The 66911-nt window shown below is 45.3% G+C and overlaps 1 protein-coding gene and 1 pseudogene across 4 annotated transcripts; both read left to right on the plus strand.

Annotated features, from left to right (window-relative positions):
• The first annotated feature begins 573 nt into the window (after window positions 1–573).
• On the plus strand, window positions 574–55257 carry IFT52 (intraflagellar transport 52). 4 transcript variants are annotated; one of them, XM_065523180.1, is made up of 15 exons: window positions 574–689; window positions 4339–4463; window positions 5994–6081; window positions 14295–14424; window positions 14718–14793; window positions 15527–15598; window positions 23529–23655; window positions 28151–28274; window positions 29173–29259; window positions 31115–31183; window positions 34000–34154; window positions 43303–43390; window positions 44528–44636; window positions 50504–50649; window positions 54966–55257. In XM_065523180.1, exons 9-15 carry the CDS (start codon window positions 29212–29214, stop codon window positions 55011–55013), a joined length of 663 nt encoding a protein of 220 aa, XP_065379252.1. In that variant the 5' UTR covers window positions 574–689; window positions 4339–4463; window positions 5994–6081; window positions 14295–14424; window positions 14718–14793; window positions 15527–15598; window positions 23529–23655; window positions 28151–28274; window positions 29173–29211; the 3' UTR covers window positions 55014–55257. The 4 variants fall into 4 exon arrangements, with proteins under 4 accessions (XP_065379252.1, XP_005569101.1, XP_065379251.1 ...); XM_005569044.4 differs by lacking the exon at window positions 28151–28274; XM_065523178.2 differs by lacking the exons at window positions 574–689; window positions 28151–28274 and adding an exon at window positions 2948–3061.
• Window positions 55258–57569: 2312 nt separating this feature from the next.
• On the plus strand, window positions 57570–58188 carry LOC102122747 (large ribosomal subunit protein uL15-like; annotated as a pseudogene).
• The last annotated feature ends 8723 nt before the right edge of the window (window positions 58189–66911 follow it).

Genomic DNA, 66911 nt, shown 5'->3' on the forward strand with positions numbered 1-66911 from the left:
CAGTTCATAGTTTTCACATTTTTGTACAATCTGTTCAAGTTCTAACTCCCCGCCCAAAGGGCTGCGGGCTCACCGCCGGCGCTCATGCCTAGCACCACGGCGAGCGAAGATGCGGAGTTCATAAAGCAGAATTACCCGGTGTTATCATTCTCAACACTAAACCAGCTCACCCTTTTCCGGTAAGTAGTTCCTGATAGTCCGGCCCAGCCCTCCGCCCGGCCCCGCCCTCGCCTGGCTCCGCTCTGCGCCTGCGCCTTGGGAATCGAGGCTGGCGTATTCTCCAATCCCCTCGCTGGAAGACTTCACTATTCTCCTCCCTGTGGGTGGAGCGAAGTTTGGGCACTTGGGTCCTACCGTTGTTATTAGTCTTTAGTCGTAATTAATATTAAATAACAAAATTAAATGGGTTTATTTTTCGTGAAAAGTTAATTCTCCTTGTTTTTGGCTTTGCCCCTCATGCCCCAAATGGTACAGTCCCACACCAGCCAGCTTCCCTACCCAACACCCCTGACGCCTGCGACGGAGAGGCGCCTTCCGTGCTGTCGTCATCACGTCGGCCGGAGCTAGCGCTGCGTCCTGGGCCACGCCTCCCGGCGCAACGCCGCTCCTCCCCGGTTACTAAGCGGCCTTGGATACCTGGCCGCGGGATGCTGGGCGGCGTCAGGTGACCGGTGGTCGCTGGGCGTCAGGTAAAGGGCTACAACAGTGGTGGGCCAGCTGGGGCGGTGGGGCGGCCTGGGAGCTGGCGAGGGCCTCGACACACTCTTCGAGGCCGCTGGGCCAGTCATAGAACATCCAGGGTCCACCGGGGTGAAGTAAACTGTGGGCGCGGACGTAGCCCGGGGTCCTGGCGCTCTGGTTGGGCGCCCATCTGCAGGGCCTCGGGTGATGCGGCTTTTTTAGTCGTTCCGCTGACTATGAAAGAGCATCGGAAGAGGAATCGTAAAGTCTTAATCTCTCTTCTGTCGTGGCTGCGATGCCCCGGTATTCATGTGGGAAATACTGATTTGACTGGTAATGTTATTGAAGAGAAAGCGAGAGAATGGTTGTGCAGCGTTACCCAAATATTCGTTATTTTTACAGTTTTAAAGGCCTTATAGTATCATTAAGGAAATGCATTTCTAGCTAAGTCTGACGGTGCAGGAACGCAGACCTGCTACTCTCACCAGGGGCTGAACTAACCGAACAAAAAAAATAGATGTGTCACATTAGTGGGATCATGGAGGGGGCAGTTTTTCAACTGGACAAAATGATGTTAAAGTGCTTAAAGAAGAAGAAATATGTGAAAGTAGCCAGGAAAATTCTAAAATTAATGGTAATAAGGGAAATTAGCTCTCCAGAGCCACCAGATATTATAACATAAAGGTATAGCAATTAAACTACTTAGAAGATGGGTGCAGCAGTGTGGGCCCGTAGTCCTGGCTACTTGGTAGACTGAGGCGGGAGGATCCCTTGAGCCCAGGAGTCAGAGACCAGCATGGGCATCAAAGGGAAACTCTATCTCTGAAAAAAATAAATAAATTTTTAAAAAAGAAAGTTTGGAACTCAGCAGGAGCTTACAGGCAGATAGAATATATTAGAACTCAGAATAAGAGCCAGTTATATATAGGGATTTATTATATAGGGAAGGTGGTACTGAATTTCAAATCAGCATTAGAAAGGTGAATTGGGGTCAGGCAGCTTTTTTAGTAATTTAGAAAGTTGAACCAGTCGAGCGAGGTGTCTCACACCTGTAATCCCAGCACTTTGGGAGGCCAAAGTGAGTGGATCACTTGAGGTCAGGAGTTCCAGACTCCTGGCCAACCTGGTGAAAGACCGTCTCTACTATCGCGTGCGCCTGTAATCCCAGCTACTGGGGAGGCTGAGGCGGGAGAATCACTTGAACCCGGGAGGCAGAGGTTGCAGCCAGCCGAGATTGCGCCACTGCACTCCAGCCTGGGTAACAGAGCAAGACTATGCCTCGAAAAAGAAGGAAAAAAAAAAAACGGAATGAAGCCCGTTTTGAGCACCACAATAATTTCCAGATGGACTAAAATTTAAATGTTAAAATATTACATCACGAATTAGCCGGGTGTGTTGGGCGCCTGTAGTCCCAGCCACTTGGGAGGCTGAGGCACGAGAATCTCTTGAACCTGGGAGGCGGAGGTTGTGGTGAGCCGAGATTGTGCCACTACACTCCAGCTTGGGCGACAGAGCACACTCTGTCTCAAAAAAAAAAAAAAAAAAAAAAAGGAAAAAGGAAAAAAAAATTACATTGCAAAGTACTGAAAGAAAGCATTGTTCAATTTATTTATAATCTTAGAATGACAAAAACTCTTCTAAATGTTTCATGTCATCCAGAAGCCAGAAAGGAAAATATTAATACTTTTAATTCTATAAAATTTAAAATCTCTATGGCCTGCAAAATTCAACCAAACCAAAAAAAGTATCAGAAGCCAAATAAATTTAAGAAAATATTTGTTTAATGATCAATTAGAAAATTATGAAACCTGACTGGGTGCAGTGGCTCATGCCTGTAAACCAGCACTTTGGGAGGCTGAGGTAGGAGGATCACTTGAGGCCAGAAGTTTAAGGGCAACATAGCGAGACCTTGCTTCTGCAAAAAATTCAAAAATTAGCTGGGCACTGGTGCGCACCTGTAGTCCCAGTTACCCAGGAGGCTGAGGTGGGATGATTGCTTGAGCCCGGGAGGTCAAGGCTGCGGTGTATCGTGATTGCACACGATACATTCCCAGCCTGGGTCACTGTGTGGGACTTTTATCTCAAATAAGAAGAAGTTTTTAAAAAGAAAAATTTCAAGAGAAAAATGATCGGAGTACCTGGACAAGAAAATCAGAAGAAAAGAAATACAAGTGGCAGAAATCTATAGCAAGGGACCACTATCTCACTAACTTCAAAGTGGAAATTAAAACAGTAATGAGGGCTTTTTTTTTTTTTTTTTTGGCAAAGACGACAAAGACTGAAAATAGGATTGTGTGGAAACAGAAGCATGTTAGTGGAAGTATAAAATCATAATTTTTTGGAGGGCAATTTGGAAATGATTTACTCAGCCATTCAATAGGTAAGAATCTACAAATAGGCAAAGTGCAGAAAAACATGTTGTTTAACATTGATGTTTTTACTATTGTTTTAGAAAATATTTGATAAAAGATGTCAATCAGTATATGACTGGTTAAATAAATTATGGTAGATCCATAAAATGAATACTGTGCAGCTGTTTTTGTTGTTGTTGTTGTTTAAAGACAGGGTCTCGCTCTGTTCTCTAGGCTGGAGTGCAGAGTGAGGTGATTGTGGCTCACTGCAGCCTCAACCTCCTGGGCTCAAGCAATCCTCTCACCTCAGCCTCCTGAATAGCTGGGACTAAGATATGTGCCAGCATGCCCTGCTGATTTTTGTAGAGATGTGGTCCAGGCTGGTCTGGAACTGCTGAGCTCAAGCGATCCTCCTACCTCAGCCTCCCAAAGTGCTGGAATTATAGGCATAAGCCACTGCACCCAGCCCTGTGTAGCTGTTTAAAAGAATATGGTAGATCCATGTGTACTGACAAAGAAAGATGTCAAATATACAAGGTTAGGTGAACCAAATGTTTCAGAGTAATGCGTGTGGTAAGATCCTATTTCATAAAATAAAACTGTAAGTTAATATATGTATAAAAAGAATGTAGAACTGGGTGCAGTGGCTCACCCCTGTAATCCCAGCACTTTGGGAGGCCAAGGCGGGCGGATCACGAGGTCAGGAGTTCGATACCAGCCTGACCAACATGGTGAAACCGTGTCTCTACTAAAAATACAAAAATTAGCCAGGAATGGTGGCACTTGCCTGTAATCCCAGCAACTCAGGAGGCTGAGGGAGGAGAATCGCTTGAACCCAGGAGATGGAGGTTGCAGTGAGCCGAGATCATGCTGTTGCACTCCAGCATGGAAGATAGAGCAAGACTCCATCTCAAAAAAAAGAAAAGAAAAGAAAAAAAGAATCTAGAAGACTATACCCTGCGCTTAACAGTAGTTAGCAGTGATGAATCAGGTTGGAAACATGGTCTTGGGACACAAGAGCAGGGTGATGGCGGGGCAGGGCCATAGGTGTAGGCTGTTGGGAGGGTCTGGGCAAGAGGTGGAAAGCAAAAATGGGTAGGGGAGGGCTGGGTTGGTTTTGGTATTAGGTTTCTGTGCTGTGCTTTTGCATTTCATTCTTGACCTTTGAGAATTGTAGGAATTTCCTAGATAGGTTTCAGTTGTATGCCCTTTCTTGATAAATAGTAGTAGAAGGCAACTATTTATTGCTTTTAGGGTCTTTGGAATATTGTTTATTGATTTTCTGATCCCTTCTTTCTTCCGTAAGGTAACCATGGAGAAAGAGCTGCGGAGCACCATTGTTTTCAATGCCTACAAAAAGGAGATATTTACCACCAACAACGGCTATAAATCCATGCAGAAAAAACTTCGGAGTAATTGGAAGATTCAGAGGTGACCGACCATGTATATTGTTTTCCCTTCTAAATGATATTGTCCTGCTGATAAAGCTGAGAAGTCTTTATTTTCTTATGTAACATAGATTGTTTAGGTGGGAGAAGCTCAATTTAAAGATTATTCAGAATTAGGTCTGGCGCGGTGGCTCACGCCTGTAATCCCAGCACTTTGGGAGGCTGAGGCAGGCGGATCACAAGGTCAGCGATCAAGACTGGCCATCACGGTGGCTAACACCTGTAATCCCAGCACTTTGGGATGCCAAGGCGGGTGGATCACGAGGTCAGGGGTTCAAGACAAGCCTGGACAAGATGGTGAAACCCCATCTCTACTAAAAATTTTTTAAAAATTAGCCAGGCATGGTGGCAAGTTCCTGTAATCCCAGCTCCTTGGGAGGCTGAAGCAGAGAATTGCTTGAACCTGGGAGGCGGAGGTTGCAGTGAGCCGAGATTGCGCCACTGCACTCCAGCCTGGGCAACAGAGTGAGACTCTATCTCAAAAAAAAAAAAAGAAAAATCAAGACCATCCTGGCCAACATGGTGAAACCCCGTCTCTACTAAAATTACAAAAATTAGCTGGGTATGATGGTGCCTGCGTATAGTCCCAGCTACTCGGGAGGCTGAGGCAGGAGAATCACTTAAACCCAGAAGGCGGAGGTTATAGTAAGCTGAGATCGCGCCACTGCACTCCAGCTTGGTGACAGAGCAAGACTCTGTCTCAAAAAATAAAAAAATTATTCATAATTAAATAAATTCTTATTAAAAGATCTCTTGGACAGGACGCAGTGGCTCATGCCTGTAATCCCAGCACTTTGGGAGGCTGAAGCAGGCAGATCACTTGAGTTGATAGTGCGTGCCTATAATCCCAGCTACTAAGGAGGTTGAGGGACAAGAATTCCTTGAACCCAGGCAGTGAAGCCTGCAGTGAGCCGAGATCATGCCACTGCACTCCAGCCTGGGCAACAGAGGGAAACTGTCAAAAACAAAAACCAAAAAACATTTCTTCTGAAATCAGCAATTAGGATATTATTAAAGCAGCATATTATTAAGTTGTCTTCCAAATCACATACCAAAAAATTATTCTAATTATACACACGTAGCTTTTTAAGATTTAGAGGCTTTCTTCATATTTTGACTGAGGTCAGAACTAGGGAAAGGAAACATGAGAATTAAATGAGAATAACTTTGACTTTGTGTATGTGTATGTTTCTTCTTAATAGGTGAGGATATGTAATCATACGAGCTAATGGTAGGGCTGATTGAATTAGTAGTTGAGGACTTCCTTATGCTTTAGCATGGCTTGATTTGAACACCTTGACTTACTGGAAGTATTTGGACAGAGGCCAGATGACTCTGGGGCAGGCCTTAGAAGGAATTCTCACTTTGGGAGAGAGACTGGACCAGTTACATCTAAGTCCCTTCATCTCTGAGCCTCTGTGGCCTCTGCTTCCAAATAGTTGAGAGACTAAAACAATACATAAATTGATTTAAATTATGGACCTAATATTTGCTTTTAAAATTGTATTTCTAGCTTAAAAGATGAAATCACATCTGAGAAGTTAAATGGAGTGAAACTGTGGATTACAGCTGGGCCAAGGGAAAAATTTACTGCAGCTGAGGTAAGAAATATCCACTAAAGAAGGAATATGGGGCCGGGCGCGGTGGCTCACGCCTATAATCCCAGCACTTTGGGAGGCCGAGGCGGGCGGATCACAAGGTCAGGAGATCGAGACCACGGTGAAACCCCGTCTCTACTAAAAATACAAAAAATTAGCCGGGCGCGGTGGCGGGCGCCTGTAGTCCCAGCTACTCAGGAGGCTGAGGCAGGAGAATGGCGTAAACCCAGGAGGCGGAGCTTGCAGTGAGCCGAGATCGCGCCACTGTACTCCAGCCTGGGCGACAGAGCGAGACTCCGTCTCAAAAAACAAAAAAAACAAAAAAAACAAAAACAAAAAAAAACAAAAAAAAAAGGCCGGGCGCGGTGGCTCAAGCCTGTAATCCCAGCACTTTGGGAGGCCGAGACGGGCGGATCACGAGGTCAGGAGATCGAGACCATCCTGGCTAACACGGTGAAACCCCGTCTCTACTAAAAAATACAAAAAAAACTAGCCGGGCGAGGTGGCGGGCGCCTGTAGTCCCAGCTACTCGGGAGGCTGAGGCAGGAGAATGGCGTGAACCCGGGAGGCGGAGCTTGCAGTGAGCTGAGGTCCGGCCACTGCACTCCAGCCTGGGCGACAGAGCGAGACTCCGTCTCAAAAAAAAAAAAACAAAAAACAAAAAAAAAAAAAACAAAAAACAAAAAAAAGAAGGAATATGGTGAAATGATTAAGAGCCTGGGCTCTGAAATACTGGATCTGAATCCTCCTTCACCACTTACTGTGTGGCCTTAAGGTAGTCACTTCATCTCTCTTTTCATCATGGAATTGTGATGATTAACCAAGATGCTTCATGTAAAGTATCAAACACATAGTGTGGGCCAATTAAATATTAGCCACATTTCTTTTTTTTTTTTTTTTTGAGACAGTCTCACTCTGTCACCCAGGCTGGAGTGTAGTGGCGTAATCTCAGCTCACGGCGACCTCCGCCTCCCGGGTTCAAGCAATTCTCCCTGCCTTAGCCTCCTGAGTAGCTGGGACTACAGGTGCCCACCACCACGCCTGGCTAATTTTTGTATTTTTAGTGGCAACGGGGTTTCACCATATTGGCCAGGCTGGTCTCAAACTCCTGACCTTATGCTGCCTACCTCAGCCTCCCGAAGTGCTGGGATTATAGGCGTGAGCCACTGCGCCCGGCCACTAGCCACACTTCTTTGCTATATTTTTGCTTTGAAAATAGGAAAATTCTGCCAGGTGCGGTGGCTCATACCTGTAATCCCAGCGCTTTGGGAGGCCGAGGCAGGTGGATCACCTGAGGTCGAGAGTTCGAGACCACCCTGACCAACATGGAGAAACCCCATCTCTACTAAAAATACAAAATTAGCCAGGCCTGGTGACGTGTTCCTGTAATCCCAGCTACTCGGGAGGCTGAGGCAGGAGAATCGCTTGAACCCAGGAGGCGGAGGTTACCGTGAGCCAAGATCATGCTATTCGCACTTCAGCCTGGGCAACAAGAGCAAAACTCCATCTCAGAAAAAAAAAAAAAAGGAAAATTCCATTTAAAATAAAGATGTTTATTATTCTGGTTTATGGAATGGATAAAGAATGATAAATGTAAGGCCCAGAATACAAATGACAAGTATTGGTGAGAATGGGAAGTTATTGGAACCCTTCCACACTGATGGTGGGAATGTAAAATGGTGCAGTCACCATGAAAAACAGTATGGCAGTTCCTCAAAAATTTAAGCATAAAATTGCCATATGATGGCTGTGTGTGATGGCCCATGCTTGTAATCCCAGCACTTTGGGAGGCCGAGGCGTGTGGATCACTTGAGGTCAGGAGTTTGAGACTAGCCTGGCCAACATAGTGAAACCCCGTCTCTACTAAAAATACGAAAATTAGCCAGGCGTGATGGTGTGCACCTGTAATCCCAGCTACTTGGGAGGCTGAGGCAGGAGAATCACTTGAACCTGGGAGGCAGAGTTGCAGTGAGCAGGGATCGGGTCACTGGACTCCAGCCTGGGCAACAGAGGGAGACTCCATTTCAAAAAAAAAAACAAAAAAAAAGCCTGCCATATGATCTAGCAATTCCACTTCTGGGTATATGCTCAAAAGAATGGAAAACCGGATCTCAAAGAGATAATTGCACACCTATCTTCTTAGCAGCACTATTCACAATAGCCAAAATGTGGAAATAGCCCAAGTATCCATTGGCAGATGAATAGATAAGATATGGTATATACATACAATGGAGTATTATTCAGTCTTAAATAGGAAGATAATTCTGATACATGCTACAACATGAATAAATCTTGAGGACATTATGCCAGATGAAAATAAGGCAGACACTAAAAGACAAATACTGTATGATTTCACTTATGCAAGCATGAGGTATGTAGAGTAGTCGAATTTGTAGAGACAGAAAATAGAAGGGTGGTGATTGCCAGGACCTGGGGGAAGTGGGGAATGGAGAGTTGCTGTTTAATAGGTATAGAGTTGCAGTTTTGCAAGATGAAAGCAGTTCTGCAGATTGGTTGCCCAACTGTGTGAGTATATTTAATACTGCTGGACTAGGCCAGGCACAGTGGCTCACACCTCTAACCCCAGCACTTTGGTAGGCTAAGGTGGGTGGATCACTTGAGGCTAGGAGTTCGAGACCAGCCTGGCCAACATGGTGAAACCCCATCTCTACTAAAAATACAAAAATTAGCCGACGTGGTGGCGCATGCTTGTACTCCCAGTTACTTGGGAGGTGGAGGCGGGAGAATCGCTTGAACATGGGAGGCAGAGGTTGCAGTGAGCCGAGATTGCGCCACTGCACTCCAGCCTGGGCGACAGAGACCCTGTCTGAAAAGAGAAAACAAAAAAAACTGCTGAACTATATACTTCAGAATGGTTAAGATGGTAAATTTAGGAAAAGTTAGGTGTGTTTTTTCACAGTCAATAAAACAAAAATCCCAGAACATAGAAAGAGCCATTTTACAGAGAATGGGAAGTACCTTTGTGCTCAGAGAGAATATGGGGAGTAGGGAGGATGAGGCAGGGCAAGGCCAATGTGGTCCTTAGATTGAGGCCAGCCACGGTCTCCTGCTGTTTCTCTGGGTGGTGCCATGGGGAAGAGGTCCAATGGGGAGCATTTCTAGTGTCCTTTGTTTCTCAATTTGATTGCAAGGCGAGCTTCCCCTCTGGGAATGGCATGGAGAGAGACATGATTGTTTGATCAGGTTAATTGACAGAAGGAGTAGGAATTACCATTGGCATTGTGGAAGTAACCAGCAACTCCAACCCACTGAGACCTTGAGGGAAATGTACACACAGAGGGCAGTGGCCTGCAGAGCAACACTCTATTACTTGTTGGGCTTTGGCTCCATCTCCCCATCCACCTAGCGAAGCCAGTGAGAGTTGGCCTGATGTTTGCCAGGAACCAACCAGCCTCGGGAACACAGGGGCATCCAGAGAGAGGGTCAGAACTTGGTGCCTGGGCCTTTTCCCAAGTGGAGATGGGTGCCAGGCCAAGCCTTAGTTTGGGCTTCCAGGGATGGAAGGCTGTTGCATCCAAGAGACACAAGTCCTTCGAGAGGCAAGTTTGATGTAACTTTATCCTAATAAAACGTCCTCTCCCAGACCAGTCCCTGACACCATGCCTTCTCTTTGGAGTTGGAGTGAGGTGGGAAGAAAAGGGAGAAAAGCTATTAGCTTTTTTTTCTAGGAACCAGCATGCCCTTGTGTTACAGTTCTTCCAATAGGCTCATGCTGGTGAGATCACTGCTTTCCTTGTCATAGCTGCTGGCCTCCTAGACTGTTACCCCTGGAGAGCTGTGTGATGCCTTTTTCATGTTGGCTTCCAGAAACTTCTGTGACAGGACAGACATCATATGTCTGATATTTGGTGCTAGTATCAGGCTAGAAACTAGGCTGAACAGTCTTCCCTTATTTCCACCTCAACTGCATTAACGCATCAGACTAGCTTTGTGGTGGTATTCAGTTACGACCAGGTAACCACATGGCTGAGACGAGTATTTTCCAACCCTAACAGACCAGCATCCACCTATATTACCAGTGCCAACTTTGTTACCCTGAATTGAAATGCAAAGATAATCTAAACCACCACCATTAAAAAAGTAAAGCAATACAGCTTCCTAACTTTAATGTACATAAATTAGAGGATGATTTATGAAAGAATATATGTATTTCAAATTGTAAATGTTTAGGCATATATATACTAGGAGAATATACATATTTCAGTTTGTTAATGCTTGGTCATACATACATTAGAACACTTCTTTATGTTTGACATTTTGAAATAAATGTGTAATAAATGTATAGAATTCCCATGAATGGGATAGCTACATATGCAGACTGGAGGAAGTGATGTATTGGCAATTCAAATCATGAGCCGTGTTGCTGTCGGTGATGTGATTTTTCCAAAATATTGACTAACTCTTGGTAAAGTTCTATTAATAAAAAGAGTATAATTCTTCTCTCAGTTTACATGGTAGTTGGGTACCTGGGAATTCAGTATATGTTAAGTTGTGCAAAAAATACTTTGTGCAGTATTTACGTATAATTTGGGCTGGGCGCAGTAGCTTACTCCTGTAATCCCAGGAGTTTGGGAGGCCGAGGCGGGTGGATCACCTTAGGTCAGGAGTTTGAGATCAACCTGGCCAACATGGTGAAACCTTGTCTCTGCTAAAAATACAAAAATTAGCTGGGTGTGGTGGCAGGCGCCTGTGGTCACAGCTACTCAGGAGGCTGAGGCAGGAGAATCACTTGAACCCAGAAGGTGAAAGTTGCAGTGAGCCGAGATTGAGCCACTGCAGCATGGGTGACAGAGCGAGACTTCATCTCAAAAAAAATAAATAAATTGGAGTTAGATTTTAGGCTAAGCTTCATTTGTTTGTTTGCTTTTTCTTTTTTAAACCTATGTGACTATCTGAGAAGATAGTCATGTCTTCTCATGTGAAACAGTTCTTTACTGTGTGGGACTGGTCTGAATATTGCAGGACCTTAACTTCCCTGCCCTTCACCCACTAAAATGTCCTTAAACATTAACATTATGGCATTAATATTATGCCGTATTAATATTAATATTATGGTGATCCATAATACATGCTAGATGATTTAAATGCCTCCACTGAGAGCCACTGGCCTGGATCACCCAGTCTTGATTACATGAAATATCTCACATTTGCTGCCACACTGTAAAACTTAACAGTGTGAATGCATTCTAAGCCAATTTCTAAAATTTAAGTCTGTAAAATTAATCTTTCTTCCTGTTTTTGCGATAAAGAAATAAGAAACCTCCAATTTGTACCAAATATCTGTTCTTTTGTTAGAAGGGTCTCACTTACATGCAGAGCTGGAAACTGGGTCATAATTAATTCGTGGAAGCTCCTTCAACTTTTGCCCATCTGTGTTATTGCACACCACGTCCTTCATGTGTCTTTTTCTTCCAATGCCAGATGGCCAATAGGACACAGTAGATACTAATACTTACTGTATACTCATTGCATTTAGGCAACATGGACAAATCCCAGAACCACATAATCATAAATACCAAGTCCCAGTAGAATTTCCCAAGTGAAAGCTATGTTCTGAGAATATATATTGCAAACTAGATCTGGCTTGCTGTTATCAGTCATAGAACATAGCATATATTTACGGCTATCTGGGAAGAGGAGTTTGAGAGGAAATCAAAAGGAAGAAAAAGGAAGATGAATTTAGGGAGAGATTCAGTCTGTTGTTCAGGGTCCAGGATCCATGCAGTTATAACCCATTTGTTTTGTTTTTCTGTTGTTGTTCCAAAAAATATTTACTAAGGATCTGTTATGTACCTAGTTATGTGCCAGGTTCTAGGACTAACGCTAGGGATCAAAGTCAAATAGCACTTGATCTCTCCATTCTAGGAACTGATAGTCTAGGGGAAATGAAACAAATGGACCATCTACTGATAATGATCAATGTTCTAAGTTCCACATTTCTACAGAAGCACAGAAAAGAGGCATTGGATTATTGGGCCCAGAGGAAATGGACTTTGAGCTGATTTTTTTTTTTTTTTTTTTTTTTTTTAGACAAGAGTTTTGCTCTGTTGCCAGATTGGAGTGCATTGGTACATTCTCAGCTCATTGCAACCTCCGCCTCCCAGGTTCAACTGGTTCTCCTGCCTCAGCCTCCTGAGTAGCTGGAATTACAGGCATCTGCCAACACACCTGGCTATTTTTTGTATTTTTAGTAGACACGGGGTTTCACCATGTTGGCCAGGCTGGTCTCGAGCTCCTGACCTCAAGTGATCCACCCACCTCAGCCTCCCAAAGTGTTGGGATTACAGGCGTGAGCCACTGTGCCTCACCTTAATTTTGATTTTGAAATAATTCATTTTTTTATTTTGTTTTGTTTTTTTGTTGTGTTTCATTTTTGAGACGGAATCTTGCTCTTTTGCCCAGGCTGGAATGCAGTGGTGCGATCTCAGCTCACTGCAACCTTCACCACCTGGGTTTAAGCAATTCCCCGCTCTCAGCCTCCTGAGTAGCTGGGACTACAGGTGCATACCACCATGCCTGGCTAAGTTTTGTGTTTTTAGTAGAGATGGGGTTTCACCATGTTGGCCAAGCCGATCTTGAACTCCTAACCTCAGGTGATCTGCCTACTTGGCTTCCAAAGATTCATTTGTTTTGTTTTTGTTTTTGTTTTTGAGACAGAGTCTCACTCTGTTGCCCAGGCTGGAGTGCAGTGGCGCAATCTTGGCTCACTGCAAGCTCCGCCTCCCAGGTTCACGCCATTCTCCTGCTTCAGCCTCCCGAGTAGCTGGGATGACAGGCACCCACCACCACGCCCAGCTAATTTTTTTTATTTTTATTTTTAATAGAGTCGGGGTTTCACCGTGGTCTCGATCTCCTGACCTCGTGATCTGCCCGCCTCGGCCTCCCAAAGTGTTGGGATTACAGGCATGAGCCACCGTGCCCGGCCAGATTCATTTGTTTTATGCAGTGTGGCGAAGTCAGGGGGAGAGGAAAATTCAGGGAGCATGCAAGAGCAAGAGGGCCTTGCTGTGGCAAAGCTAGTCTGGGCAGTAGTTTCCAAAGTAGGATGCATGTGATCAATCAATGGGGTGCCAGAAGGAAATTATGTTTATTATTCATATTTTCATTACCCTTAAAACATTTTCTTTTTTTTTTTTTTTTTTTTTTTTTTGAGACGGAGTCTTGCTCTGTGCCCCAGGCTGGAGTGCAGTGGCGCGATCTCAGCTCACTGCAAGCTCCGCCCCCCCGGGTTCACGCCATTCTCCTGCCTCAGCCTCCCGAGTAGCTGGGACTACAGGCGCCCGCCACCTCGCCCGGCTAGTTTTCTTGTATTTTTAGTAGAGACGGGGTTTCACCGTGTTAGCCAGGATGGTCTCGATCTCCTGACCTCGTGATCCGCCCGTCTCGGCCTCCCAAAGTGCTGGGATTACAGGCTTGAGCCACCGCGCCCGGCCTAAAACATTTTCTTTTTGGGAGTTGTTTTAAATTATAAAGTGCATATTTTGTGTAGAGATACATACATATTGGATGTATTTATATGCATGTTCAGATTTTTTTCTGCTGGAGTGCTTGATGAAGAGAGTTAAGAAACTGTTTGTCTGATCCACCCACCCCAGATTTTCTCAGGCTAGACCAGCAAGATCAACCCTCGATTTTTCTCCCATCCCCAGCTTTGTGAAAACAAGAGAGAGCTTCCAGGAGATAAACAGAAAACATGCATTTCTGTCTATGGTGTAGTTGGTCAATGACCTTGAACAGAATTTCTCCCAGGTGTGGTATGAAATGTGTTCATCCTGATATCCTCTGTGGGCCGTCAAGAGAAGGCGTTGTCTAAATTAGTGGTTCTTAACCAGGGTGATTCTATTTCTTCTTCTCCTGAGGGAACGTGGCAATCTCAAGAGACATTTTTGGTTAGTAGGTGGAGACCAGGGGTGCCTCTGAATGGAGAAGTGAGCGCTTCCTTTAGTTAAGTTTTTCACTTTTGACTTGCTGTCTGATAGCTTTGAAACTGTAAGTTTACTTTGAGTATTTTGGAGCTTTATGCTCAGAGACAAGCTTGGAGATCCTACATAGAGAGTACTTTTTATCTCATATACATTTATATGTAAATGCCTTATAGATTTGAAGTATTTATTTTTCATCTAGTTAAGATCTTATGGTATTTCGGGCAAAAGTCTTTTGAGTATATTCATAGATTGCTTTTTTCCTTTGTGTAGTTTGAAATCCTGAAGAAATATCTTGACAGCGGTGGAGATGTCCTTGTGATGCTAGGAGAAGGTGGAGAATCCAGATTTGACACCAATATTAACTTTTTACTGGAAGAATATGGAATCATGGTTAATAATGGTAATTAGTATTATTATTTTCAGTAGAGGCAGTAATTTTCTATCTATTATTTTATATCATAGCCCTCTAGGTCCAGTGGCATAATGGAAAAAGCCCTGGGCTGTGTATGCATGTTTTAATGTTCCATTCTCATCAGCAGTCTGAGCCTCCTAGGTTTGGGCTGCTTCCATTTATAAAGTGAGATGGATTGGAACCAAGTTCCAGGGTGCCTTTCAGGTAAAAATTGGTATGAGTCTATAATATCAAACTTATTTCTAACCTAAAATATACCTCCTTCTGTTTTTCCCTCATAGATGCTGTGGTTAGAAATGTATATCACAAATATTTCCATCCTAAAGAAGCTCTAGTTTCCAGTGGAGTCTTGAACAGGTAAGCATGTTGAAAGCAGAAATATCTTGGCCAGGTGTCGCTGCTCACGCCTGTAATCCCAGCACTTTGGGAAGCCAAGGCTGACGGATCATTTGAGATCAGGAGTTCAAAACTGGCCTGGCCAACATGAAACCCCATCTCCCCATCTAAAAATACAAAAAAATCAGCCAGGCATGGTGGCAGGCGCCTGTAATCCCAGCTACTCGGGAGGCTGAGGCAGGAGAATCGCTTGAGCCTGGGAAGCAGAGGTTGTATTGAGCTGAGATTGTGATATTGTACTCTGGCCTGGGTGACAGAGCAAGACTCCGTCTCAAAAAATAAATAAAGCAGAAATATCCTTACACATAACTCTCATTTCTTCTACATAAATCTTCCCTAATCTCTTGTCACACATTCTTTTCACTGCCCCTTCTTCTTTCTTTTTTTATGTTGTTATAATTTATTTTACTATATTACTACTCATTCATCAAATTATTTTTCTTCATCTTTTGAAACTTACTTCACATTCAACTTATTTTTTATTTTTATATATATATGTATGTATTTTTTGAGACAGAGTCTTGCTCTGTTGCTCAGGCTGGAATGCAGTGGTGGGAACACAGTTCACTGCAGCCTTGACCTCCCAGGCTTAAGCAATCCTCCCACCTTAGCCTCATATTTACTGTGCTAATGAATACAGTGTGAAATTCTCAAATTTTTTTTGTTTACTAGATTTTAATTTTTCTTCTTCAAGGGAAATTAGCCGAGCTGCAGGAAAGGCTGTGCCTGGGATCATTGATGAGGAAAGCAGTGGAAACAATGCCCAGTGAGTGTGTTTTCTGATGCCACATGAGGAGGATGTATCATTTTGAAGAGTCTTCTTTTTCAAAATGAAAAGAGCTTTTGTTTCTGGTTACAAAAATAATCAGAATTTGAACAGTTCAAGAGGAAAAAAAGTAGAAGCTCTGCACTGTAAGTCCATGCTCCTCCCCCTGAAGGTAGTCTTAATAATATAGTATTTAGGCCTGGCACGGTGTCTCACGCCTGTAATTCCAGCACTTTGGGAGGCCGAGGCGGGTGAATCACCTAAGGTCAGGAGTTTGAGATGAGCATAACCAACATGGCAAAATCCCATCTCTACTAAAACTACAAAAATTAGCCAGGTGTGGTGGTGTGTGCCTGTAGTCCCAGCTACTCGGGAAGCTGAGACAGGAGAATCATTTGAAACCTGGAGGTGGAGGTTGCAGTGAGCCCAGATTGCACCACTGCACTCCAGCCTCGGCAACAGAGCAATACTCCATATGGTATTTAGATTTCTAGGGGTTTTTTTTCCATTTATAGTTATAGGTAAGTACCTCTTCCTTTTTAATGACTGGATTAAATTGGATCTATCCCAGTTTATCTAACCAACTCCCTATTATTGGACATTTAAGTAGTTTATAATGTTTTTCTTTAATAATACCACCTGATGTTTGTCAAACATTGACTGTGTGACAGGCATGTATTACCTCATTTAATCCTTACAACTCTGGAAAGTTAGAGATGAGATACAGAGACATAATTGCCCAAATGCACATGACTACTCTGTGTCAGAACTTAGATGCAACCATAGGCAGTCTATTCTAGAGCCTGCACTCTTAACTTCTGTTCTGTATTATTGTTATAAACAATTTTATAGCCGGGTGTGGTAGCTCACTCCTGTCATCCCAGCACTTTGGGAGGCCAAGGCGAGTGGATCACCTGAGGTCAGGAGTTTGAAACCAGCCTGGCTAACATGGCGAAACCCCGTCTCTACTAAAAATAGAAAATTTAGCTGGGCGTGGTGGTGGGCGCCTATAATCCCAGCTACTTGGGAGGCTGAGGCAGGAGAATCGCTTGAACCTGGGAGGCAGAGGTTGCAGTGAGCTGCCGTCGCACCACTGCACTCTAGCCTGGGGGACAGAGGGAGACTTCATCTTAAAAAAAAAAAAATTATATTTGTTATTATAAATAATAAAGCACAAATGAACATCTTTTTTTTTTTTTTTTTGAGACGGAGTCTCACTTTGTCACCCAGGCTGGAGTGCAGTGGCACAATCTCAGCTCACTGCAACCTCCACCTCCCAGGTTCAAGCGATTCTCCCGCCTCAGCCTCCTGTGTAGCTGGGATTACAGGTGTCCACCACCACACCCAGCTAATTTCTGTATTTTTAGTAGAGATGGGGTTTCACCATGTCAGTCAGGCTGGTCTTGAACTCCTGACCTCAGGTAATCCACCTGCCTCAGCCTCCCAAAGTGCTGGGATAAGTGAACATCTTTGTATGTACAGTTTTGTGCACTTGTGGTAGTATTTTTTAGGGTAAATTTCTCAGCATTGAAATTTCTGGGTCAGAGGTCTTCCAACAGATGGGCTACCAAATGTAGTGTATTACCAGATGTCTCTCAGGGAGGTGGTACCACTGACAGTCCCTATGAGCACACCCCTTTTTCCTCTCTTGCTAGCACGGAGTATTCTAGTAAACATGGTATCTGTTTCTTTAAATTTGCATTTTTAAAAATTATTAGTGCATAGGATGACCTTTAAAGTCTACTGGCTGATTGTATTTCTTCTGTGAATTTCATGTTCACTGCTTTTTGGCCATTTTTCTATTGATGATTTGTCTTTTTGCATTCATTTATAATGCCTCCATACTTTGAAATATTTTACCCAATAAAAATTGACATTTTTATGTAATTAAAGCACGTTACAAAGTTTTAGTAGTGAAAATAATGTGGTCCGGTTACTGTGGCTCACCCCTGTAATCCCAATACTTTGGGAGGCTGAGGCAGGCAGATCACTTGAGCTCAGGAGTTCAAGACCAGCTTGGGCAACATGGCAAAACCCTGGCTTTACAAAGAAATACAAAAATTTAGCCGGGCATTGGTGGCTCACACCTGTATTCCCAGCTACACGGGAGACTGAGGCTGGAGAATTGCTTGAACCCGGGAAGCAGAGGTGGCAGTGAGCTGAGATCGTGCCACTGCACTCCAGCCTGGGTGACAGATGAGACCCTGTCTCAAAAAATATGTAAATAAAATGAAATTAAAAAATAAAATAATGTGATTGGCTGTGTGCAGTGGCTCACACCTATAATCCCAGCACTTTGGGAGGTCGAGATGGGCCGATGGGTTGAGGCCAAGAGTTCAAGGCCGGGCGCGGTGGCTCATGCCTGTAATCCCAGCGCTTTGGGAGGCCGAGGCGGGCGGATCACAAGGTCAGGAGATGGAGACCACGGTGAAACCCCGTCTCTACTAAAAATACAAAAAATTAGCCGGGCGCGGTTGTGGGCGCCTGTAGTCCCAGCTACTCGGGAGGCTGAGGCAGGAGAATGGCGTGAACCCGGGAGGCGGAGCTTGCAGTGAGCCGAGATCGCGCCACTGCACTCCAGCCTGGGCGACAGAGCGAGACTCCGTCTCCAAAAAAAAAAAAAAAAAAGAGTTCAAGACCAGTCTGGGCAACATAGTGGGACCCTGTCTCTACAAAAAAAAAAAAAAAAAAACTTTAAAGATGAGCCATATGTGGTGGCACAAACCCATAGTCCCAGCTACTCTAGAGGCAGAGGCAAGAGGATTGCTTGAACCCAGAAGGTCGAGGCTGCAGTGAATCATGATCATGCCACTATACTGCAGCCTGGGTGACAGAGCACGACTGTCTCAAAAAATAAATAAATAAATAAATAAATAAATAAATAAATAAATAAATAAATAAAATGTGGTCGTAGTCCAGAAATAGTTAAAAGAAAATAAATAATACAGATTAAAATTAGACCAAAAACATATATGGAGGGTGGGGGTTATTTGTGTATAGTAAAAGTGGCATTTCAAATATTAGAAATGGATGGCATAATTCTGGGTAACCATTTGGAGAAATAGTTTCATTTTCATACTGCACCCCAAAATGTATTCTGGATAGGCTAAAACTTTTAATATTAAAAATGAAAGCATATGCCGGCCGCGGTGGCTCATGCCTGTAATCCCAGCACTTTGGGAGGCTGAGGCAGATGGATCATGAGGTCAGGAGTTCAAGACCTGCCTGGCCAATATGGTGAAACCCTGTCTGTACTAAAAATACAAAAATTAGGCCGGGTGCAGTGGTTCACGCCTGTAAGCCCAACACTTTGGGAGGCTGAGGTGGGCAGATCACCTGAGATCAGGCGTTTGAGACCAGCCTGACCAACATGGTGAAACCCCATCTCTATAAAAATACAAAATTAGCCAGGGATGGTGGCAGGCACCTGTAATCTCAGCTACTCAGGAAGCTGAGACAGGAGAATCACTTGAACCCGGGAGGTGGAAGTTGCATTGAGCCAAGATCATGCCATTGCACTCTGGCCTGGGCAACAGGAGCGAAACTCTGTCTCAAAAAAAAAAAAAAAAATTAGCCTGGTGTGGTGGTGCACGCCTGTAATCCCAGCTACTCAGGAGGCTGAGGCAGGAGAATTGCTTGAACCCAGGAGGCAGAGGTTGCCGTGAGCCGAGATCGCACCACTGCGCTCCAGCCTGGGCAACAGAGCAAGACTCCATCTCGAAAAAATAAAATAAAAATTAAATTAAATTAAATTTAATTTAAAAAGAAAGCATAGAAGTACTTAAAGAAACCCAGGTACGATGGCTCACGCATGTAATCCCAGCACTTTGGGAGACTGAGACAGGCAGATCACCTGAGGTTAAGAGTTCAAGACGAGCCTGGCCAACCCCCATCTCTACTAAAAAATACAAAACTTAGCCAAATGTGGTGGTACAAACCTGTAATCCCAGCTACTTGGGAGGCTGAGGCAGGAGAATTGCTTGAACCCGGGAGGCGGAGGTTGCAATGAGCTGAGATCGCACCACTGCACTTAAGCCTGGGTGACAGAGCGAGACAACCAACTCAGAAAAAAAAAAAAGTACTTAAAAAAAGTAGGTGAATATTTTAAATTCTTGAAGTAGGGAAGACCTTTCTTAGTAGAAACCAAAGTCAAGTCATAAGGGGGAATATGTGTAGCAATATAATTCATAGTTAATATTTTTGACTGTCAAGAATCAATCTAGGCTGGGTGCAGTGGCTCATACCTGTAATCCCAGCACTTTGGGAGGCCGAGGCGGGAGAATCACGAGGTCAGGAGTTAGAGACCAGCCTGGCTAGCATGGTGAAACCCCGTCTCAAAACAAAACAAAACAAAAACAAAAAACAAAATTAGCTGGGCGTGATGGCGAGCACCTTTAGTCCCAGCTACTTGGGAGGCTGAGGCAAGAGAATGGTGTGAACCCGGGAGGCGGAGCTTGCAGTGAGCCAAGATCGCGCCACTGCACTCCAGCCTGGGCGACAGAGCAAGACTCCATCTCAAAAAAAAAAAAAAAAGGCCGGGCACGGTGGCTCAAGCCTGTAATCCCAGCACTTTGGGAGGCCGAGACGGGCGGATCACGAGGTCAGGAGATCGAGACCATCCTGGCTAACACGGTGAAACCCCGTCTCTACTAAAAAATACAAAAAACTAGCCGGGCGAGGTGGCGGGTGCCTGTAGTCCCAGCTACTCGGGAGGCTGAGGCAGGAGAATGGCGTAAACCCGGGAGGCGTAGCTTGCAGTGAGCTGAGCGACAGAGCGAGACTCCGTCTCAAAAAAAAAAAAAAAAAAAGGAATCAATCTAATTATTTCACTTTGTATCAGCTCATCCAATTGGTATAGGTAAAAAAAACTGTAGACTTGGAGTTAGAAGGAATTATTAGAAGTTCCTGATTCCCTCTCTTACTTGCCAAGGGTGACCCAAGGCATAGTAACTGTTAGTGTCTGTTTCCCTATCTGTGTAATGGGGACAATGTTAACATTACAAAATCGTTGGAAAATTTCAGTGAGGTGATATTTGTGAAAGTGCTTTGTAAAGTTTAAAGCATAGTACCTTACCTGTTGTTGCATATGACTTTGTAATTAATTATAGTGAAGGGAATATGTCTGGTTGTTCCTTTCCTGGATTATCCAGGAAACACAGCTTCCTGGTAGGCTTTGAGAGATGGACTAGTCCTCCATCGTGCTTTGAAGTATCTTTGCCTGTTGGAGTCTCAGATTCTCCTTTATCCTTATTTCCTGTTATGTCCCTTCTCCCTTCTCTCACTCTGCTGTAGCCATACTGACTTTGTTTTCAATCCTTAAATAAGCGAAGCTCGTACTCATCTTAGGGACTTTACACAAGCTAGTCCCTCTTTTAGGAAAACTCTTTCTGAAACTTTTCACTGAGCTAATCTTACTCATTCACATGTGGTTTGGAAAGTTCTGTTTGGGGAATGGGTGTTTAAGTTTATACTAAGTCTTATCAAAATGTCAGTCTCATTGATTTCTTTTTTTTCTTTCTTTCTTTTTTTTTTTGGAGACAGAGTTTCACCCAGGCTGGAGTGCAATGGCACCATCTCATCTCACTGCAACCTCTGCTTCCTGGGTTCAAGCAATTCCCTTGACTCCTGAGTAGCTGGGATTACAGATGCCCGTCACCATACCTGGTTAACTTTTGTATTTTGAGTACAGACAGAACTTCACCATGTTGGCCAGGCTGATCTTGAACTCCTAACCTCAGGTGATCCATCGCCTCAACCTCCCAAAGTGCTGAGATTACAGGTGTGAGCCACTGTGCCTGGCCTAGTCTCATTGATTTTTTTAGTAGTAATTAAAGAAATAGAGGAGTGTAAATAATAGCAGATAGGCCAGGCACAGTGGCTCACACTTGCAGTTTGGGAGGCTGAGGCAGGTGGATCACCTGAGGTCAGGAGTTTGAAACCAGCCTGACCAACGTGGTGAAACCCCATCTCTACTATAAATACAAAAATTAGCTGAGCGTGGCGGTGCGCGCCTGTAATCTCAGCTACTTGGGAGGCTGAGGGATGGGAATTGCCTGAACCCGGGAGGCAGAGGTTTCTGTAAGCTGAGATTGCGCCATTGCACTCTAGCCTGGGCGACAAGAGCAAAATTCCATCTCAAAATAATAACAACAATAATAATAGCAGATAGTTTTTATCTTACTTCTCAAGTGTCCATTCTCCCTTATGCCTTGAGAATCACTTTCCATTTATTGCATTTGGGGAAAGTGTTGGGGATAGATGTGTGTTGACCTCCATATGACTATTTCTCCCCCCTCCCTTTTCTTTCTCCATGGACAACTGCTTGTTTTCTTCTACTTCTGGCCCAGAGATCGTGGGCTGTAATCCACCTTGCTGGGATACTGCTGAAGTAAGGGTAGAAGGCGGAGTTTGGAGAATGTGGGCCAGGTACCACTTCTCTTTCATGGTATGATAACAAAGTCATAGGGTAGATGAGACTTTACTGAAGGAATGGGGAAGATTAACGCTGGAGGCAGACCGGGCCCAGTGGTTTACGCTTATAATTCCAGCACTTTGGTAGGTCAAAGTGGGCAGATTGCCTGAGCTCAGGAGTTCAAGACCAGCCTGGGCAACATGGCAAAACCCTGTTTCTACAAAAAATAGAAAAATTAGTTGGTGTAGTGGCATGCACCTGTGGTCCCAGCTACTCAGGGCGCTAAGGCAAGAGAATCGCTTGAGCCCAGGAGATTGACGCTGCAGTGAGCCATGTTCATGCCACTGCACTCTAGCCTGGGCAACAAAGTGAGATAAAAAAACAAAACAAAACAATCAAACAAAATCACTGGAGGGAAATAATTTTAAACTTAAGCTGAAAAGAATTTTTGTGGTCTAAAGAAAAAGGGAAATTAAAATCTCTATGAGGTACTCCTCATGGGTGCTTCCATGTTTCTAACCTTATGCTCTGGTCTTGAGATCTCTGTTTCTCTCCATTCTGAGAGCACTTCCTTCAAGCTTTGCGGCGCTCCATCTTTCAGTAAAACCCTAGCCCCTCCTGCATAGGTTGGCCTTACCCCAGGATCTGCACCGCGCCTTTGCTCCTCTATCCCACACCCTCTCCAGGAGTACATCGCCCCAGGTCAGACCAATTCACTCTAGATAATCTAAGACAAGTCTTTGTTAGGACAGTGGAGAGTAGAAGGGACTGCAAAGCAGATCTGTGTAGAAGTGTCCATCGTAGCGTATATTTATGCCTCTGTCCATGTGACATTCAACTGGTAACATGCCCTTCCAGTGACAGACATTCATTCTTAGATACAGCACCAGCCAAACCCAAGGAAGAAGAATGTATTTACCACTAAGATGTTATTATGCAGAGCAGCTGGAGTTTAGTTCTTGGATGAGGCCCCATCCTTTTCCTCCTTCCTCCATCAGGGGCTAGTTTAGTTCTCCCAGTAACAGTCATTTCCACTTTCCTATGAATTTACTTTCATGTTTGTTAAAATGCTTTATTAAATGTGTAGCTAGAGTTGTCCCAGTTTTTAAGTTAACAAACCAAAGCTTAGAAAAAATTTTGTTTGATAATGAATCAAAGAGTGTTACTCGGCTGAGCGCAGTGGCACACACCTGTAATCCCAGCAGTTTGGGAGGCCGAGGCAGGCATATCACTTGAGGCCAGGAGTTCAAGACCATCCTGGCCAACATGGTAAAACTCTGGCTCTACTAAAAATACAAAAAGTAGCTGGGTGTGATAGCAGGCGCTGAGGCTGGAGAACAACTTAAACCTGGGAGGCGGAGGCTGCAGTGAGCCAAGATCACACCACTGCACTGCAGCCTGGGTGACAGAGTGAGACTGTTTCAAAAAAGCGTGTTACTGAAGAAACATTGAGATTATTTTCAGAATTTTTGTATTCATATTTTTAAAATTTGAATGTGTTTCTTTAATTTCTTACAGGGCTCTCACCTTTGTGTATCCTTTTGGTGCCACATTGAGTGTCATGAAACCAGCAGTGGCTGTTCTGTCTACAGGTTCTGTCTGCTTCCCACTTAACAGACCCATTCTGGCTTTCTATCACTCAAAGGTACAGCCTTTCTTAAATGTGGTTATAGATATTATTTTTATTGTTGAAAATAAAAACTACCTGACCATTTCCAGAAGGCTTTTATATATTTTCTCATTGGTCATCCTGCCAGTCCTGCAAAGGACTATCTCAGCTATATACATTTTGCTTATGGGGAAACAGTGGATTGTCCAGTAATTGATGAAGTTAAGGCCTAAACCTAGCTCTTTTTTTTTTTTTTTTTTTTTTTTTTTTTTTTTTTTTTGAGACGGAGTCTCACTGTCACCCAGGCTGGAGTGCAGGGGTGCGATCTTGGCTCACTGCAAGCTCCGCCTCCCGGGCTCACGCCATTCTCCTGCCTCAGCCTCCCGAGTAGCGGGGACTACAGGCGCCCGCCACCACGCCCGGCTAATTTTTTATTTTGTATTTTTAGTAGAGACGGGGTTTCACCATGTTAGCCAGGATGGTCTCGATTTCCTGACCTTGTGATCCGCCCGCCTCGTTATTATTCTTAACCCAAAGCTTTTCCACTATAGCATGAGGCTACCTGTATTATAACTTTTAAAATAACTTTTTTTTTTTTTCCAATCCCATGGCAGCATATTGATTAAAGTAACTTTTAATCCTGTCTGTGACTATGGGCTGTACCCTCAGTGTAAAGAGAATACATTCAGGAACAGATGGAGTTAACATATTACACAAAATAGCACAGAATTATGTTGATGTTATTTTAGTTTATCCTAAGAAAATATATCAGAAAACTATTTTTCCAGTTATTATCCTAGAGACCCCATAAAAATGTGGGTGCAGCTAGTCCCAGGCAGTGACCCAACATCCCATTGCCTTTCTTTTTCTTTCTTTCTTTTTTTGTGAGATGGAGTCTCACTCTGTTGTGCAGGCTGGAGTGCAGTGGCGTGATCTCGGCTCACTGCAACCTCCACCTCCCAGGTTCAAGCAATTCTCCTGCCTCAGCCTCCCGAGTAGCTGGGATTACAGGTGTCTGCCACCATGCATGCCTAATTTTTGTATTTTGGGAAGAGATGGGGTTTCACTATGGTGGCCAGGCTAATCTCGAACTTCTGACCTCAAGTGATCTGCCCACCTCGGCCTCTCAAAGTGCTGGGATTACAGGCACGAGCTCTGTTGCCCAGGCTGGAGTAGAATGGCGCAATCTTGGCTCACTGCAATCTCTGCCTCCCGGGTTCAAGCGAGTCTCCCACCTCAGCCTCCCGAGTAGCTATACCACCACACCCTGTTAGTTTTTGTATTTTTAGTAGAGATGGGGATTTACCGTGTTGCCCAGGCTGGTCTTGAACTTCTGAGTCAGGCAGTCTGCCCGCCTTGGCCTTCCAAAGTGCTAGGATTACGGGCATGAGCCACTGTGCCCAGCCCCCACTGAGTTTTAATTCACATTTTGCTGAATTTACCTTCATCTGTCCCCTAAGACAGAATTCACCAGCTGATCTTCTAATTTTTTCCTAGGGAACTCGATGTCTGTAGCTTTTAACAATCCTATTTTTTTTTGTAGTACCTAGGAATTACCTTTCCCTCCTTATTTAAAAGCTCCTGGGCTGGGCGTAGTGGCTCACGCCTATAATCCCAGCACTTTGGGAGGCCAAGGCGGGTGGATCACAAGGTCAGGAGATGAAGACCATCCTGGCCAACATGGTGAAACCCCCTCTCTACTAAAAGTACAAAAATTAGCTGGGTGTGGTGGCATGTGCCTGTAATCCCAGCTACTCAGGAGGCTGAGGCACGAGAATTGCTTGAACCCAGGAGGTTGCAGTGAGCTGAGATCATGCCACTGCACTCCATCCTGGAAACAGTGAGACTCCGTCTTAAAGAAAAAAAAAAATTGAAAAATTAGCCATGCGTGGTGGCAGACTATGTAGCATTTGCTTTTAATGTGGTACAAGTCAGAGTTTTTTAAACCAATTTTTAAAAAATGTATGGAATGTGTGTATTTATATCTCTTGACATCTCTGGCTTAGTGTAATTCTTTTCCTGGGGAAATTATAACTATGCCTGTTCCCTGTATGTGATGTAGCTAGAAAAACCGATTTCATTTTGTAGTTTTACTATTGAACTGGTTTTCTCATTACAAAAGTAGTTATGTGCTCATTGTTGGGCTGGGTGTGGTGGCTCACAACTGTAATCCCAGCACTTTGGGAGGTCAAGGCGGGCGAATCACTTGAGGTCAGGAGTTCGAGACTAGCCTAGCCAACATAGTGAAACCCTGTCTCTACTAAAAATACAAAAATATTAGCCCAGCATGATGGTGAGTGCCTGTAATCCCAGCTACTCCAGAGACTGAGGCAAGAGAATCGCTTGAACCCTGAAAGCAGAGGTTGCAGTGAGCCAAGATCATACCACTGCACTCCACCTGGGCAGTGGAGCAAGACAAGCCTGGGCAGTAGAGCAAGACACTGTCACCAAAAAAAAAAAAAGTAATATTGTAGAAATGTTACAATAATTGTAGAAAAATTGAACAATACAGAGATAAAGCAGAAGAAAAAAATTCCCCCATTGCACTACTCCAAGACTCTAAGACAGCCCAGGTTGACATATTCTTCACTCTCTCCCACTTTTGCTTTGCCTTATTTTTATTTATTTGCCTCACAAGCTTTAAAGTAGGATAGCTATATAATTTATGCTATAGGTCAAGTGTGGTGGCTCATGCCTACAATCTTAGCACTTTGAGAGGTTAAGAAGGTAGGATCACTTGTGGCCAGGAGTTTGAGACCAGCCTTGGCAACATAACAAGACCTGTCTCTACAAAAAAGTTAGCTGAGTGTGGTGGTGTGCTCCTGTAGTCCTGGCTACTTGGGAGGCTGAAGCAGCAGGCTCACTTGAAGGCTCACTTGAAGGCTCACTCGAGGCTACAGTGAGCCATGATTGTGCCACTGCACTCCACCCTGGGAGACAGAGTGAAACCCTGTCTCTAAAAATGGAAAAAAAAAATTATACTTTTTTTTTTAACCCAATGATTTGTTGGAAGCATTTTCCCATGTTACTGAAAACCCTTTATAATATGAAATTTAACTGCCGAAGAAGGTTCCATCATTCTGAATTACTTTTTTGTGAACATTTGGATTTATTTCTAATTTTTTGTGACTTTAACTACACAACTGTGCATAGAATTTTTTATGTTTCAGACTGCTTTTGTTGCATATGTTAATAGTTTCAACAACAATGTGTGAAAGAACTTATTTCACTAAAATTTGACCAGCACTGTTTATATCATTTTTTCATATTTATTTATCCGATAGGCAAAAGTACTTTGTTTTTATTTGTTAAAAATTACAAGTATTGAAAATCTTTCTTATTAACCGTTGTTGTTTTATGACTCATGCTTGTGCCTTAGTTTTCTTTTTTTTTTTTTTTTTTGTGACAGAGTCTCACTCTGTCGCCCAGGCTAGGGTGCAGTGGTGCGATTTTGGTTCACTGCAACCTCCACTTCCCAGATTCAAGTGATTCTCGTGCCTCAGCTTCCTGAGTAGTTGAGATTACAGGCATGTACCACCATGCCTGGCTAATTTTTGTATTTTTAGTAGAGACGGGGTTTCGCCATCTTGGCCAGGCTGGTCTCGAACTCCTGACCTCAAGTGATCCACCTGCCTCGCTCTCCTAAAGTGCTGGGATTACAGGTGTGAGCTACTGCGCCCAGCCTTGCCTTAGCTTTCTTTGAGACTGAATCTTACTCTGTTGCCCAGGCTGGAGTGCAGTGGCACGATCTCAGTTCACTGCAACCTCACCTCCCCGGTTCAAGCAATCATCCCGCCACAGCCTCCCAAGTAGCTGTGGGAGTACAGGCGCATGCCACCACCCCCAACTAATTTTTGTAGTATTTCTTTTTTTTTTTTTTTTTTTTTTTTTTGAGACGGAGTCTCGCTCTGTCACCCAGGCTGGAGTGCAGTGGCCAGATCTCAGCTCACTGCAAGCTACGCCTCCCGGGTTTACGCCATTCTCCTGCCTCAGCCTCCCGAGTAGCTGGAACTACAGGCGCCCGCCACCTCGCCCGGCTAGTTTTTTTTTTTTTTTTGTATTTTTTTAGTAGAAACGGGGTTTCACCGTGTTAGCCAGGATGGTCTCGATCTCCTGACCTCGTGATCCGCCCGTCTCGGCCTCCCAAAGTGCTGGGATTACAGGCTTGAGCCACCGCGCCCGGCCAATTTTTGTATTTCTAGTAGAGACAGGGTTTTGCCTCCCATGTTGGCTAGGCTGGTCTCAGATTACTGATCTCGGGGCGATCAGCCCACCTCGGCCTCCCAAAGTGCTGGGATTATAGGTGTGAGCCACTGTGCCCGGCCTGCCTTAGCTTTCTATTTGGATCTTACTTAAATATTTTTTTTTTTTTTTGGTACCCATAGGTATCTTTAACTGTACAGACTGTCTTTGAGTTTATCTTTTTTTCCCTTTAAAATTATGATCTTCATTTATAAGGTAAATAACAGTGGGAAAATGCTGTAGAACCAATTTAATTTTTTTTTTTTTTTTTTTTTTTTTTAATTTTTAGAGACAGGGACTCGCTCTGTTTCCCAGGCTGGAGTGCAGTGGTGCAGTCATAGCTCATTGTAACCTCGAGCTCCTGGGCTCAAGTGACTCTTCTGCCCCAGCTTCCCAAGTAGCTAGGACTACAGGTATGCCTCACCACACCCAACTAATGTAGAATTAATTTATGTTAGTTTTTGTTGAAAGCCAAATAGAAAAATACAGAAATATCTAAAATGAAAGGGAGGTTAAAGCGTAGTAGTTATTATAGTTGGTATTTCTTTTTTTTTTTTTTTTTTGAGATGGAGTCTGACTCTGTCGCCCAGGCTGAAGTGCCGTGGTGTGATCTCAGCTCACTGCAACCTCCGCCTCGCAGGTTCAAGTGATTTTCCTGCCTCAGCCTCCTGAGTAGCTGGGACTACAGGCACATGCCACCACACCTGGCTGATTTTTTTTTTTATTTTTAGTAGAGATGGGGGTTTCACCATGTTGGCCAGGCTGATTTCGAACTCCTGACCTCAGATGATCTGCCCACCTCGTCCTCCCAAAGTGCTGGGATTACAGGCTGAGCCACTGCGCCTGGCCTATAGTTGGTATTTCTAAACTTTAAAATCTGGGCGTGGGCCGGGCCTGGTGGCTCACGCCTGTAATCCCAGCACTTTGGGAGGCCGAGGCGGGCAGATCACGAGGTCAGGAGATCGAGACCATCCTGGCTAACACGGTGAAACCCCGTCTCTACTAAAAATACAAAAATTAGCTGGGCGTGGTGGTGGGCGCCTGTAGTCCCAGCTACACGGGAGGCTGAGGCAGGAGAATGGCATAAACCTGGGAGGCGGAGCTTGCAGTGAGTGGAGATTGCACCACTGCATTCCAGCCTGGCCGACAGAACGAGACTCCATCTCAAAAAAAAAAAAAAATCTGGGTGTGAATTGGCGCTCTTCAGTATATAAGACAGTTGCTAGCGTGATTCTGATAAGTGTCTGGGGACTAGGATACATGAGATGCATCTTCGGATTTGAGTATCTGACCCTGCTTTGTCATCAATAGAACCAAGGTGGGAAGCTGGCAGTGCTTGGTTCATGTCACATGTTCAGTGATCAATATTTGGACAAAGAAGAAAACAGCAAAATCATGGTAAGCTATTTGTTTCATCACATGAATGTACAATGTGTAAGTATTATTTTCATGTCATTTTAAAAAATACTGGTAAGTTTATTTGCTCATTTAAAACCAGCTACTCAGAACCCAGTCTGTGCCAGGCACTGAGAATACAAAGTTGAGTCAGGCATAGTCCCTGCTTTGGAAAAGTTTGTAATACATTGAGAGAGAGAGAGACAAATTAGAAAACCCAGAAGGGTGTTTCTGAGCATGTCAGGTGGGGTGGGAGCTGAGCCTGGAGAAGCAGAGAGGAACAAGCTCAACAGCAGTATCACGTGTGAGACCAAGGAGCTTGAACTTGATTCTGAAAGCCACAGGGAGCCCTTGGGTTTTCAGCAGCCTTGGGCATAGCCAGGTCTGTGTTTCTTCTTTTTGTTGTTGTTATTGTTTATGAAAGAACTTCTGGAATGTTTTGGAAAGATTTTTCTGTCAGTTGTGTGGAAGGTGGAAAGGAGGAGGCAGCCTAGAGCCAGTTAGGAAGGCGGTGGTGTCACCAGGCAAGAAAGAATAGGGACCTGAGTATCGGCAGTGAAGGTGTGCGTGGAGAGGAGGGGCCGGTGGCATGGAATGGGAATTAGGAAGGGTTCTGTAGAGGACCACTCACTGACTGATGTGGCAAATAAAGACATTGCAGTTTTATCAAAAAAACACCCAGGGAACATGTCTTATGGAGGATGGCAGAGTGGGGAAGCACATGTCTGTACAGCACGTGTCAGAGCTGTCCATTGGTGATTCCAGTGAGAGAAAGAAACGCCCGCCAAACTTTTTCCTTCATAAAATAGATTACTTCAGCCTTATAATTGATATTGGGAGATTGATTAAGACCTTATTTCTGTGGAATTTACATGAAGTTTCAGCGTCTCTAGATACATTATGGGAGATCTAGATATTCTACTTTTTTTTTTTTGACATGGAGTCTCTCTCTGTTGCCCAGGCTGGAGTGCAATGGCACCATCTTGGCTCACTGCCACCTCCACTTCGCCGGTTCAAGCGATTCTCCTGCCTCAGCCTCCTGAGTAGCTGGGATTACAGGCGTGCGCCACCACATCAGGCTAATTTTTGTATTTTTAATAAAGACAGGGTTTCACCATGTTGGCCAGGCTGGTCTGGAACTCCTGACTTCAGGTGATCCATCCGCCTCAGCCTCCCAAAATGCTGAGATTACAGACATGAGCCACCATGCCCGGCCTAGGTATTCTACTTTTCAAAAGTTTTAATTTCAGACTGTCATCACAGTAAACAGGGATTAATTCAGGATTGTGAACAAATGTTAATAAATTTTAGCTTGTGGCTAGAGGTTAGAGTGCTTAAAGATAAATTATAAATTTCTGATAATAAAAGTTTCATTATGCTGGGCACAGCAGCTCATGCCTATAATCCCACCACTTTGGGAGGCCGAGACAGGCGGATCGCCTGAGATCAGGAGTTTGAGGGCAGCCTGACCAACATGGTGAAACCCCATCTACTAAAAATACAAAAATCAGCCGGGCCTGGTGGCAGGTGCCTGTAATCCCAGCTACTCGGGAGGCTGAGACGGGAGAATCATTTGAACCCAGGAGGCAGAGGTTGCAGTGAGCCGAGATCACACCACCACACTGCAACCTGGGCAACAGAGCGAAACTCTGTCTCAAAAAAGAAAATAAATAAAAAGTTGCATTAGGGTGACAAAAACCTTTGAGTTCTCATATGATTTCAAGGCTGGCTACCCTTTTCTGAATCACTGCTTTAATCTTTTTTCCTTTATCATTTTTCTTGATGTAATTCTGTAGTCCTGACCTTCAGCTTTTTCAAATAACCAACTGTCCTAATTATGTACTTTTTTTTTTTTTAGGATGTTGTTTTCCAGTGGCTCACAACAGGAGACATCCACCTAAACCAGATTGATGCCGAAGACCCAGAGGTAGACACTGCAAATTATTAGAAACTTTTAAATGAAAAATCAGTCCAGCTTCTCAGTATCACTTCTAACAGCTCAAAAGGAAAACACGTCTGTCTTACCTCATCTGTAAGACAAATGGAAAGAAAGGATGATTTGGGGGGGATGAAAGCCATATTGTAAAAAATAAGTCAATAAACAAAATATGTAATTAATCATAGAATTAATTGGAGGGGAACATACATACATATAGTATGTATATAAATTAGAATTTAAATTATGGGCACTCTGGCCCAAACTTTCAAAATGAGCATCTGTAGAAAAATACTTTTTTCAGAAGTATGAAATTTTCTCATAAAGAAACAAAGACTATCAAAATTTATGTTGTAAACTATAATTTTGTCGCCTTTAGATTTAACAATTCTAAAGGCATTATGATAATATTCATCAGACAAGTGAGAGTGGTGAAACCAGCACAGCGAAATCACCACTGGCTCTTGGACCTTATACAGGTTCTTTCTGACCATTTTTCTTCCTAGTTTTCTTTATTTTTTAAAAAAATTTATTGTATTGAGATGGAGTCTCGCTCTGTTGCCGAAGGCTGGAGTGTAGTGGCGCAATCTCAGCTCACTGCAACCTCCATCTCCTGTCCAAGTGATTCTCCTGCCTCAGCTTCCTGAGTAGCTGGGATTACAGACGTGAACCACAATGCCTGGCTAATATTTGTATTTTTAGTAGAGGCAGGGTTTCACCATTTTGACGAGGCTGGTCTCAAACTCCTGACCTCAAATGATCCACCTGCCTCAGCTTCCCAAAGTGCTGGGATTACAGGCATGAGCCCCCCGGCCCAGCCTTCTGGTTTTCTTATCTGTGAACAGGGGATGCTAATACCTGTGTTCTCTGCCTCACAGGATGATTATGCGGGCTAAGTTAATAGATGGTAATGTGTCAGGCATTGTATGCCATATACTTCCACATAAGTCATCTTATTTAATCCTCTCAACTGCCCTGGGAGGCAGGTGGTCTTATTCTCATTTTATAGATGAGGAAACTGAAATCCTTCAAGATCGCAGTGTGTTCAAATGGCAGGCAAGTGCAGAGCCAGGATCCAAATCCAGGTCTCCTAATTCAAACTCTACTTACCCTACAATTGTTTCTCTATTTCTTAAACTCTGAAATGTCAGGAAAATAATTTCCTGGCCATTGGTCATGGGAGGTAGGTGAGAAGACAGTCAAAGATGGCTGTCCACTGACTGCTTCCTCCCTCACCTAGGGACATGGCTTCTCAGAGACTGATTTGGGTTAGGAAACAGGAGAGCTGCATGTCTAAAGTATTTCCTTATATGGAAACATTAAGCATATGGATATTTTGCTTCATTATTTAAGTGTAATATATTTAACTACTCATGGCCAGTTGCGGTGGCTCACGCCTGTAATCCCAGAACTTTGGGAGGCTGAGGCGGGTGGATCATGAGGTCAGGAGATTGAGCCCATCCTGGCTAACATGGTGAAACCCTGTTTCTACTAAAAAATTAAAAAAAAATTAGCCAGGCGTGGTGGCGAGCGCCTGTAGTCCCAGCTACTCAGGAGGCTAAGGCAGGAGAATGGCATGAACTGAGATCGCGCCACTGCACTCCAGCCTGGGTGGCAGAGTGAGACTCGTCTCAAAAAATATATATATATGTGTGTGTGTGTGTGTATATATGTATACATATGTGTATATATGTGTATACATGTGTATACATCTGTGTGTGTATACATATACATATATGTGTGTATGTATATATATGTATATGTATACATATATATTTAACCACTATCCTGTTGGCAGGCATTTAGGTTTTCCTGGTCTTTTACTGTCACTAGTCCACAGCATGTGTCATGACTGAGGGCTCTCAGCAATGCTAGAGGGATGTCCTTGGCTAGGGGAGAAGGACTGGTATCTAGTGTACCGGTGGAGGAACTGTCTGTACTGGTGTCACAGGTACTCTGGCATGTACCAGGAGGAAAGAAGCAGATAGGGCCTGGATGCTAGTGGGTAGGTACATGTTATGGTGGGAGCTTGTGGACTTTCTTTCATGATTTCCTCTATTTTCTTACTAAAATAGAAAATAGGGTCATTGCTAAAATGGTGAAAAGGAAAACCAGTTTTTTTTTGAGACAAAGTCTTACTCTGTCACCCAGGCTGGTATGAAGTGGTTTGATCATGGCTCACTGCAGTGTTGACCTCCTGGGCTCAGGTGATCCTCCCACCTCAGCCTCCTAAGTAGCTGAGACTACAGGCACACACCACCATGCTCAGCTAAATTTTTTTGTATTTTTGTAGTGACAGGGTTTTGCCATATTGCCCAGGCTGGTCTCCAACTCCTGGGCTCAAGCGATCCGCTCACCTCAGCCTCCCAAAGTGTTGTGGGTGTGAGCCACTGCACCCAGCTGGGAAAATCATTTTCATGGCTGAACTGGAAAAAGGGGAGTATTGTCTAGAAGAATGGGAAAGTGGGTAGACTACAGAGATGTAGTTGATTGCTGAGTGCTCAAGATCAGAGATCATGAAATTAAAAGACCAGTTGACAGGGTTGTTTCTCCAGCTGTGTTCAGCCATGTGAGTACTGGTGTAATTGGAGAGTTGGATTTAGCCAGTGCTGGGGTTTAGCCAAGTTAATTTTGTTCCTCTTTCCACATAAATTAGCTTATTTAAGGTTTAGTGGTCAGTGATCATGAACAGTAAAATTTCTTGGCAAGAGAGTATAAATGTTGCAGATTTAGACCTGAGACGGGAGATTTGACAGAATAAATGCTTGTTCTTGCTGTGCTGAAAGGAATCCTCTTGTGGCTTTCAGATTTCTGATTACATGATGCTGCCCTACACAGCCACCCTATCAAAGCGGAATCGAGAGTGTCTCCAGGAGAGCGATGAGATCCCGAGGGACTTTACCACCCTCTTTGACCTGTCCATCTTCCAGCTGGATACCACCTCCTTCCACAGTGTCATCGAGTCAGTACCTGTGGGCCTCTGAGCTACACTGCACTCTATTCTGAGTGTTTGGTTTGGAAACATGAGCCTGGGAACGGGAGTTAGGGTTATAGTAAATGTGGCATGCAGAACATGTTCTCAGATCTGTGATGAGGTCAACAAAGAAACTGGGCTGGGTATGAGGGGTTGATGTAGAGAACTGCCAGAGGTTATTACCCCTGCGTGTTCCAGATTCTGGACCAGGCATTTAGGGTGACCAGCTTGTTTCATTTTTCCCCAGACTTCTGGTTTTAGCACAGAGAGTCCCAAGTCCCAGGAGCACCCTCAGTAAATGGAGATGGTTGGTCACCCCCATTTCTCCCTGGGTATCTGGGCAACTGGTAATGCTATTAACTGGCACTAAGAATGCAGGAAAAGGAAAATTAGCCAGGCGTGGTGGCAGGCTCCTGTAGTCCCAGCTACTCGGGAGGCTGAGGCAGGAGAATGGTGTGAACCCGGGAGGTGGAGCTTGCAGGGAGTCGAGATTGCTCCACTGCACTCCAGCCTGGGCGACAGAGCAAGACTCCGTCTCAAAAAAAAAAAAAATGCAGGAAAAGGAAAGATACATGGGCTGTGTTCTGGGCACTTTCAGTCTAGTGCAGATGTACAGGTGGAACTACGAGTTTAAAGATGAAAAGGTCTGTAAGGCCATTAGGGAAGCTGTGGGATGGGATGAGGACATCAGGGACAGCACAAGAATGGGAATTGGCCTTGAGACAGGACCTCACAACTTTCAGTGCTTGAGAGGCAGGAGAAGAGGGCCAAAGACCGAAGCTGGGGAAAAGCAGTTAAATGTACAGGATGGCGGGCAGCATCTTGAAGGGCAAGAAGGAGAGGAGAAAATGACACAAGCAGAGGGGTTCAGAGAGGGGCCAGGGCTCATCTTCACTATTTCTAATCTGAATTTCACTACTCAGGGAGAAAATTTGGTTAGCTTGTCTTCCTTTCCCACCCCTCTGTATCCGGAGACCAAGAGCCATGCCTTATCAACCTGGAATCCTCATTGCCTAAGACCCAGAGCCCAGCACATCCTGGGCATTTGGGGGATGTTTGTGGAATTAACATGCTGCCATTCTCCCCATGCTTTGCTTATACATCCACTCAGCAAATATTTGTGGCACAACTACTGTTCCAGGATCTTGGGATGCTTCAGGGACCTCAATAATGAAAATCTTTACCCTTTTGTAGTTTATTATCTAACAAAACAGACAGGCATCAAGACATTTCTATATCTGTGATGTAAATTAAAGAATATGTTAGAAGATGATTACATACGTCAAGCAGAATACTGGGGAAGGGGAGTGCCAGGCACATTGCATTTTTAATAGGGTGATCAGGCCAGGCACGGTGGCTCATGCCTGTAATCTCAGCACTTTGGGAGGCCGAGGTGGGACGATCATGAGGTCAGGAGTTCGAGATCAACCTGGCTAACATGGCAAAACCCCATATCTACTAAAAATACAAAAATTAGCTGAGCACGGTGGCAGACACCTTGAAACATGGAGTGGTGAAAACGCAGTGCCAGAGTTCAGTTAGGCTTTAAATCCCAGCTACTCAAAGGCTGAGGCAGGAGAATCGTTTGAACCCAGGAGGCAGAGATTGCAGTGAGTCAGGATTGCACCATTGCACTCCAATCTGGGTGACAGGGCAAGACTCCATCTCAAAAAAAAAAAAAAAAAAAAATAGGGTGATCAAGATGACTTCATTGAAAAGGTGATATTTGTGGAAAAACTTGAAGGAGGTGAAGAATTTAGCCTTGTGGCTATCTGAGGGAAGAGTATTCTGGGCACAGGAAACAGCCAGTCCTAAGACTGCAAGACGGAGGAATGCTTGATATATTCTAGGAAGAGCAACAAGGCCATTGTGGCCACTGCAGAGTGAGTAGGGATGAGAATGGTGGGAGATCAGGCCTGGCCTACTTGTTTGCCTCTGCAAGGACTTCCTGGGCTTTCACTCTGGGTGAAAAGAGGAGCCACTGGGAGTTCTGAGCAGAGGGGTGGCATAATGACTTCCTTATATCCTGAATGTCAAGGAGCAAGAGTGGAGTTGGGGCCTGAAGGGAGCTGTCGCAGTAATTCAGGCATGAGATGATGCTGGCACCAGCCAGACGGGAGCAGTGGAGGTAGTGAGAAATGGTCTGATTCTGGATGTATTTGGAAGGTAGAGGCAACAAGATGTGCTACACAGTTAGGATGTGGGAGGTGAGAAGGAGAAAGCTTGTTCTGAGCAGTGAGAAGGATGAAGTTGGCCAGGGATGGTGGCTCACACCTGTAATCCCAACACTTAGGCCGAAGTGGGAAGATCTCTTGAGCCCACAAGTTCAAGACCAGCTTGGGCAACATAGGAAGACCCCATCTCTACAAAAAAGCAAAAAATTACCCAGGTGTGGTGGTGCACACCTGTAGTCCCAGCTACTTGGGAGGCTGAGGTGGGAGGATTGCTTGAGCCCCAAAGGTTAAGGCTGCAGTGACCCACTCCAGCCTGGTCAACAGAGAGAGAACTTGTCTTAAAAAAAAAAAAAAAAAAAAAGTTACAATAACTGAGTTGAGAAAGACTGTGAGTAGATTATGCAGGAAGAGCAGAAGTTCAGTTTGAGGTATATGGAGTTGAGATGTCAATGAAGTTTCCAGATGGTGTTGAGTAGCAGTTTTATATGTTAACCTGGTGGTCAGAAGAGATATCTGAGCTATACATTTAATGTGGGAGTTTGGGGGCACATCTGTATCTGTATTTCATCTAAAGCACACAGCACACATCTTTTCCTTTTTTTTTTTTTTTTTTGGAGACAGAGTTTCACTGTTGTTGCCCAGGCTGGAGTGCAGCGGTGCAGTCTCTGCTCACTGCAACCTCTGCCTCCCAGGCTCGAGCAATTCTCCTGCCTCAGCCTCCTGAGTAGCACCACCATGCCCAGCTATTTTTGTGTTTTTAGTAGAGACAGGGTTTCACCATGTTGGCCAGGCTGGTCTCAAACTCCTAACCTCAGGTAATCCACCTACCTCAGCCTCCCAAAGTGCTGGGATTAAAGGCGTGAGCCACAGCACCTGGCTCTATTTTCAAATCTATAAAATCAGGATGAATCTTTTTCTTATTTTTTGCCTGTTTTTCTTTCTTTTACTTTTATTCTGTTTTTCAGGATGAATCTTAACAATAGATGATGTATTAGTTTAATTAGCAGCATTTTTTTCCTTTCAGTGAACCATGAACTATGATGCATCTTACCTTTGGTGGATTCTTAGATTTGATTAAATATGGTAGATAGTATTTAAAGCCATGTGACTGGATGAGCTCACAAAGCGTTATAAGTGTTGATAGAGAAAAAAAAAGGACCATCTTTTGAGCCCTGGGGCACCCCAGAGTTCAGAAGTTAGGAAGAAACAGAAAAACCAGCTGGGCATGGTGACTCACACCTGTAATCCCAGCACTTTGGGAGGCTGAGGTGGGTGGATCACTTGAGGCCAAGAGTTTGAGATCAGCCTGGCCAACATGGTGAAACCCCATCTCTACTAAAAATAGGAAAAAAATAGCTAGGCATGTGGCACACACCTGTAGTCCTAGCTACTTGGGAGGGTAAGGCAGGAGAATCACTTGAACCCAGGAGGCAGAGGTTGCAGTGAGCCAAGAAAACACCACTGGACTCCATCGTGGGTGACAGAGCACGACTCCATCTCAGAAAAAAAAAAAAAAAGGAAAGGGAGAAATAGAAAAGCCAAAAGAAGAGATGGAAAAGCAGTAGCCAGTGTGAGATGAAGAAAATCAAGTGCATGGTATTCTGAGAGGCAAGTAAAGAAAGTCTGTCAAGATAGAAAGGGTCATCAGCTGTGTCAGATACTTCTTATGGGTCATAAAAAATGAGGGCTGAGAATTTATCTTTGGATTTAGCAACATGGAGGTCACTGGTGATCTAGACAGAGTCTTTTTTATGAGATGGTGAGGGTGAAAGCTTATTTGGAGTTGGTTTAAGAAAGAATTGGACATAACAAATATAGATAGCTCTTTTGAGGTATTTGCTACAGAGAGAAACAGCAGGGGCAAGGGCCAGGGTTAGTAGCTAGCTGGAAGAAGTAAGGTCAAGAAGGTGTTTTTTAGATGGAAGAAGTCGCAGTATATTTTTATACTGGTGGGAATGTTCCAGTAGAGAGAAAAATGGATAATGTAGGCGAGAGCGAGGAAAATGACTGAGGTGAAACACAAGATAAGCAAGAGACAATGGGAAAGGGGGTTTGGTAAGTGGTCTTCTTAGCTCTTTTTTTTTTTTTTAAAGACAGGGTTCCACTGTTGCCCAGGCTGGTCTGGAACTCCTGGGCTCAAGCAGTCCTCCCATGTTGGCCTCCCAAAGTGTTGGATTATAGATGTTAGCCACCATTCCCAGCCTGGTCTTTGCTTTTGTTTTTATTATTTCATATATATATATATGGTCTTTTTTTTTTTTTTTTTTTTGAGATACAGTGTCATTCTTTACCCAGGCTGGAGTACAGTGGCACAATCTTGGCTCACTGCAACCTCTGCCTCTCAGGTTCAAGTGATCCTCCTGCCTCAGCCTCCCTAGTAGCTGGGACTACAGGCGTGCACCACCACACCCAGCTAATTGTTGTGTTTTTAGTAGAGATGGAGTTTCACCATGTTGGTCAGGCTGGTCTCAAACTCCTGACTTCAAGTGATCAGCCTCCCAAAGTGCTGAGATTACAGACATGAGCCACCACGTCTGGCCCAGTCTTAGCTTTTAGACAGGAGCATGGATCATTTAGTCAGTAACAGATGGGAAACATGGGTGCAGACTCTGGTGGATGAGAAAAGTTGTTGATTGAAGATTATGGAAATTCTTAGGACTTCAGTCTTTTTGATGAAATAGGAAACAAGATCATCAGCTAAAAATTGCCAAAGAAGCCGGACACAGTGGCTCACGCCTGTAATCCCAGCACTTTGGGAGGTGGAAGCGAGCAGATCACGAGGTCAGGAGTTTGAGACCAGCCTGGCCAATATGGTGAAACCCCGTCTCTACTAAAAACACAAATATCAGCTGAGCTTGGTGGCATGCACCTGTAGTCCCCGCTACTCGGGAGGCTGAGGCAGAAGAATCACTTGAACCCGGGAGGTGGAGGTTGCAGTGAGCCGAGATTGTGCCCTGCGTTCCAGCCTGGGCAACAGACAGAGTGGGACCCCGTCTTAAAAAAGAAAAAAAAAAACTGCCAAAGAGATAATGGAGACTTAGGAGAGAAGGCATATATTAGGCCTCTAGGGGAGTGGGAGAGGGAGTGGACAAGGTTTCTTTGGAAGGATTTGCCAAGCAACATTAAAGGCCCACTGGAGACTGGAGGTTTTGGATCAAAAGTTCTACAAGCCGGTAGGGTGGTATGTTTTCCTCCAAACTTGTTTAGCTGTGTGGCTACAGGCAGGGTGGGCCCAGACATGGATTTAACCATTGTGATTTTGTCAAGCAAGTGGTATAAAGAGGAAGGGGCATTATCTTTTGTAAATGCCCAGGAATTATTTAGTTGCATGTTTTAGTATAAACAGTAACTGCTATGTATTGTGGTTTTAATTAGCTTATTTTGTAAAACCTTATACATCATATCCAAAAGCTCTGTTGTCGACTTAAGTTTTTTTTTTTCCAAGACAAAGTCTTGCTCTATCGCTCAGGCTGGAGTGCAGTGGCGCCATCTTGGCTCACCGCAAGCTCCGCCTGCCGGGTTCACACCATTCTCCTGCCTCAGCCTCCGAAGTAGCTGGGACTACAGACACCCGCCACCATGCCCGGCTAATTTTTTGTATTTTTAGTAGAGACGGGGTTTCACCGTCTTAGCCAGGATGATCTCAATCTCCTGACCTTGTGATCCGCCCACCTCAGCCCCCCAAAGTGCTGGGATTACAGGCATGAGCCACCATGCCCGGCTTCGACTTAAGTTTTACAGACATTGAACACCCACTTTCTTCCAAGAGCCTGCAAATACTACCAAATTTACTGTTTACAACAATTCTGAAAAGTAGAGAATAGCTCCATAGTTAACTTCTAAGAAGCTGAGGCTTGGGACGATTTGCTCTAAGTTAAACAGCTACTAATCAATCCCTGACTAACAATTGTCCTTAGCTCCCCTCTTATCTCCCTTTCCTTCAATATTAATAACAACTAACATTTATTTTAGTTAATAACATTTATTTATCAGGTAGCAAGTACCATGGTATGTTCCTTATGTACTTTGCTTTATCATGTAACAACCGCAGTGAGGTCGTTATCTCCATTTTACATCTGAGGACACTGAGGCACAGAGAAATTAAATGATTTGCTCAAAATCACACAACCAGTTTTCATTGGGACCTGAATTTGAAGCCAGGCAATTTTAACTCTGAATCTTGGAGGAAATTATCTGAAAATTTGTTACTGTAGGAGGTGAGGGTGCTTTTAAGAAACAGCGGGACCAAAGCCTCCAGAGCTACCAGGGCATGGCATCTCCATCACCCCTTCCACAGGTGACAGTCCAATTACAAATCCTGTAGCTCCTGGCTGCATGTTTGGCTCTTAACTTGCTTGGTTTTGAGCTCTCGTGTTCTCTTCCTCCTCTGCAGCTCAGGGCTTTTCTTGGAATAAAAAAAGATACATCTGACCACGCCACTAGCCAGTTGCAGTCTGACCAGCTTCTGCTGTTTTGGCCTAATTCTCCCCTGATATGTTTAAACCAGGTCATTATGATAATTTCAGTGTTAAATGAAGGATTAATTGGAACTGCCTACTGTCTTAGTGTCAGCAGAGTCAAATAGTGGATGTTTCAGAGACTTAGACAACTCTTGTATTTGTCTTACATACCACAGCAGAGGCCAGTAGTTACTGGCTTCTGTTGTCTCTATGGTAAGCTCAGATATTTTTATTTGCTAGTAACATCTTTCAGTAGTTTATGTTTTCTGAGTTAAAATTCAGTTAGGCTTTAAATATTTATGTCAACTACAGGGTGTTGCTCTGAAGTAATTTCATTTGTCCACTGGGTGTTTATCAGTGCCTGTGGAGTATGAGGTAGAGGCAGATGGTGTGGAGTCCCTGCCCTTAGAGTTCATGGATGGGCTGGGGCTTGAAACATGGAGTGGTAAAAACGCAGTGCCAGAGGTCAGGCCATACCCGAAAGATCTAGTTCAGCGCCATTTCACAGATTTATATTTAGCTTTGGCATCTGTTCTTCCCTTGGTTTTAAGATTAGTTTCTCCAGTCCCCTACCCGGCTCCCATCAAGTCATGTTGGCTAATGGTAGGAGGATAATTAGGGCAGGTGGTGAGCAGAGTGGAGGACGGGAAGACTTAATGGGACAAAGCCTTTGCTCCAGCACAGTCAGCTCTCTCGGGGGACAGAAAGTGGAAATAAATTCATACCAGGGGTAGCTGAGGCTAGGACTCAGCAGCAGGATTCTTTGTGAGCAGGTAGTAAGAACTTTAGTTTAAAACTGCCCCTAATCACTTTTGATTTGGGGGCAGACCGAATTAAAGATTCTGGTTGGCAGAGATTGGCTACGTCTGAGTTCTGATCTTGCCTTTGTCCCATGTTAACCATATAACTTTGGGAAGCTACTGTTTATCATTCCTATACCTCAGTTTCTTCTACAAGAGATTTTATACCCACTTTCCACAGTTGTATTGAGGAGTAAATGAAATAAGTTTAAGTGCCTAGCACAGGGTTGGCATAACACATGGCGTGTAGCAGGTGCTCCATAAAAGTTATTTCTCTTCCCTCTGTGGAGATTTGCTGCTCAGTGCTAGGAAAGATTCTCCCTAAGCACCTGGAAATAGTGGAGGAGGTGACAGCGGTGAGCTCAGCTAATCGTTTTTCTGCAGTCACAGACCTCACTCATAGAAAAAGCTGCCGTGGTCTCTGCCCAGTCATTGGCACTTGGTTTTCTAGCTTAACTTTGAAGGGCCACAAATAAATATACAAGTTGAGCTGGATGACGATATTTTACTTTGCCTCTTCCCCAGAAAAGTTTAGCCAACTTAAAAAATTGCGTACAACGCAAAATATTTGAGAGAATGAAGACAAAGGAGAAGCCACAATAGAAAAATAACACAGGGGTAAGATGAGCTCTCAGCTCTGTAGGCTCGCTCCTAACACCGATCCTCTGCTGGAGTCCCTCTGGCTGGCCTGCTGTTCTGTGAAAATGCCGGGCACCCTTCTGCCTGTTCTTGCTGTTGCCTCTTCCAGGGACACTTTTTTTTTTTTTTTTTTGAGGCGGAGTCTTCACTCTGTCGCCCAGGCTGGAGTGCAGTGGCACCATCTCGGCTCACTGCAAGCTCTGCCTCCCGGGTTCACGCCATTCTCCTGCCTCAGCCTCACGAGTAGCTGGGACTACAGGCGCCCGCCACCGCGCCCGGCTAATTTTTTGTATTTTAGTAGAGACGGGGTTTCACCGTGTTAGCCAGGATGGTCTCGATCTCCTGACCTTGTGATCCGCCCGCCTCGGCCTCCCAAAGTGCTGGGATTACAGGCTTGAGCCACTGCGCCTGGCTTTTTTTTTTTTTTTTTTTTTTTTTTTTTGAGACAGAGTTTTTGCTCTCTTGCCTAGGCTGGAGTACAATGGCATGATCTCTGCTCACTGCAGCCTCCACCTCCTTGGTTCAAGCAGTTCTCCTCCTCAACCTCCTAAGTAGCTGGGATTACAGGCGCCAGCCACCACACCCAGCTAATTTTTTTATTTTTAGTAGAGACAAGATTTCACCATGTTGGCCAGGCTGGTTTCAAACTCTTGACCTCAGGTGATCCACCTACCTCGGCCTCCCAAAGTGCTAGGATTATAGGTGTGAGCAACTGCGCCCAGCCTCTCTCATTCTTTTTTATGGCTGCATAGTATTCCATGGTGTATATATACCACATTTTCTTTATCTAGTCTATCATTGTTGAACATTTGGGTTGATTCCATGTCTTTGCTATTGTGACTAGTGCTGCAGTGAACATATGCATGCATGTGGCTTTATAATAGAATGATTTATATTCCTTTGGGTATATACCCAGTAATGGGATTGCTGGGTCCATTGGTATTTCTAAAAATAGTACTGAACCACTGTATTTCATGGAGAATAGCACAGTGTGGTCAGTTAGACATGCTGTGTTATGGTGTTTTATCTTGATCCCTGCTTTTTTGTTTGATTATGAACACAGGGCTCACGAGCAGCTAAATGTGAAGCATGAACCGCTCCAGCTCATCCAGCCTCAGTTTGAGACGCCTCTGCCAACCCTTCAGCCTGCGGTGAGTAGGTGTGCTTGGGGGATCCCACTGCAGAGCCCCACTGTTGCCTTTATCTTGTCAGCAGGCCTTCACCGTGGTCCCTTCCATGTGCCATTTGTGGCACTCCTTGTGGAGTCATAGTGCTCTGTCTCTAAACATGCATGTACACCTAATTTGTTAATGTTCTATAGAGACTTCCGTGTGGTATGCTTCCAAATTGAGGAATCAAGGATGTGGAGCCTTCTGGCTATTAAACATTTCCCATTCCCATCTTGTGGGGTTGGAGGGCATATATGAGATTTCTTGGATAAAAAGGAAGAAAACTGTACTGCCATTCCAGGTGTCAGGGCCGATTCATAGCATAATTCTCACAGCCCAGGGGATAGTTATGGCTATGTGTGTAAATAGGTTATTTTTCAACATTTCAGTCCAACATTCTCTCAACTTGCCTTTAAAATTACCTTGTCTCACCACATTCTGAAATGTTATGAGCCAGTTGGCTTGATCTTGCTTGGTAGCTTGAAATTGGCCATGGTGAGAGGATTTACATTACAGAAAATGGTAAATGCTACAAAAGAGGCTTTCAGTTTTGTTTTGTTTTGTTTTGAAAGTAGTTAAACATTTACCCGCATACCATTGGTTCATACCTGCAAAATCTGACTCCAGGTTCAATACTTTCTACACTAATCTGCATCTGGTTCTCCAAATAACTTCCATCCCTAAAAACTTATGATTAAATGAGAAAAAAGTTGTACAATCAAATGTTCAACACAAACCTAAGTCCCAAGCTTTGTGTCATCGTTCTGAGTTAATTAGTGTTGGTATGTCAGCTTGGTCAGTTTAGTGGTAATTAGAGCTGGTTCCACTTGGTTGTTTACAGTGGGCTAGTAATCTTTCTTGATATGGGTCTCATGGGTGAGGGTAGACGAGGTGATGGGAGTTTGGGTACTTCATCCTCGGGAAAGAGCTGAGTTACTGTTCTGTAGGGATTTCCATGTGGTGTGGTTCCCAACTGAGGAATTAAGGATGTGGACTTCCTTATTCTCCTTGTGTCTCGTCACTGTTAGTTATGACTTTGGACAAGCTCTTTCTTAAGAGACTTTATTTCCTTTACATTATCCTCCCGCATTTCTAAATGATGACTTTATTTCCTTTTAGGTTTTTCCTCCCAGTTTCCGGGAGTTACCACCTCCACCTCTGGAGCTATTTGATTTAGATGAAACATTCTCCTCTGAGAAGGCACGGCTGGCTCAGATTACCAATAAGTGTAAGTTTGGCCAACTTTTTTTTTGAGATGGAGTTTCACTCTTGTTGCCCAGGCTGGAGTGCAATGGTGCGATCTTGGTTCACTGCAACCTCTGCCTCCCAGGTTCAAGTGATTCTCCTGTCTCAGCCTCCCGAGTAGCTGGGATTACAGGTGTGTGCCACCACGCCCGGCTAATTTTTGTATTTTTAGTAGACACGGGGTTTCATCATATTGGTCAGGCTGGTCTTGAACTCCTGACCTCAGGTGATCCGCCCACCTCTGCCTCCCAAAGTGCTGGGATTACAGGTGTGAGCCACCACGCGTGGCCTAAGTTTGGCCAACTTTTAAACTTTGTTTTCTCTTATGAGTTTTATTTAGTCATGAATTTCTGAGGATTACTATGAGAGAAAGCTTAGAGTTTGTTTAGGGAAAACAAAATATGAATAGGAGTATAAACTTAACATTCTTATTTATGTCATATAAATGATGTTGGTTGTTCTTCTCAAGGCTATTTAGTTCAGTGAATAAGAACATAGTGCCAAACAGAAAGCCAAAGGTCTCAGCTTTGATCCCTGTGAGTCCTTAGTTCTGACCTATTGAGAGACCATAGAATTAATCTTGACCCTGGCTGCCACTTAGCAAATCTCAGTCGGTGGTCATAGGAGCAGCTAAATAAGGAAATTGAGTCAGGGCCCAAAGAATCATAGAGACTTCAGACTGGACAGGATCTGAGAGAGAGCCAAGTGTGCCCACCTTGACATGTGGATGAAGAAATAAGGCCCCAGGCCACACAGCTTCACGATGAGTGGTCCTCCTGATTTTTGGTCTGGGGCTGCTCCCGACATGAATTGCCTCCAACACAGCAAATGGCTCTGCATATATATGCTCAGAGGCATAAAATTAACCATCCACTTTGAGGCAGTGGCCCCACTCCTGGAAGTCTAATCTAAGGAGATTATATATATATTTTTTGAGATGAAGTTTCACTCTTGTCGCCCAGCCTTGGGTGCAATGATGCAATCTCGGCTCACTGTAACCTCCGCCTCCTGGGTTCAAGCGATTCTCCTGCCTCAGCCTCCCAAGTAGCTGGGATTATAGGCACCCACCACTACACATGGCTAATTTTTGTGTTTTTAGTAGAGATGGGGTTTCACCATGTTGGCCACGCTGGTCTAAAACTCCAGACCTCAGGTGATCCACTGGCCTCAGCCTCACAAAGTGCTGGGATTACAGGCATGAGCCACCGCGTCCAGCCAACTTCTACACTATTTATTTTAAAAATACGATAAACTCGAGAGGCTGAGGTAGGAGGATCGCTTGAACGTAGGAATTTAAGACCAGCCTGGGCAACACAGCAAGACCCTGTCTCTAAAAATATATTTTAAAAAATAACAATTTTTAAAAATAGAAAAAATTATAAATTTGGGAATAGCCTTAATGTCCATTAGCAGAGGAATGGTCGTAAACTGCATCACAATCATTTGGTAGGAGAATATGTAGTCATTATAAAAGAGATTCACAAAGGCTAGGGAATGACTCATATGACACAGACAAAATTTAAGAGAGAAGCCTGAATGAAGGAAGCAAGATACAAAACTGCATGTACAAGAGGATACCAGCTATGTCAGCAACATCTGTATGTGCCCAAAGCCCAGAAAGAAGTAAGCAAAATGGAAATAGTTCAGTGTAAACAAAGACCTTTACTGCATCTCTATTCTGTGCCAGGCATTGCTGTAGGTCCTGGACAATCAAAAATGAGCAGGACATAGTGATAAGTCCAGGAGGAATCACAGAACAGTGAAGAAGCAGAAGCTTTGACTTGGCATTTCTGTTTCTAGCAACTGTCCTATGGAAATCCTTGTGGAAATGCAAAACAAAATATATATAGCTATATAGATATTTATAGCATTCAAAAAATTGGTAACAGTCTAATGGTCCATACATTAGTAGGGGGATTGGTTTAAAAGTGTGCGAAATAAGCCTGGGTCACATAGATCGCATCTCTACCAAAAAAAAAAAATTGCCTGGGCAAAGTGGATCATGCTTATAATTGTAGCACTTTGAAAAGCCAAGGCGGGAGGATCAGTTGAGGCCAGGATTTCAAGACCAGCTTGGACAACATAATGAGACTTTGTCTCAAAAAACAAACAAAATAAAGGGCTGGGTGCGGTGGTTCATACCTGTAATCCCAGCACTTTGGGAGGCCAAGGTGGGTGGATCACCTGAGGTTGGGAGTTCAAGACCAGCCTGACCAACATGGAAAAACCCCATCTCTACTAAAAATACAGAATTAGCTGGGCGTGGTAGCGTATGCCTGTAATCCCAGCTACTTGGGAGGCTGAGGCAGGAGAATCTCTTGAACCCAGGAGGTGGAAGTTGCAGTGAGCCGAGATTATGCTATTGCACTCCAGCCTGGGCAACAAGAGCGAAACTCCATTTAAAAAAAAAAAAATTTAAGTAGCCAGGTGTGGTGGCACACTTCTATAGTCCTAGCTACTTGGAAGTCTGAGGTGGAAGGATCACTTGGGCCCAAGCGTTGGAGGCTGCAGTGAGCTATGATACACTGTTGCACTCCAGCCTGGGTGACAGAGGGACCCTGTTTCTGAAAAATAAATAAATAGAAACAAAATAGAGTATTACATATCTGTTAAAAGAAAAATGTAGCCTGGGCACAATGGCTCACACCTGTAATCCCAGCACTTTAGAAGGCTGAGGCAAGAGGATCACTTGAGACTGGCCTGGGCAACACAGTGAGTCCTCTTCTCTGTAGAAAAATAAAATTAGCCAGGCATCGGCCGGGCGCGGTGGCTCAAGCCTGTAATCCCAGCACTTTGGGAGGCCGAGACGGGCGGATCATGAGGTCAGGAGATCGAGACCATCCTGGCTAACACGGTGAAACCCCGTCTCTACTAAAAATACAAGAAAATTAGCCGGGCGAGGTGGCGGGTGCCTGTAGTCCCAGCTACTCGGGAGGCTGAGGCAGGAGAATGGCGTGAACCCGGGGGAGCGGAGCTTGCAGTGAGCCGAGATCGCGCCACTGCACTCCAGCCTGGGGCACAGAGCAAGACTTCGTGTCAAAAAAAAAAAAAAAAAAAATTAGCCAGGCATGGTGGCTCACTCATGTAGTACCAGCTACTCAGGAGGCCCAGGTGGGAGGACTGCTTGAACCTAGGAAGTCAAGGCTGCAGTGAGCTAAGATTGTGCCACTGCATTCCAACCTGGTTGACAGAGCAAGACCCTGTCTCAAAAAAGAAAAGGCCAGGTGCAGTGGCTTACCCCTATAATCCTAGCACTTTGGGAGGCCAAGGCGGGTGGATCACAAAGTCAGGAGTTCAAGACCAGCCTGGTCAAGATGGTGAAACCCTGTCTGTACTAAAAATAAAAATAAAAAAATTAGCTGGGCGTGATGGCCAGTGCCTGTAATCCAAGCTACTTGGGAGGCTGAGGCAGGAGAAGCGCTTGAACCCGGGAGGCAGAGGTTGCAGTAAGCCAAGATCATGCCACTGCACTCCAGCCTGGGTGACAGAGTGGGACTCTGTCTCAAAAAAAAAAAAAAAAAAGAAAAGAAAAAAAATGTAGGGCATAGACTTTGACATGGAATGTCCATAATACATCATTAAATGTGATCCCATTTTTGTGAAAACTTATATTTACACACAGAAGCAGACATAACAATAATAATTCTGGGTAGTTGGTGGCAATAGAACTAGGATGAAAGATTGTTACAGCTGTGGGTTTGAATGTCTTAGTAAAAAACATACGTTTCTATCATAACTTAAAATGCAAATCAGAGGGAGAATAAAGAAATTACAGCCGGGCGCAGTGGCTCACGCCTGTAAGCCCAGCACTTTGGGAGGCCGAAGCAGGCAGATTACTGGAGCTCACAAGTTCGAGACCAGCTTGGGCGACATGGTGAAACCCCGTCTCAAATACAAAAAATCAGCCAGGCGTGGTGGGGCACACCTGTAGTCCAAGCTACTTGGGAGGCTGAGGTGAGAGGATCGTTTGAGCCCAGGAGGCGGAAGTTGCAGTGAGCTGAAATCATGCCACTGCACTCCAGCCTGGGTGATAGGACCAAACCTTGTCTCAAAAAAAAAAAAAAGAAAAAGAAAGAAAGAAATTACAGTATAATAGGCCGGGCATGGTGGCTCACTCCTGTAATCCCAGCACATTGGGAGGCCAAGGCAAGTGGATCACAAGGTCAAGAGATCGAGACCATCTTGGCCAACATGTTGAAACCCCGTCTCTACTGAAAATACAAAATTTAGCCAGGCATGGGGGAACATGACTGTAGACCCAGCTACTCGGGAGCTTGAGGCAGGAGAATTGGTTGAACTTGGGAGGCAGAGGTTGCAGTGAGCTGAGATCGCACCACTGCACCCCAGCCTGGCAACAGAGTGAGACTCTATCTCAAAAAGAAAAAAAAAAAAGAAGGAAATTACAGTATAATGTGAGAAGGGCAGTAATGGCTGTCTATCCTACACGTAGGGCTCCAGAGGATGGCTTCACAGAGCTATGTTGTTGGTGGAATTATGGGTGATTTTTTTCTTCTTTAATTTTCTTTCTATAATATTGTTTGTTTTTTGGGGTTTTGTTTTGAGACCGAGTTTTGCTCTTGTTGCCCAGGCTGGAGTGCAGTGGCGCGATCTCGACTCACCACAACCTCAGCTCACCGCAACCTCTGCCTCCCAGGTTCAAGCGATTCTCCTGCCTCAGCCTTCCTGAGTAGCTGGGATTACAGGCATGCACCACCACACCCGGCTAATTTTGTATTTTTAGTAGAGACAGAGTTTCTCCATGGTGGTCAGGCTGGTCTCGAACTCCCGACCTCAGATGATCCACCTGCCTTGGCCTCCCAAAGTGCTGGGATTACAGGCATGAGCCACTGTGCTCAGCCTTGTTTTGTTTTTGAGATGGAGTCTTGCTCTGTTGCCCAGGCTGGAGTGCAGTGGTGCGATCTTGGCTCACTGCAACCTCCGCCTCCCAGGGTCAAGCAATTCTCCTGCCTCAGCCTCCCGAGTAGGGACTACAGGTGCACCCCACCATGCCCAGGTAATTTTTTTGTATTTTTAGTAGAGACAGGGTTTCACCATGCTGGCCAGGCTGATCTCAAACTGCTGACCTTGTGATCCGCCTACCCTGGCCTCCCAAAGTGCTAGGATTACAGGCGTGAACCTCCACGTCCGGCTGTTTTGTTTTGTTCTGTTTGAGATGGAGTCTTGCTCTGTCGCCCAGGCTGGAGTGCAGTGGCGCAATCTCGGTTCACTGCAACCTCTACCTCCCCGATTCAGGCTACTCTCCTGCGTCAGTCTCCCAAGTAGCTGGGATTACAGGCCTGCATCACCACATCCGGTTAATTTTTGTATTTTTAGTAGAGATGGGGGTTTGCTGTGTTGGCCAGACTGGTCTTGAACACCTGACCTCAAGTGATCTGCCTGCTTCAGCCTTCCAAAGTGCTGGGATTACAGGCGTGAGCCACCACGCCCGACCAATACAATATTGTTTTAGTAAATGCTATTTTTAATTACCCATATGCTTTTCTCATAGTGATCTTTGTTGCATTCAGGGAATGATAATTTGATTTCCTACTCTTGCACCTGTTCTTTCTAATATGGGAATACTAGATCTGAGGAATAGGAAAGCCAGTACCAGTCCAGTTTTATTCTAATTAGGAGTGTCACACTTCTGTCCTAATTTATAAAAGCAGCACATTAGAGAGCGCTAGAGTTTTTCAGTGTTGAAATCCTGCAGTCACATTACTTTAGGAAGAGGTGAGTGATCTTAGGAAATATGGAAACACGATAGGGCATACCTGAAACACACTAAATCTGTACTTTGGGAAGGGCAGAAGTTAAGAATTAATCTAACTACTACTACAACTGTCTTAGGTACTGAAGAAGACCTGGAATTCTATGTCAGGAAGTGTGGTGACATTCTTGGAGTAACCAGTAAACTACCAAAGGACCAACAGGATGCCAAACATATCCTTGAGCACGTCTTCTTCCAAGTGGTGGAGTTCAAGAAATTGAACCAGGTACAGAGCCTACAAGGCATAGTGTAGTGGGAGCCCCTCCAGTACTGGTATCATCCATGAACTGTGCTTTTCATGTTTTATGATGTTGATTTAGCCTGCAAGTATTTATTGAGCATCTACTACGTGAACAAAACAGACAATAATCCCTGTACTTATGGAACCTATGTACTAGCTGGAAGATATAGACAATAAGCAATAAACATAAGTGAGTCACATAGGATGCTAGAAAATGGTAAGTGCTTTGGTTTAGAAGTAGAGGCCAGGCACAGTGGCTCACACCTGTAATCCCAACACTTTGGGAGGCCGAGGTGGGCGGATCACCTGAGGTCAGGAGTTCGAGACCAGCCTGGCCAACATAGTGAAACCCCCTCTCCACTAAAAATACAAAAATTAGCTGGGTGTCATGGTGCATGCCTGTAATCCCAGCCACTCGGGAGGCTGAGGCAGGTGAATCACTTGAACCCGGAAGGTGGAGGTTGCAGTGAGCTGAGATCGCACCATTGCACTCCAGCCTGGGCAACAGAGTGAGATTCTGTCTCAGGAAAAAAACAAAAACAAAAAAACAGCTGGGTGTGGTGGCTCACACCTGTAATCCCAGCACTTTGGGAGGCCGAGGCAGGTGGTTCACCTGAGGTCAGGAGTTCAAGACCAGCCTGGCCAACATGGTGAAACCCCATCTCTACTAAAAATATAAAAATTAGCCAGGTGTGATGGTACATGCCTGTAATCCTAGCTACTAGGGAGGCCGAAGCAGGAGAATCTCTTGAACCCAGGAGGTGGAGGTTGCAGTGAGCCAAGATGATACTACTGCATTCCAGCCTGGGCAAGAGAGTGAGACTCTGTCTCAGAAAATAATAATAATAATAATAGAACTGGGTAAGAGGGATCAAGTGTGCTGAGTGTGGCCATGATGACTGGTGAGTATTAAATAGGGCAATCGGCCGGGCACGGTGGCTCAAGCCTATAATCCCAGCACTTTGGGAGGCCGAGACGGGCGGATCACGAGGTCAGGAGATCGAGACCATCCTGGCTAACACGGTGAAACCCCGTCTCTAATAAAAAATACAAAAAAAAAACTAGCCGGGCGAGGTGGCGGGTGCCTGTAGTCCCAGCTACTCGGGAGGCTGAGGCAGGAGAATGGCGTGAACCCGGGAGGCGGAGCTTGCAGTGAGCCGAGATCTGGCCATTGCACTCCAGCCTGGGTGACACAGCAAGACTCCGTCTCAAAAAAAAAAAATAAAAATAAAAATAAATTAAAAAAAAATAAATAGGGCAATCAGGGTGGGCCTCATTGCAAAGTTGTATTGGAGCAAAGACTTGAAGGTGTTAAGGGACTTAGCCATGCAGATTTCTGGGGGAGGAGTGTCCCAGGCGGAGGGGAGAGCTGTGCAAAGTTCCTAAGGCTGGGCTGTGCCTGGTATGTTTGATGAACGGCAGTGATGCCAGTGTGACAAGAGAACAGAGGAAAGGATAGAGCATTGGAACATGAGGTTAGAAATCATCTTTCTCAGGCCGGGCACCGTGGCTCCCACCTGTAATCCTAGCACTTTGGAAGGCCAAGGCAGGCGGATCACAAAGTCAAGAGATCGAGACCATCCTGGCCAACATGGTGAAACCCCATCTCTACTAAAAATACAAAAATTAGTTGGGCATGGTGGTGCATGCCTGTAGTCCCAGCTACTCGGGAGGCTGAGACAGGAGAATTGCTTGCACCCGGGAGGTGGAGGTTGCAGTGAGCCAAGACTGCGCCACTGCACTCCATCCAGCCTAGTGACAGAGCAAGACTCCGTCTCAGGAAAAAAAAAAAAAAGAAAGAAATGATCTTTCTCTGACCGAGGACCAATAACTTTAAAATTATCTCTGGCCTTCTTTTTTCCATTCCTTGACAGGATTTCAAAAATTGAATGCCCAGCCAGTGTTGGTAAATAGGCATTCATACCCTACTGATGGGAGAATAAGTTGGTTCCACTTGTCTGGAGATATTTTCATAATACTGTTGAAAAGCCCTAAAATGTATATACCTTTGACCTATTCTAATCTTCAGAATTTGTTTTAATAATATAATTCTGAATATGTGCAGATTTATCAACCAGGATTCTCAGTGCAGCATTATTTTATAGAAGAAAAATCTTCGTCAATAGGGAACTGGTTAAGGGTACATCCATAAGATTAAAAATGTTTTTAAAAATGTTTGGCTGGGCATGGTGGCTGACCCCTGTAATCCCAGCACTTTGGGAGGCCGAGGCGGGTGGATCACTAGGTCAGGAGTTCAGGATCAGCCTGACCAACATGGTGAACCCTCATCTCTACTAAAAATACAAAAATTAGCCAGGCGTGGTGGCGTTCGCCTGTAATCCCTGCTACTCAGGAGGCTGAGGCAGGAGAATTGCTAGAACCCGGGAGGGAGAGGTTGGCAGTGAGCCGAGAACATGCCATTGCACTCCAGCCTGGGAGACAGAGCAAGACTCCATCTCAAAAAAATAAATAAAAAATAAAAATAAAAATGTTTAAGGACTTGGGCCAGGCGCTGTGGCTCATGCCTGTAATCTCAACACTTTGGGAGGCCAAGGTAGGTGGATGGATCACTTGAGGTCAGGAATTCTAGACCAGCCTGGCCAACACGGTGAAACCCCATCTCTACTAAAAATAAAATATTAACTGGGTGTGGTGGCCCGTGCCTGTAGTCCTAGTTACTCAGGAGGCTGAGGCAAGAGAATCGCTTGAACCTGGGAGGCGGAGGGTGCAGTGAGCCAAGATTGCACCACTGCACTCCAACCTGGGCAACGAGTAAGACTCAAAAAAAAAAAAAAAAAAGTTTAAGGACTTAGGAATACATTCATGATACAGTAAATATGGGGCACGGAGAGACTAAAGAACAGTATAGAGAGAGATTCTACTTTCTTTACAGAATACACATACTCCATAGAATTATTTTGCATAATAAAAAAAGAACATAAAGATATTTATCCTTGGGGCTGGGCACGGTGGCTCACGCCTATAATCCCAGCACTTTGGGAGGCCGAGGCGGGCAGATCACGAGGTCAGGAGATCGAGACCATCCTGGCTAACATGGCGAAACCCCGTCTCTACTAAAAATACAAAAAAGTAGCTGGGCGTGGTGGTGGGTGCCTGTGTCCCAGCTACTCGGGAGGCTGAGGCAGGAGAATGGTGTGAACTCAGGAGGCGGAGCTTGCAGTGAGCTGAGATCGTGCCACTGCACTCCAGCCTGGGTGACACAGCAAGACTCCGTCTCAAAAAAAAAAATTTATCCCTGGACTGGCACAGTGGCTCATGCTTGCAATCCCAGCACTTTAGGGGGCTGAGGCAGGTGAATCATTTGAGCCCAGGAGTTCTCGACCAGTCTGGGCAACAGAAACTCCATCTCTATAAAAAAATACAAAAAATTAGCCAGGGGTGTGGTGGTCTGCACCTGTAGTCCCAGCTACTTGGGAGGCTGAGGTGGGAAGATCACCTGAGCCTGGGGAGGTTGAGGTTGCAGTGAGCCATGATCATGCCACTGCATTCCACCCTGGGTGATAGATTGAGACCCTGTCTTAAAAAAAAAAAAAAAAAGACTGTTTAATTTTTATTTTCCTTCTGTATTATAATCTCTATAGTGACTGTGTCACTTTTGCAGCAAAAAAAGAGTGTTTTGTTTTTTAATGTAAGCAGGCAAAATTCAAGCTTAGGATTTTAGATGCTGAGTGGGAAGACCAATTCGTTTTTGAGCCTCTCCTGGAAGGAAGCTGGCTCTGACAGATGCTCATCTGATAATGTTTCACTCTCCACCTCTAACATGGTGCTGGAGGCTGGGGCTATAGCAGTGAACAAGATGAGTGCAGTCCTTGCTGTCCCTCTCAGAGCTCTGTGTAGTGGGAGACAGGAGTGTATGGGCAGTTACTGTGGTCTAAGTGCCATCTATGAAGGGAACCTAGACATGAGGGTTTTGATGTGGCTGCTTAGCAGTGAATGATGGGATGGGAGGTCAGGTAGGTTCCCAGCAATACTCACTCTGGTGGCATGCTAGAACAGGCACCAAGGCCAATATAAGAAGTCTGGTGTGGTCTTTGCACCAGTGCTTTCAACTCTGTTTGTTACTCATCATGGTGGGTGGTGGGCAGTGGTCACAAGCCCTGCCCTGGTAGGGCAAAAGGATCAAAATTTGATCCTTGGGTTGGATTCAGCCCTAAAGCCAGATATTATGTATATATCCTAATTAATGAAGATTCAGGATCTCTAAATTCCAAAGCACGGAAGAGTTTACATTTCAGGCTTTATACTGAAATACTAAAATTCTATCTTATTCTCTCATCCAGGAACATGACATCGATACAAGTGAAACAGCATTCCAGAACAATTTCTGAAGACCATGCCTCTTGAAGCTTTTTCTGCCTCCTGATTCTCTCTTTATAAACTATTTTCAAATTGTTCCTCAACTTCTTATCAAAATTGTTTATACACTCTTTCCTCCATGAGCTATGAAAGGTATATGCATCTTCTATAATACCCAGATAGGTATAAGATTTTTCACAAAGTCCTTATGTAAGATACATTCCATTTTTAAAAATTAAATGTATGGTTGCATCTGTCTTTTTATACCCTATGAAACAGTCTTTCATTGCATTTTTTTTTTTCAACCCCAGTTCTGGATTTGAGTCTTTTATCAAAGACATAAATAACTTTCAAGCTTGTTGTAAATATTGTACAGCTTTCTGGACCGGTTGAAAGGATGCAACACTGGCTGGGCACGGTGACTCACACCTGTAATCCCAGCACTTTGGGAGGCCGAGGAGGGCGGATCACTTGAGCACGGGAGTTCGAGACCAGCCTGGCCAACGTGGTGAAACCTGTCTCTACTAAAAATACAAAAATTAGCCAGGTGTGGTGGCACGAGCCTGTAGTCCCAGCTACTTGGGAGGCTGAGACAGGAGAATCACTTGAATCTGGGATGCAGAGGTTGCAGTGAGCCGAGATCGCGCCATTACACTCCAGCCTGGGTGACAGTGAGACTCTGTCTCAAAAAAGAAAAAAAAAGGGTGGGGTTGCCAGGTGCAGTGGCTTATGCCTGTAATCCCAGCACTTTGGGAGGCCGAGGTGGGCGGATCACGAGGGCAGGAGATCGAGACCATCCTGGCCGACACGGTGAAACCCCATCTCTACTAAAAATACAAAAAATTAGCCGGGCTTGGTGGCGGGCACCTGTAGTCCCAGCTACTCGGGAGGCTGAGGCAGGAGAATGGCCTGAACCCTGGAGGCAGAAGTTGCAGTGAGCCAAGATCGCGCCAGTGCACTCCAGCCTGGGTGACAGAGCAAAAGTCTGTCTCAAAAAAAAAAAAAAAAAAAAAATCCTGAATTTCAAATGATTTCTTCTTGGTAAAGCTCTGTTCATAGGCTTCCATTCTTTCCCATACTCAAACACTAGTACACGGCTTATTCAGAGTTGCCAGCCAGGGCAGAGTACTGGGCAAGGAGGAGGCCACTCCAGGGGCAGAATGTGGGGGCTCTAGCTCAGAGCTGGGAGATAAGCAGCTAGAGGACAGGCCTGGGGAGTGCTGTGGCAGTGTGTTCCGAATACATCCCCAAAATGTATTCAACAATTGTCTCCCGACCCAAATACTCTCTTATCCTGTGGGCTTGGTGCTCCTCCCATTGAGAGATGGGGTCTCTGTTCCCTCCTCTGAATCTTTGAATCTGGCACCGTGGCAGAAGTGATGCTGGCGACCTCTGAGGCTAATTCATAAAAGGCTATACAACTTCTGCCTGATTCTCTTGGGACATTCACCTTTAGAGCACAAGACTCCATTTAAGAAGTCCAAGGCCGGCCGGGCGCGGTGGCTCACGCCTGTAATCCCAGCACTTTGGGAGGCCGAGGCGGGCGGATCACAAGGTCAGGAGATCGAGACCACGGTGAAACCCCGTCTCTACTAAAAATACAAAAAATTAGCCGGGCGCGGTGGCGGGCGCCTGTAGTCCCAGCTACTCAGGAGGCTGAGGCAGGAGAATGGCGTAAACCCAGGAGGCGGAGCTTGCAGTGAGCCGAGATCGCGCCACTGCACTCCAGCCTGGGCGACAGAGCGAGACTCCGTCTCAAAAAACAAAAAACAAACAAAAAAAAGAAGTCCAAGGCCATGTGGAGAGGCCGTGGATAGGTGTTCTGACCAACAGCCAGAGATCTCAGTCTATATCAGCATCTTGGTATAGATCACTTGCCAAACATGAATGATGATACCTCCAGATGACTCCTGGCCCCAGCCATCAAGCACCTCAGCCTTTTGCCATCCCAACTGAGGCCCCAGATGTCATAGAGCAGAGACAAGCCATCCATGCTGCATTCTTTCTGAATTCCTGACTCCCAGAATCTATGAATATAATAAAATGGGAGTGAAGGTGTGCCCTCACTGCCATTTTGTTATATTTGTTTTTATTTTTATTTTGATTTTTTTGTTTTGTTTTTTTGAGACAGGGTCTCATTCTGTCTCCCAGGCTGGAGTGCAGTGATGTGATCCTCAGCTTACTGCACCCTCCGCCTCCCAGGTTCAAGTGATTCTTCTGCCTCAGCCTCCCCAGTAGCTGGGATTACAGGCACATGCCACCATGCCTGGCTAATTTTTTGTATTTTTAGTAGAGACAAGGTTTCACTATGTTGACCAGGCTGGTCTCAAACTCCTGACCTCAAGTGATCTACCTGCCTCGGCCTCCCAAAGCGCTGGGATTACAGGCATGAGTCACTGCTCCCAACCTTGTTTTTGATTTTTTCGAGACAGGGTCTTGCTCTGTCTCGAAGTACATTGGTGTGATCATAGCTCACTGTAACCTCAACCTCCTGGACTCGAGCGATCCTCCTGCTTCAGCTTCCCGAGTAACTGGGACTACAGGTATATGCCACCATTCCCAGCTAATTTTAAAAAATGTATTTTGGGTCTTTCGTCTGAGCCACCAACATGCCATCCAGACTGAGGAAGACCCAGAAACTTTGGAGCCATATGAGCCACGGCCACAGCTGCATAGGCAAGCTCCAGAAGCACCCCGGAGGCCACGATAATGCTGCTGGAATGCATCACCACAGGATCAGCTTCAACAAATACCACCCAGGTTACTTTTAGAAAGTTGGTATGAGGCATTACCACTTAAAGAGGAACCAGAGTTTCGGCCCAACTTGCAGCCTTGACAAATTGTGGACTTTGGTCAGTGAACAGACACAGGTGAATGCTGCTAAAAACAAGTCTGGGGCTGCTCCCATCATTGATGTGGTGTGATTGGACTACTACAAAGTTCTGAGAAAGGGAAAGCTCCCACAGGAGCCTGTCATCATGGAGGCCAAATTCTTCAGCAGAAGAGCTGAGGAGAAGATTAAGGGTGTTGAGGGAGCCTGTGTCCTGGTGGCTTGAGGCCACATGGAGGGAAGTTCATTAAAAGGTAACTACTTAAAAAAACACACACACAAAACAAATAGGCCGGGCGTGGTGGCTCACGCCTATAATCCCAGCACTTTGGGAGGCCAAGACGGGCGGATCACCTGGTTGGGAGTCTGAGACCAACCTGACCAACATGGTGAAACCCCCCATCTCTACTAAAAATACAAAAAATTAGCCAAGTGTAGTGGAGTAGTCCCAGCTACTCGGGAGACTGAGGCAGGAGAATCACTTGAACCCGGGAGGCAGAGGTTGCAGTAAGCCGAGATCTCACCATTGCACTCCAGCCTGGGCAACAAGAGTGAAAATTCTGTCCCAAAAAATAAATAAGCTTTTTAAAAATTTTATATATATATATATATATATATATTTTTTTTTTTTTTTTTTTTTTGGTGGGGGGAGCTGGGCATAGTGGCTCATACCTGTAATCCCAGCACTTTGGGAGACCAAGGTGGGACGATTGCTTGAGCCCAGAAGTTTGAGACCAGCCTGGGCAACATAGCAAGACCCGGTCCATCTCTATTTATTTATTTTTATTTGAGATGAAATTGCAGACATCATAGTACTTTACCCCTAAAATAAATCAATACCTATGGAAATAAATATTGCCGAGGCTGGTCTTAAACTCCTAACCTCAAGCGATCCTCCCACTTTGGCCTCCCAAAGTGCTGGGATTACAGGCATGAGTCACTACACCTGGCCTTAAAATGGCAGTTGTAAGCCACTGATTTGGAGTAATTTGTTATAGAGCAATAGGTAACTAGAATAAACACCTATAATCTTACAAGGAACTTTCTGGTTCTATCTGAATCTAATCCAACTTCCACTTTCACTTTTCGAAAGGATAACTGAGGTCTAGTTGGGGAAGAGACTGGCAATCTGCCTACTAACCAGGAGTTTCTCCCACCACGCCCTCCTGACCAAGAAGGTGCCTTGGAGGAAGCAAGGCCTGTTCTACCACAGGGTCAGTAGGCTTTTCGCCTTCATCCACAGATGGCTTGTGGCAAGGATATATTTTTTTGTCCAATTTATGTGAAAACTTTGAATCTAATTGTGTGTTCTGTGAATTGGGGTAATGGTTATTGTTTATAGAGCATAAGCCAAGTTTTATATTCTACAATGCAAACAGGTACCTGTTTCTCAATAAAACTGTTTACATTCAAAAAAAACTTTGAGGGCTGTGCATGGTTGCTCACGCCTGTAATCCCAACACTTTGGGAGGCCAAGGTGGGCAGATCACTTGAGGCCAGGAGTTCAAGACCAGCCTGGCCAACATGATGAAACCCTGTCTCTACTAAAAATACAAAAAAAAAAAAAAAAAAAGCCGTGCGTGGTGGTGCACGCCTGTAATCCCAGCTACTCGGGAGGCTGAGGCAGGAGAATCCCTTGAACCCGAGAGGCAGAGGTTGCAGTGAGCCAAGATCGCATCACTGCACTCAAGCCTGGGCAACAGAGCAAGACTCCGTCTGAAAAAAAAAGAAAACCCGCCGGGCGCGGTGGCTCAAGCCTGTAATCCCAGCACTTTGGGAGGCCGAGGCGGGCGGATCACGAGGTCAGGAGATCGAGACCATCCTGGCTAACACGGTGAAACCCCGTCTCTACTAAAAAAAATACAAAAAGAAATTAGCCGGGCGTGGTGGCGGGCGCCTGTAGTCCCAGCTACTCCGGAGGCTGAGGCCGGAGAATGGCGTGAACCCGGGAGGCGGAGCTTGCAGTGAGCCGAGATCGCGCCACTGCACTCCAGCCCGGGCGACAGAGCGAGACTCCGTCTCAAAAAAAAAAAAAAAAAAAAAAAAAAAAAAAAAAAAAAAAAAACCCACTTTGAAACAGAAAAGTGTCCATCCTGGGCCGGGCCCGGTGGCTCAAGCCTGTAATCCCAGCACTTTGGGAGGCCGAGGCGGGCGGATCACGAGGTCAGGAGATCGAGACCATCCTGGCTAACACGGTGAAACCCCGTCTCTACTAAAAAAATACAAAAAAAAAACTAGCCGGGCGAGGTGGCGGGCGCCTGTAGTCCCAGCTATTCGGGAGGCTGAGGCAGGAGAATGGCGTAAACCCGGGAGGCGGAGCTTGCAGTGAGCTGAGATCCCGCCACTGCACTCCAGCCCGGGCGACAAGACTCCGTCTCAAAAAAAAAAAAAAAAAAAAAGTGTCCATCCTGGCTAACACGGTGAAACCCCGTCTCTACTAAAAAATACAAAAAACTAGCCGGGCGAGTTGGCGGGCGCCTGTAGTCCCAGCTACTTGGGAGGCTGAGGCAGGAGAATGGCGTAAACCCGGGAGGCAGTGAGCTGAGATCCGGCCACTGCACTCCAGCCTGGGTGACAGAGCGAGACTCCATCTCAAAAAAAAAAAAAAAAAAAAAAGAAACAGAAAAGTGTAAAGAATAGTACATTAAACACCAGTGTGCCCATCAAACTTAAAAAAAATTGTTAACATAGTGCCATATATGCTTTCCTTATGTATTTTACATTTCTTTTTGTTTTTTTTTTTTACATGTAGACCTTTTTGTTTTCTTTTTTTTTTTTTACATGTAGACCTTAAAATCCCAGTGTATGCGCCAGGCACAGTGGCTTATGCCTGTAATCCCAGCACTGGGAGGCCAAGGCGGGCAGATCACTTGAGGTCAGGAGTTCAAGATCAGCCTGGCCAACATGGCAAAACCCTGTCTATACTAAAAATGCAAAAAGTAGCCGGGCGTGGTGGCGGGTGCCTGTAGTCCCAGCTACTCGGGAGGCTGAGGCAGGAGAATCGCTTGAACCCGGGAGGCAAAGGTTGCTGTGAGCCGAGGTTGTGCCACTGCCCTCCAGCCTAAGCTGACAGAGCAAGACTCTGTCTCGGGAAAAAAAAAAAAATCCCAATGTATGTATAATCTTCTTTTTTTTTTTTTTTTTGAGACGGAGTCTCGCTCTGTCGCCCAGGCTGGAGTGCAGTGGCGCGATATCGGCTCACTGCAAGCTCCACCTCCCGGGTTCACGCCATTCTCCCCCCTCAGCCTCCGAGTAGCTGGGACTACAGGCGCCCGCCACCACGCCCGGCTAGTTTTTTGTATTTTTAGTAGAGACGGGGTTTCATCATGTTAGCCAGGATGGTCTCGATCTCCTGACCTCGTGATCCGCCCACCTCGGCCTCCCAAAGTGCTGGGATTACAGGCTTGAGCCACCGCGCCCGGCCAATCTTTTTTTTTTTTTTGACAGAGTCTTGCTCTGTCACCCAGGCTGGAGTGCAGTGGCACAACGTTGGCTCGCGGCAACCTCCGCCTCTTGGGTTCAAGCGATTTTCCTCCTGAGTAACTGGGATTACAGCGTGAGCCACTGCCCCCGGCCTGTATAATCTTTTTTTTTTTTTTTTTTTTTTTTGAGACAGAGTCTTGCTCTGTCGCCCAGGCTGGAGTGCAGTGGCGCCATCTCGGCTCACTGCAAGCTCTGCCTCCTGGGTTCAGGCCATTCTCCTGCCTCAGCCTCCTGAGTAGCTGGGATTACAGGCACACACTACCATGCCCAGGTAATTTTTTGTATATTTAGTAGAGACGGGGTTTCACTATGTTGGCCAGGCTGATCTCGAACTCCTGACCTCCTGATCTGCCCGCCTCACCCTCTCAAAGTGCTGGGATTACAGGCGTGAGCCACCTCATCCGGCCTTGTATAATCTTTTTTACCAAACATTTGAAATGAAATTGCAGACATAATAGTATTTTACCCTTAAATACCTCATTGTATAACAGTAATGCCATTATCATTTCTATTACCTTTTTTTTTTTTTTTTTTTTTTGAGACAGAGTGTCGCTCTGTCGCCCAGGCTGGAGTGCAGTGGCCGGGTCTCAGCTCACTGCAAGCTCCACCTCCCGGGTTCACGCCATTCTCCTGCCTCAGCCTCGGGAGTAGCTGGGACTACAGGCGCCCGCCACCTCGCCCGGCTAGTTTTTTGTATTTTTAGTAGAGACGGGGTTTCACCATGTTAGCCAGGATGGTCTCGATCTCCTGACCTTGTGATCCGCCCGTCTCGGCCTCCCAAAGTGCTGGGATTACAGGCTTGAGCCACCGCGCCCGGCCTTTTTTTTTTTTTTGAGACAGAATCTCGCTCTGTTGCCCAGGCTAGAGTGCAGTGGCGCGATCTCCACTCACTGCAAGCTCCGCCTCCCAGGTTCACGGCATTCTCCTGCCTCAGCCTCCAGTGTAGCTGGGACTACAGGCGCCTGCCACCGCACCCAGCTAATTTTTGTATATTTAGTAGAGACGGGGTTTCACCGTGTTAGCCAGGATGGTCTTGATCTCCTGACCTCGTGATCTACCCGCCTTGGCCTCCCAAAGTGCTGGGATTACAGGCATGAGCCACTGTGCCGGGCCTATTACCTAATGTTTAATGCATATTCAGACTATCCCCTAATTGCCCCCAAAATGTGTTTTATAGATGTTTTTTCAAGCGAGGATTTAGTCAGGGTTCACACATTGTATTTGACTGTCTCTTTAAATCCAGAACAGTCTCCCTATCTCTTTTCTTTTTTATATTTATTTATTTATTTATTTATTTATTTATTTATTTATTTATTTATTTTTTGAGACGGAGTCTCGCTCTGTAGCCCAGGCTGGAGTGCAGTGGCCGGATCTCAGCTCACTGCAAGCTCCGCCTCCCGGGTTCACGCCATTCTCCGTCCTCAGCCTCCCGAGTAGCTGGGACTACAGGCGCCCGCCACCTCGCCCGGCTAGTTTTTTGTATTTCTTAGTAGAGACGGGGTTTCACCGTGTTAGCCAGGATGGTCTCGATCTCCTGACCTCGTGATTCACCCGTCTCGGCCTCCCAAAGTGCTGGGATTACAGGCTTGAGCCACCGCGCCTGGCCTCTTTTCTTTTTTAAATGATTTTTTTTTTTCACAGACAGGGTCTTGCTCTGTTACCCAGGATAGAATTCAGTGGCGCAATCATAGCTCACTGAAGCCTCGACTTTCTGGACTTAAACGATCCTCCCACCTCAGCCTCCACAGTAGCTGGGACTACAGGTGTGCGCCACCATGTCCAGCAAATTCTTTAATTTTTTGTAGAGACAGGGTCTCACTGTGTTGCCCAGGCTGGTCTGGAACTCCTGGGCTCAAGTGATCCTCCCACCTTGGCCTCCCCAAGTATTTGGTTTACAGGCATGAGCTACTGCTCCTGACCAGATACTGATGTTTTGAAAAGACCAAATTAGGTGTCTTGCAGAATATCTCACATTCTGGATTTATCTCATTGCTTCATCATAGTGTCTATTAACTTGTTCCTTTATCTCCTTTATTTCCTGTAAACTGAAGTTAGGTCTGAAGGCTTGACTGAATTAAACATTTTTGGCAAGAATATTTCATAGGTGGTGATGTCAGATTAGTTTTTATTAGTAAGATTAAGCTTAATCAACTCGCTAAAGTGGTGAGCGGGGGTGTTTTTAAATTCAAACGAGCCACAAAAATGCCCCTTTATCCCAGCTGCTATTCACTATGTGCACAAACTTCCTGGTACATAAGATCGTGAAAATGAAAAATAGCCGACTTGAACAAGTGTTCCAACTTCACTCTTAAAAATAAAAAAGCAACGACAATCAAAAACAAAAAACAAAAAAAGAAAACATATATACCATTCCTGGCAGATAACGGTGTAAAAATAACTGGAGATCGCACCACTGCACTCCAGCCTGGGCAACAGAGCGAGACTCCCGTCTCAAAAACAAAAAACAAAACCCTCTGATCAGGGCCGGGCGCGGTGGCTCAAGCCTGTAATCCCAGCACTTTGGGAGGCCGAGACGGGCGGATCACGAGGTCAGGAGATCGAGACCATCCTGGCTAACACGGTGAAACCCCGTCTCTGCTAAAAAATACAAAAAAAACTAGCCGGGCGCGGTGGCGGGCGCCTGTAGTCCCAACTACTCGGGAGGCTGAGGCAGGAGAATGGCGTGAACCCGGGAGGCGGAGCTTGCAGTGAGCTGAGATCCGGCCGCTGCACTCCAGCCTGGGCGGCAGAGCCAGACTCTGTCTCAAAAAAAAAAAAAAAAAAAAAAAAAAACCCTCTGATCCGAGTTTTCGGGGAGACTAATTTGAGTAATAATATAACTCCGGTCTTCCGCACAGCCCGTTCCGCGCGTGAATTACTATTTCTCTACTGCAATTGCCCTGTCTTGATAAATCGGTAGTGTTCAGGCAGAGGGCAAGATGAAACCACTTGGGCAACCTTACAGGGCTGCCCTTCCGCAGCTCACAATCCAATTGCTGAGAGAAATTAACCTAGTAAGAGCTGCAAACTGGACACCGAGCATGCAGTGTGAGGAGCTGGTCCAGAGCCTCTGAGCCACACTGGGAAGTCAGGGACGGTTCAGGGCCGGGGGCGACACAATGTCCGAGGCCTGCGACGTCCCGCCCTTGCTCCCTCTCATCCCTGCGACTTTCTTTCATCCGTCCTCCACACGAAAGAGACGACGCCTCCGAGAAGAAGGCTCTGGGACGCGGGACTGGCTAGAGCTCCAGAGCCCCAGTAGCCCGGCTCAAGATCCCCTGCGCATAGGCGCCCCACGGTGACGTCAGGGACGCGACTCCCGCGATGCCCCGCGCGCCGTCTGATCCCAGGCGCGGGCTCAGACTGGGATCTCGGAGTTCCCCTGCGCCTTCCTGATGGTGCGTTCTGGCGGCCTCGGGCGCGGGCGCTGCGATCGGACAGCCTGGAGCCTTTGGCCTCGATTTACATGGGAGGCCCCTCGAAACAGGGCACGTCACTTGCCCCCGGTCACCTGCGGACGGGGAGACTCTCGGGTTGACTCCAAGGCCTGACATTCCCCTCCGGTTTTCACCAAGGAGGATGAGGATGTTGTCAGGAGCTGCGGCAAGGCTGGAGGAGCTTGCGGTTGGGTCCACCCGCCTCTAGACAGGCCTTAGCATTCACCCGCAGTTTCTCCCTGACTTTGAACCCAAACTCCCTACCCCTGCAAGTTCTTCCCTGTTTGATTGCTGAACTGCAAGTGACGGAAGAATTAAGTGTTGGCGAAAGCTGATGCTTCAGGGGGTGCAGGGTAGAGGTCAGGGGTGGGGGCCTCGCCTTGTCCCTGTGGTGTGTATAATGTAGCCCAGGGTCCTGGCACTGAGTCTCATCAGGAATGCAAGGGATTTGGATTAGATGGTTTCTTAGAGAGTAAATTATCCCCCTATGCAACTGCATACCTAAGGAAACCGCTAGGGCTGGCATGAGCCTGGAAAAACCCAGGAAGGGTTAATAGCCCTGTCCTTTAGTCAATGGCCCCACACTTCTTCCAGTGACTCAGAAGGGGCCCCTGGAGTCAGGCAAATGGAACATACCTATCATGCACCAAAACGTCCTTGTGTCTCCTTGTATCCTCTCCACAACCATTGTTACTTTAGATTGGTTTCTGTCACTTTAGATTTGTGTGTAATTTATAGAGTTTGTTTTTTTGGTTTTTTTTTTTTTTTTTTTGAGGCATAGTCTCACTCTGTCACCCAGGCTGGAGTGCAATGGTGTGATCTGGACTCACTGCAACCCTGCCTCCCAGATTCAAGTGATTCTCCTACCTCAGTCTCCCAGGTAGCTGGGATTACAGGTGCGAGCCACCGCGCCTGGCCTAGAGTTTTATATAAATAGTCTTATAGGCCGGGCATGGTGGCTCACACCTGTAATCCCACCACCTTGGTAGGCCTAGGTGGGTGGATCACTTGATGTCAGGAGTTCGAGACCAGCCTGACATGGCGAAACCCCGTCTCTACTAAAAACACATAAATTAGCCGGGTGCGGTGGCTCTTGCCTGTAATCCCAGCTACCTGGGAGGCTGAGGCAGGAGAATCACTTGAACCTAGGAGGTGGAGGTTGCAGTGGGCCGAGATCATACCACTGCACTCCAGCAGGGGTGACAGAGAGAAACTCGGTCTCAAAAAAAAAAAAAAAAAAAATTAGCCTGACATGGTGGTGTGTACCTGTAGTTCCAGCTACTCAGGAGGCTGAGGTAGGAGGATGGCTTGAGCCTGGGAGACAGAGGCTGCAGTGAGCCGAGATGGCTCCACTGCCCTCCAGCCTGGACTATAGAGCCAGACTTTGTCTCTAAAAAATTTAAAATTAAAAAAAAGATCGCCGGGCGCAGTGGCTCACGCCTGTAATCCCAGCACTTTGGGAGGCCGAGGCGGGTGGATCACCTGAGGTCGGGAGTTCAAGACCAGCCTGACCAACATGGAGAAACCCCATCTCTACTAAAAATACAAAATTAGCTGGGCCTGGTGGCACATGCCTATAATCCCAGCTACTAGGGAGGCTGAGGCAGGAGAATTGCTTGAACCTGGGAGGCGGAGGTTGCGGTGAGCCGAGATTGTGCCATTGTACTCCAGCCTGGGCAACAAGAGTGAAACTCCGCCTCAAAAAAAAAAAAAAAATCATACAGTATGTTCTCTTTTGCTTCTTTTAGCACAGTTTGTAATATTTATATTTTATCAATAATTTATTCCTTTTGTTGAGTAAAATTCCACTGTATGGATAGATTTGTTTTTTATCTATAATTTGTTTATCCAGTCACCTGTTGACATTTAGGTTGTTTCCAGTTTGGGATTGTAACAAACAAAGCTATCTAAAAGCTTTGTGTGGAGATATGTATTCATTTTTCTTGGAGTGGCTAGGTGATATGATAGGTGTATATTTAAGGTTTTTTTTTTTGTTTTTTTTTGTTTTTTGAGACAGTTTCCCTTTGTTATCCAGGCTGGGGTGCAGTGGTGTGATCTCGGCTCACTACAACCTCCACCTCTCGAGTTCAAGTGATTCTCCTGCCTCAGCCTCTTGAGTAGCTGGGATTACAGGTGCGCATCACCGTGCCCAGCTAACTTTTTTGTATTTTTAGTAGAGA

Source organism: Macaca fascicularis, chromosome 10 (genome assembly GCF_037993035.2).
Source record: "Macaca fascicularis isolate 582-1 chromosome 10, T2T-MFA8v1.1".
Classification (NCBI taxonomy): domain Eukaryota; kingdom Metazoa; phylum Chordata; class Mammalia; order Primates; family Cercopithecidae; genus Macaca; species Macaca fascicularis.

Excerpts from the sequence above, each read along its gene's own strand:
- IFT52 (XM_005569044.4), top strand. The coding sequence starts at position 4,345 with ATGGAGAAAGAGCTGCGGAGCACCATTGTTTTCAATGCCTACAAAAAG. Across the intron at positions 34,155-43,302 it reads TCCTTCCACAGTGTCATCGA|GGCTCACGAGCAGCTAAATG; the intron begins GTCAGTACCTGT and ends TTATGAACACAG. Across the intron at positions 43,391-44,527 it reads TGCCAACCCTTCAGCCTGCG|GTTTTTCCTCCCAGTTTCCG; the intron begins GTGAGTAGGTGT and ends ATTTCCTTTTAG.